General features: G+C 41.5%; 3 protein-coding genes and 1 long non-coding RNA gene across 6 annotated transcripts; 2 read left to right on the forward strand and 2 right to left on the reverse strand.

Annotated features, from left to right (window-relative positions):
- Window positions 1-1,829: 1,829 nt before the first annotated feature.
- On the forward strand, window positions 1,830-10,027 carry LOC115776599 (V-set domain containing T-cell activation inhibitor 1-like). Of its 2 annotated transcripts, none has more exons than XM_030724331.1 (3): window positions 1,830-2,149; window positions 8,435-8,782; window positions 9,806-10,027. In XM_030724331.1, the coding sequence occupies exons 1-3, from the start codon at window positions 2,146-2,148 to the stop codon at window positions 9,970-9,972; spliced, it is 519 nt and encodes a 172-aa protein (XP_030580191.1). In that variant the 5' UTR covers window positions 1,830-2,145; the 3' UTR covers window positions 9,973-10,027. The 2 variants fall into 2 exon arrangements, with proteins under 2 accessions (XP_030580191.1, XP_030580190.1); XM_030724330.1 differs by lacking the exon at window positions 1,830-2,149 and adding an exon at window positions 4,701-4,822.
- A 1,766-nt stretch (window positions 10,028-11,793) lies between these two features.
- Window positions 11,794-21,907, reverse strand: LOC115776619 (complement C1q tumor necrosis factor-related protein 3-like). The gene is made up of 5 exons (XM_030724344.1): window positions 21,867-21,907; window positions 16,274-16,317; window positions 15,360-15,443; window positions 14,034-14,165; window positions 11,794-13,953 (listed from the first exon to the last, which is right to left on the reverse strand). The coding sequence occupies exons 1-5, from the start codon at window positions 21,905-21,907 to the stop codon at window positions 13,670-13,672; spliced, it is 585 nt and encodes a 194-aa protein (XP_030580204.1). The 3' UTR covers window positions 11,794-13,669.
- A 3,822-nt stretch (window positions 21,908-25,729) lies between these two features.
- On the reverse strand, window positions 25,730-27,715 carry LOC115776603 (uncharacterized). Its single transcript, XR_004019481.1, has 3 exons — window positions 27,489-27,715; window positions 26,591-26,665; window positions 25,730-25,822 (listed from the first exon to the last, which is right to left on the reverse strand). It is a non-coding gene; the product is annotated as an uncharacterized LOC115776603 (long non-coding RNA).
- A 5,638-nt stretch (window positions 27,716-33,353) lies between these two features.
- On the forward strand, window positions 33,354-38,857 carry LOC115776595 (uncharacterized). Of its 2 annotated transcripts, none has more exons than XM_030724325.1 (3): window positions 33,354-33,580; window positions 36,756-37,112; window positions 37,922-38,857. In XM_030724325.1, exons 1-3 carry the CDS (start codon window positions 33,481-33,483, stop codon window positions 38,170-38,172), a joined length of 708 nt encoding a protein of 235 aa, XP_030580185.1. In that variant the 5' UTR covers window positions 33,354-33,480; the 3' UTR covers window positions 38,173-38,857. The 2 variants fall into 2 exon arrangements, with proteins under 2 accessions (XP_030580185.1, XP_030580186.1); XM_030724326.1 differs by lacking the exon at window positions 33,354-33,580 and adding an exon at window positions 33,634-34,794.
- The last annotated feature ends 32,599 nt before the right edge of the window (window positions 38,858-71,456 follow it).

Here is a 71,456-nt window from a genome sequence, read left to right on the forward strand (position 1 = left end):
GTATTAAAGAACTGAGAGCTGCTGGGACTCACAGTCAGACGAGCTGTGAGAGAATAAATTGGTATAAAGCAATAAAGTTCACATTATTTGAATCGTCCCCTTTCGTGTTAAAAGCATTTAAGGACCAGTCTACAGACAGCGTGATACTCCCCCCTCACATGTTTGGTGAAGCCTGTGGTTTCCTGTGTATTCACTGTAAAGTCTCTGATGTTTTCATGATAACTTGATCTGATTTAAAGTGTTCGAATCATTAGACTCTGAGCTTTCCTTCACTGTGTAAAGCCATTGATGCAGTGGCAGAATTTTTAATCAAACATTCCTGAATATTTTTAAAGGATCGTCACAGTTTTACAGGCTAGTTTCACTTCTCCAAGACATTAAACCTGTTCTGACTGCCACAGCAGACACAGCTGAGCCTCATCTGTCTCTGTTCCAGCATCTTTTTTTGGCTAATTGTGGCTCCGTTATGGTCCAGGAGAGACTCAGTATTTTGTGGGCCTTTATGTTTGTTTGTCAAAGGAGGTTCACTCACCTTGGTTTGTAGTGCAGCAGAGCAGCGACATCAGGGCTGAAAAGAAATCACAAGAGTTCAAGATTCAACAGATTTTAATGTGTTTTTGCTTTAAACACTAAATATCTGCCAAACGAGCCACAAACAGTCTCTGACTGATGAACTTGGAGCGTTTTCTCTAAACAGGATGTGCCCTGTAGGAGGACGTGAGGACAGTTTAACACTGCAGAGGTTTTTCTGTAGCACCGACCAGAAGATCTGATTTTGGACAAAATGTAATGAAATGAAATTTTGAAAATGTCAAACCCTCCTGTTAAAGACAAAAAAACAGCTGGGTGAAATCAGCTGAGACCTCCACTTCTTTATTACTGTGAAGCCACCTTCCTTAAAGGTCCATTTCCGCTCTCTAGTTTCATCTCTTGCCCATTTTTCCTGAGGTCATTAAAACTTAATTATTAAGTAACAGCAAATATCTCTGGTTGTATCTCACTGCGATCCTTAGCCAGTATACCTGAAACACACATATTAAGACAGCATGTGTTACTTACAGAGCGGCCACAGCAGAGGTGTTGGATCCATCGTGCTGCACTGAGGTGTGAGATGTTTGTGTTCCACTGCAGCAGTTAAACCCTCCTCCTTCCTCTCAGTTTAGGGTCTGTGTGGTTTATCTGCAGCAGCTCGAGGGGAAAAGTCCTCCAACCTTTTAGCTTTAAGCTGAGGCATGAATCACAGCGTGCACTAAAGTGATGAGCACAGAGGAAAGAACAACATTTTCAGTACAGATGTTCACCTGAGGGTTTTTTTTTGTTATAAAAGGAAAACAATCTGTCTTGTAGCCTTTGAGGAAATTATTTGCATCTAAAAACATCACATAAAGACTCTCTGATTACGTTAATCTTACAAACTGGTTTATTAAGGAAGGAGACAAAAACCCAAAGGACATGTGTGCATGATTCTGATTTAAAATTATGTTTCAAACTTAAACCAAATTTAAAGGCATCTTTGCTTTTTTGATTCATTTCTGACACGTTGAAACACACACACACGCACACGCACATATACACACACGCAACTACATGAACACAGTGAAAAAAAAAAAACACAAACGCCACAATTGTGAGAAGCGGAGTTTTATAAAACATCCTCTTCATTTTATTATTATTTTTGTAATTAAATACATTTATTTTTGTTGTAGCTCCTTGTGTGTTTGATTGGCTCTAGTGAGAAAGGGAAGTGTGAATGAAGCATCCTCAGTGACACCCGTTTCTCGGGTGGAGGAGGGGCTTAGAGGAGGAAGACTGCCACGCTTCTTCTCACGGGCGCAGATCTCTGATAAAACGGTCACCTGGAGGAATGTGGGAGTTTGGATCGTGGATCACAGCTTCTTCGTTGGTTAATTTTTGCCACTTAAGACGGATTTAAAGGTTTTTTTTTTTATGTCCTCGGTGGAAGTTCTTATCTGTGTCCTGAGGCCGGGCTGTCGAGCAGGCTGACCGGGCAAACCCCCGCTGTTCCACGGGGGCAGCGAACAGGCTGACAGATGGAAAGTTCAGCTGCGCCCCGGAAGCAGCGAGAGAACCCACCTGTGTGGAAACTTAACCGTGACGGTTTCACCTGGAACCCAGACACAATGGATGGGTGAGCATAACACGTGGCCACGACACCAACTCACTGAGAATTCCCACTTTTTACTTCCTGAAATTTTTAGCTGATCTGTAACTTCTTTAAACAACAAGCCGGCTTTTATTTTTACCGGCACACCTGTGCAGCAGGTGTTTCTGAGTGACTTTGAAGCTGTAGGGTGTTTTGTGCGTGTGTGTGCGCGTGTATTTTCTCTCTCCAGAGTAGGCGGAACTCGACCACCACGTTTGATCTGAGCTTGAAGAAGAAGCAGCTTTCACTTTGCCGAGCAGCGAACGCAGGAAGTCCTGCAAAGTTACATTGTGTGTGTGCAGGACTCTGCGTGTGTTCACCTGGCGATGCAATAAATGTACAGTCATGTTTTTATGTTCGGCGCTCGTCTGTGTCACACTGCGGGAATCACAGTTACATCTGTAGGCTGTGTCCCAGAGATTTTTCAGGCAGTATAATTACTGTCACTTTAATCTACCGGAGTCACGCCATCCGCGCTTGAAAAAAAATTGCGCATTTACTTCAGTATATGCGGTTCAACCCGTGGTGCCTTTAGGTGCACCTCGTAAATTTAGCTATCTATACTTTAACAGACTTAAATAATATAATTTAGTGCATTTTTGTAATAGTTTGCATATTCTATACAAACTAAATTGATACACAACATAAACAACACTATACAGGCATATTTGCATATCTCCAAGAATATCATAACCAGGTTGTTACAACCATATAGCACCATGTTCATACTCATAGTTTATTTGTGAAAAGGCAAGTTCCAAATGGTTAATGCAACATTTGGCTACTATTAGATAGTTATCAGATAAGTCAAATGCATTATGATACCTAGATTCAATAACATAGGTACATGGTTGTAACTGTGTGAAAAAGATCTAATCAAACTTTTATACAGCAAAGTTACAGAAAATTAAAGAGGCTAAAATATCAAATATTACATAGATCTTTTACTATCATTTTATTTTTGTCATATTAGCTGCAGAAATCAGTAGAAATGGCAAATTCTAAAACTTGGAACAAAATAAGAACACACTGTTGACAACCCTGACACCCAAAAAGAGACTTATTGGTGGTATTAAGGGTGAGCTGGCAGGAAGGCTGATGACACTGATGGGACAAATAGAGAGAGAGACCTTTGACCTTTAATCTGCCCCTTGATACAGCTGTTAGAAAAGATGTAAGTTAATCAAAAATAGTACCCAGTGACATGCTGAACAAGAATATTGGGGAGTTTGTAAAGAAACACGCTGATTTAAATTTTTCATGGATTTTTAAATAGCTTCTTATACATCAGTGGGTGGTATAATGTGGTGACTTCAAAATACTGCAGTCAAATAACTTGAAAATGCTCTCAGAGGCACCTGAGAACATGTTTAATGAGGATATGGTGGTGCTTACAGAAAACAATTTGATTTCAATTTTTTACGTATTTTTGAATATCTGTTTAAACATGGGTGTATGAGGGTAATCTTGTGATTTCAGGGTGTCATAATTTCACATTCCTACAGTTATTTGACTTGAAAATGGTGTCAGGTGTAGTGGAAGACATGTTTAAAGAGGATATGGTGGAGTTTTCAGAAAACAATTTGATTTGGATTTTTTATGTATTTTTGAATATCTGCTGATGCAGCAGTGATTGTGTCCATATTTCTATTTCTACGCTGCAATATTTTTAAATGTCTACAGCCATTTCACTTGAGATTGACTAAGGATGTACTTGAGAATTTGGTGAACAGGAATTTTAGGTAACTTTGCTGTATAAAAGTTTGATTAGATCTTTAATCTGGCGACTGACACTGAGCCCAACACACTGAGTAAGCTGTTAGTTATGCGCGGCTGTCACTTTAGAAATAAACGGTAGCAACGAGCGGAAAAACACACTCATTAATCTATGGGATTGACTCTTTTCTTCAGCTTTGCTCTCTTGGAGCCTTTTCGTTATTTTTATATTATTAATCAAACTCCATCACCCGGTTCTGATAATATCTCTTAATTGCGCGGGTCTGCAGTCCGCAGAGAGACACGCCCTGAGTGTTAGAGGACATGCAACACACAAACATCTGCACCTCAAATTCATCAGATATACACTCAGTGCCCAGTATATTAGGAACACCATGCTCACACTGCGCCAGTCTGATCCAGAGGTTGTAATGTATGCAGAGTGTATTTAACCGAGCCTATAAAGGACAACGCAGCTGCAGTGAGAAGTTGGACACAAATAATTATAACTGCTGTGGTTCCTTTAAAAGGCAGCAGGGATTATTTCTCCCCAGGCTTTTTTTTGTATCCTGGGCTGAATTTTGCATTTTGATCTCCAAATATAATTTTCACCACAGTGCAGTGCAGTGGGGATGTCTGTCTCTGAGAGGAAGCAGATGTAAAGCAGATCTGACCTTTGTTTATGTGTGTTTTATCATTAAGTCCAAAGGAGAGTACCCCCCCCCCCCCCCCCCCCCCCTCACACACCCACACACACACAGGCGCGCGCGCGCAAAAAAGTCAGACTAGCTCTGAGAAAGCTTCGTTTTAAAAAGGAAGACCCCTCCGCGCCCTTCAAAACCGAAACCAATAACTGAACAGCTGGCTTTCATGACTCTGCAGAAATGTCGTCTGTGGTCGTTTTCTTGTCCCTTACGGTCTTTATGGTTTCTGCGTTGAAAGGTGAGTTTAATGATTTTTTGGAGTAATTGCAAACTGGCAGTCTGCTAACAGAGATTTATTTTATCAAGAATGTAAACCATCGTTCATGCAGCATTACGCGTAATGCTGCATGAACGAAGCAGCCTCTATTTGATGCCACATATGGAAAAAAAAAAACGTGAGAGAGGTTAGGAAGTATTTTTAACATTTAGCACTTGTTGAAAACAACATCATTATATTTAATAATAACAGGGTGCCAGGCTGCAGAGAAAGTAAAAGAGGTTGACAGTGTAAAAGAGAAACCAAAGTTTGGTTTTGCGCGCTGAGTCACAGACGCAGTTTAGTTAAAAAGAAAGAGATGCATTGGGTTAGCTTTCTCACAGCGGGGGCATGAGGGGCGTGCTGGCTGGATGCTTTTTTTCCACATGTCAAACTTTTCTCAAATGTCGCTAAAGAACGAATCGAGGTCCGGGTGAATGAAAGGCTGCAGTCCGAGCGCGAGTGTAAGCAGGGCGTCGGTGGATGAGGCTGCTTCTTCTGCTCAGGAGAATGCAGCCGTTACCTTCTTACACAGTGCTGAGTAGTGGTGTGCGATACTGCAATGCTGATACTGGGACCAATACTCTTAAAGAATTCTGACGAATTTTCATGACCAAGTAAAATATTTTACATTCACATGATGGTATAACGTCAAAACACTGCAGCGAGGGGAGGAGCAAAGTGTGCCTGCTCTGTGCTGTGAGAAGAGTAGCAGCTCGCCACAGCGCTGCATACAGGAGAGAAACTGAAGCTAAATTATCAATCTCATTACACTGGTATTGATCAATACCAATACCAACGTTGGTATCAGTATTATCGATATTTAGATTGATCTGCCCACCGCTAATGCTGTGTTGTTGTATCGTGTGTTTAACGGCAGTGAATGTGTGATGTTTTCTGATCCTTTTTTTCCCTGTTTATAATGATTACATCAGTGTCTCTTCCTTCATTAGCATGTTCTCTGACTGCTGTTGCTTTCAGTGAGTTTATTAGGTTAGACCTAGAGGAGAATCAGTTTATTCAATCATGGTAAAAACAAACTGCATCATCTCTTAGTTCTGAGGTTTCACATATCAGAGCATGGTAAAAAAAATAAATAAAAAAAATAAATAATGCAGTCCTCTCCAGGTCTTTAAATTAGATAAATACAGCTTCAGGTGAACAACTACACAGTCATTATGTATTTATTTATTTAATAAAAACTAAGCTAAAGTGCAGAAATAATGTATGAAAAGAGAACACCTCATGACCAGTGTTAATTTTGACAGCAAATTTTGATTTAGTTTTAGTCATAGTCTTTTGATGAAAATGTAATTTAGTTTGTCATAATTTATTCATCTGAATAGTTTTAGTTTTAGTCTAGTTTTAGTCGATGAAATTATCATAAGAATAAAGTAAATGTAAATGCTTTTTCTTCGGTTCCCTTGAATTAGTCATTATACACACTTACACAAATTTTATTCAAATTTATGGAACATTATTAATAATATTAACATTAGCGTCTCACCTGCTTCCCACACACCTTATCATTAACACCACCTTACTGAGATAATACGAGCGTTTTACAGCAGGACGCTCTGAAAGGTACAGGGCAGTGTTCAGGACTAAGATTATAAAGGCTAATCCACCGCGGTGTGGAGATTTTCTCTAAACACAAACGCTAAACTGTGAAAAACACTTTACCCTGCATGACATTAAAATGCTGACCTTTGCATGGAGATCTGGGTGACTGGTTTGCAGATGTCGTTTAAGATTTGTGTGTTTTTACCCGAGATAGTCGCTCCACATGGTTTACACATCGTTTTGTTTGTCACAGCGTCAAAGGACAAATGTGTCCGTACATCGGCTCTTCTCTTTCTCCCTGCTGACACTGTTTACATCACTTAGTTCTATTGGAAGTAACGACCAATCACAGGCTAGTTTAGGTTTAGAGCAATTCTGTGCATCTGTGCGTTTGATTGGATGTTTTCCTAACTTGTCCCGCCCTGTCACAAAATTAAGTAAGTTCTGATTGGATGTCGTCCTTGCCAAGCATTTTTGTCTCGTTTGCATTCCTTGACGAAAGTGTCAATTAATTTTGTCTTCGTTTTTATCGTTTTAGGTAGTTTTTATTTAGCTATCGTCTCGTTATCATCATGAAAAAAGGGCCGTTTATGAAAACTGACCAAAATGTTTGTCAACAAAATTAACACTGCTCATGATTCAGTAACTTTTAGAACCATGTTTACCTGCAGTAACTTGAAGTAATCGTTGCCTGTGTGAGGTTGCAAATCTTTCACATCATTCATTCATTTACAGCGTTGCTTCAGTTCATTTTGGTTTGTTGGCATTCTTTTATGCACAGCTCTCTTGAGGTCCCACCACAGTATTTCAGTCAGGCTGAGGTCCGGGCTTTGACTGGGCCACTGCAGTTCTTTTCTTTTTCAGGTGTTCTGCTGGAGACTTGCTGCTGTGCTTGGGATCATTGTTCTGTTGCATGACCCAGTTTGGGCTGAGCTTTATCTGTTGGACAGCGGGCCTCAGATTTTACTCTAGAACACTTTGGCATAAAGAGGAGTTTATGGTTGTTCTTTATAGAGAGAGCATGCTTTCTCCTGGCAACACTTCCAAACAAGCCATATTTGTTCAGTCTGTTTCTAGCTGTCCTGTCATGAACTTTAACCTTTAACATGCTAAGTGAGGCCTGTAGAGTCTGAGATGTAGCTCTTGGGTTTTTGCAGTTTTCTAAGCATTACACAGACTGGTTTGGGGGGAATTAGCTGGAACTTCCACTCCTGGGAAAACTGGCAACTGTCTTCAATGTTTACAGTCTTTCTCACTGTGAAATTATGGACTTCAGATTGATTAAAAATAATCATCTAACCCTTCCCAAGGGACCCCGAGGCCTGGGAATGCCTTGGGGTCCCCCAGATGAACTGTTGGAGGTGGCTGGGGAGAGGGAGGTCTGGCTTCTCTGCTTAGGTTGCTGCCCTGCGACCCCAGCCCTGGATAAACAGTGGGTGGATGGTTGGATGTCCTACGTTAATCATCTGAGGATGTATTTGGAACTCACTTTGGTTTGTAGTCAGATCAAAATGAAATTAATTCAATGATTAAATATTTGGGGTGCTGACAGACAGATCAGTTTTGTAATCTGTGCTCTAGCTGAAATTTCTGCATCTTTGTGTCTGCAGGTACCTTCCCCTATCCCTGACAGACCCTACTACCCTTTAACATTCCTTGGGCCCGTATACGGGCCCAAATACATGTGAAAAAAAACTCCAGGATTGTTAAAGGGCTAAGTCATTTATCTTGCTTTGTACTACAAACGCTGCTTAATGTCAGAGTTTATTTACTGACACACTTGTTGAAAAGACAAAAATCCTGTCACATGCTCCCTGACAGATATATGAACATCATTTATGGAAAATAAAACACCAACATTTCAGAAGCTTGCAGAGCTGCAGGTCATCATTAATTAATGAATCCACTGAGGCTTTTTTAAAGTTCTTCAGTAAAGTGTTCACTGCAGTCCAAATAGACTTCTCTCGATGTGCTCACCTACTGGAACAAAAAATTCAACCTATTCTACTTGTTTGTGTTTCAATCACACAGAGGTCAAAGTGAGGCCTGGACAAGATGCCACTCTTCAGTGTCGGGGTCCCGGGGATGCACCGATCACCCTGTTAGAGTGGATCAGACCTGAGCTCCTGTCAGATGGGTATGTGTTCTTCTTCCAAGATCAGCGCTGGTATGAGAACTACCAGCACGACTTCTTTAAAGGCCGAGTGGAGCTGAGAGATCCGTCCATGAAGGACGGAGATGTTTCTGTGATTGTGAGGAACGTCAGCATCAGAGATACAGGAACATACGAGTGTGTGATTACAAGCAGCAGCATCAGAGGTGGTGAGAGAGTCATCAATGAGTTCAAGCACTCCATCAACCTCACAGTCACAGCCTCAGGTCAGTGTGGAGAGGTTCAGGTTACTGTGTTCACAGCATGGTTGTTTATGGATGAGTACTTTGCATCTCTGTGTTATGATGTTGGCATTTTCTAGGCTCACAGTGGTTATCCATCCATGTATGATAAAGGCAGAAAGCCACGCCTCTTCCTGTTAGAAGTGTTGCTTTTTTGTCTTTGTGTAAGTGAAAACTCAAATGAAAACACTGGAGAGGATTCAAACATGTTTTCTCTTTTGTGCAGAAACACCCAGCTGATAAATATGAATAAATACTTGTATTTATTATTTATAGTTTGTTTCTGACCTTAGCTCAGACTTTATTACAGTGGCTCAGAAATCATCACTGCAGGCAGCGGGCTCATCTCTGCTTCTGCTCTTCATCTCATGTGTGATACTATATTTGTCAAGCGAGAAGTTTCGTTGTGTTGGGTGTTGCAGTGTGTGAGACACTGACTCACAACCTCAAAGTTATATTTATTAGTCCTTTTTTTGTTTGCGTGTGATGGCTTGTGGGTTTATATTTATGTTGCTGACACACAGCTGTACTTATGTGTCTGCCTCACTGAGCTCACAAAGCATAAAATGATGATCACTGGCCCCGAGAGCGAGGATAAACCCTGATATACCCCTGATATAGAGAATAATCCTGAATATATAGCTTTGATTTTGTCATTTATTTCTTGCATCATTTTTATGCATTTATTTTGAAAGGTGCTTTGCTTGGTGCACCTGCAGCAGAGGGAAAATAAAAGCGTCAGACTCTCTGCAGTCGCTGTGATCTAACACTGCTGAGTGGTGTCTGTCTGCTCCTGTTAGCAGTTAAAATGCTAAACATGACCACAGAGATGCTACTCAGCAGTTATGAACCAAGTAGCTGCAGATAATTTTATTACTTTTCTGACATCCAGGTCACTGCGAGCAGCTGTGAGATCGCCTCTGCTGACTGTTATGTTTTAATGTGTGAAACCAGAAGTATTGTTAGCATATCTGTAGCTGAGTCCTCACACCTGTTTCTGCTCTGCAGATGAAAACGCCAAGGGTGCAGGACACAAGGATGGAGGACACAAGGATGCATTTCTTTCATTTATAATTAGTGTGCCATTTTTTGTTGTGCTTATTATTGGTATTGTTTGCATAATTAGCTGCAGAAAATCAAAGGAGACCTCAGACAGAAGTCGTCTTTACTCCTGATTGGGGCTGCAACAATTCATCAATGTAATCAATGACGTCAACTACAGCTGTTTTTTTTTTTTGTTTGTTTGTTTTTATGTGTGTGCTGTAATTAAATGAAAAATTAAAGTTTTTCCCACAGAGCTGTTTTTGACTTGTATTGATGTGTTCATAATTCTGTACCTTACTTCCTCAGATGTTTTCAACAGAAATGTGTCCCTCTGAGAGTCTAAAAGTCAGATATGTTCAGGTTTCTGCCCTCTTTGCCAAAGTAAAGAGGCAGATAAGCACAAAGCTGGAAATGTTTTAAATATTTCCTTTAACAATAATTGGATCAGATTTAGAGAACGAAGACACTCCGCTGCTCACAGTTTGTGCGGGACTTCCTTCCCTGTTACTCATGAAAACTTTAATGTAATCATGAAATGCTTTGAGAGACTAGTAATGAATCACATCAAGGCCTCTGTCCCTCCTGACCTCGACCAGTACCAGTTTGTCTATAACACCAACGGATGCACTGAGGACGCCATCTCACTCCTGCTCCATACTGCACTGACACACCTCAAGAACCCAAATACTTATGTGAGGATACAGTTTGTTGACTTCAGCTCAGCCTTTAACACTGTCAACCCTGGCAAGCTGGCAGACAAATCGCTGCACCACCTACTACCACCTCTGCAGCTTTATTAAATCATTTCTCTCCAACAGACCACAGCACATGAGACTTGGAAACCTCTAGTCCTCTAACATACTCATCAACACCAGCACCCCCCAAAAGCTGTGTTCTCAATCCACTCCTATTTGCACTTTTTACAAAGGACTGTACCCCCACTTATTACACAACCTGCATATTCAAGTTTGCAGACGACACAGCTGCAGTGGGGTTAATAACCAGTGATGGTATAGTTACCTTGAAAAAATAATCCGATTACTGATTACTCCTTTAAAAAGTAACTTAATTACTTTACTAATTACTTAATTTAACTTTATTAGTTACTTTCAACAGCTGCCAGTGTTGTGCCTAAAAGTGATCGTTTGCCATAAAGTGATCCCGATGTTTCCGTGTGCTTTTATGTTTAATGACTTTGCTTATATTGGCTCATTGATAAAATTAAGAAATGACCTGTTTTTCAACAATCTTTAGGAGTCTGTGTTATTGTACCTACATTATAATCAATTCAGTACTTTTTGGCCACTTTAAATTTATATTTATATAACTGTGATGTGATATTTGTTGTGATTTCTGCAGCCTTCTGAGCCAGAGTTCTGTTTAAAAAGACACTTTTAATGTCAATGACAGTTTTTACCTTGATAAAAAAACGGAATATTTAAAATTAACCAAAACTAAGTGCAGCTTCTACCTTGTGATAGAAATGCTGTTTCTCACTCAAAATGCCCTGATACCATTCAGGAGAGATATGTTTGACACGTTTCACAGATTATAGGTCAACAAGTCATTTACAGCCGTTTAAATACAGGCAGTCATTTTCTGGCAAATACCGAAAAATCACTTAATCACAGATGATCAGTTTTTGGCACAACACCGGGAGCACCCCCCCACCGCCTCAACATAAAAATGACAACCATGAAACGAGGGCGAGTCAGTCGCGTTTAAGGGCAGCATTTCCTCTACTACATACTGTCGGACCAGCTTCTTCAGCTCTCCCCCACTTACTGGTTCGTACCAAAGTCTGGGGGGCATTAGCTGCAGCCTATCGGCCAGACGTCACTCCCAGAGATGCGAGAAGAAAGCAAAAATATATCTTTGTACTGAGGAAAATTACAAAAATAGAAACGCACAGTGACTTGGATAAATAACTTTAATTTACTGATTACTGGACTGCAAATAGAAACGCGTTACAGAGAAAAAGTAGTCAGATTAGAGTAATGTGTTACCAAGTAACGTACTGACATCACTTTTAATAACCAATAATGTAAGGCAGCTTACAGACAGGAGGTCCAAGCCTTCACATCCTGCTGCTAGAATAATGACTTGCTCCTCAACATCAAGAAAACAACGGAGCTTGTCACTGCTGGGGAAAAAGTGGAACAGGTGGGGAGCTTCAAGTACCTTTGTGTTCACCTCTCAAGGAACTTGACATGGGTAGTAAACAACAGAGAAGTGGCAAAGAGACTCTTCTTCCTGCAGTGCCTCAGGAAAACTGGGCTCCCACCAAAACGCCTCACCAACTTCTATCAATGCACCAAAAAAAGTGTCCTGAACTATGGATGTGGTTCTCCAACTGCACCTCAGAGGAGAGAAAAGACCTGCAGCAGATCATTAAGACTATGTCAACGATCACTGGTGCCCCCTGGGTACATTGGAGTGGAGTGTCAGTCGGGCGAATGGATTGGGTCCCACCCTTGGACCCAATCCATTCGCCCGACTGAGAAAAAGATTCAGGTTGGATTACACACTCCCTGGACAATGTATCTCGGGTACCCTCCCCTCTGGCAGGCTCAGGGTCATGAGGGCACGGACAGAAATACTTAAACACAGTTTTCCTTTCATTGGAAAAGTGCAATGACAATAACCAAACTATAATTTGTTGTTCTGGGTAGAACCAATTCTAAACCTGTGACAACTAAGTACGGCTCACAATCATCTCCCACAAAGAGACAGTGTGGGTATATTATACATTTCCTGAATCCTTAGGGTTTTGTGCGTATTGCAGTGGTTGACTCTTGTGTCCCTGATGTCCCTGGATGCCACAGAGCTAAAAGAAAGTATTTAGTTTAGGTGAAAATTATGGGAACATTTGTATTATTTGTGGTTTAAAGATCTCTACTAATCTCTATGTTGGTCAGCGAGATCCAAAACTTGGCTAAAATAAAAGCCACGAGGGTTCCCTTTAAACTGATACCAAACACTATATTCTAGACCTTTGATAAATGTCTGTACCAGGAGCCTAAATCAGATAAACATGGTGTCAAAAATCTAAATTTTTCTTAACGGTTTGGTAACTTCATGAGCTGATAACTGTGACTAAGCTACCACTTTGGAAGGGCTATCACACCAAAATATCGTCTACAGAAATATAGCTTTTCAAAAATTATGGTTAAGTTTTGGCACACTGACATGGACCAAAAAGTGGTCTGGCCCATGGACTATGTAACACCACAAATCTGATAATATGAGTTAAAATCAATCATCAACCTGCAACCTAGAATGTCTCAGTGCCACATGCATTTATGGATCTCCTAATGTTCAAAAATGATATTTGTTATGGACAAACAGTGGTTTGCTTTTAGTGCTTTTAGTGTCCACTGGATTTGTGTCACCTGATGAACGGAAGGAAGACACTTGTTAGAGACATGTGTTAACAAATTGTCTCTTAATATTTCAAAAACTAAATTTATGATATTTGTATATAATACAGGTACTTAAAATCAGTGATGTTGAAATTTTTTGTTAAAAAGTTCTTAGGGGTGGTCACTGACAGTGGGCTAATAGGGAAGCACCATATTAATTACATATAGTTAAAAATCTCAGACACTTGGTATGTTGTATAAAATTAAAAATAAGATTTCCTTACTTATAATGCCTTATTTATAATATACTGCATACTGATACTTCCACATATGACTTATTGTGCAGAACTGCGAGGTCCACTTTCAAAACCTTTGTCCATCCATTACTTCCTCGAAAAAAAACCCAAAAAAGACCTTTACTCATACAAGACAACCCATACAGGAAGTTTTGGCACTTTTACACCTCTCACATGGTGAAAAGGAGATGGCCCCTGAAAATGGAATGATAATTAGAATCATCATATATCTTCGCACCAGCCCAGAGACGCACAAGCACCTGGTCTCCAACCTCCAGAAGCAGTGAGGCACCATTAGATGTACTTGGAGAATTGGCTGGCTGATGTTCCCATGCTGAGAAAATAAGCTCTCCATTCTTGAACAATCTAGCAGCCGTGGGATAAGCAGGGTCTCCGTGTCCATGTAGGGTTAATCCAAAGTAGTAGGCTCCTCTCACTGGTGCAGTGAAAATCCCTGTGGGACATTTGTTTTTAGTCATGTTAAATCAGCTGTTAGAACATCTGGAACATCTGACTGACATTCAGTGTTGTTACCTGTGTTGGGGTTGTAGGCATTTCCAATGTTGGTGACAACACGTTTGAAGATCACAGTAGCCTCTGTGTTAAAGGGTCCGGTATCTCCACTGCCTTGATTAAGCAGAGAAGCTGAGAAAGCCACCTGTTTGACTGAGACAGAAAGAAATGTCATTATTTTAAAGTCTTCCCAAAAGTGACAAAAACATGAATCTGCAGTGAAAGAAATGATTGACAGTTTAAAGCATTTCATTGTGACAGAAGAAATCAAACTCGTCCTTTAGATCAGACAGAAGTTATTTTGTAGCTTCTGCAAAGAGAACAACCTGATTCAGAGTTTCAGTTGCTTCTTGGTTTGTGCTTCAGCCAAACAGGAACTCAGTTTCATGTGAATGTAAGTCAGTAAATTAGATCCAGTCATGGACTTAATGAGTGTTTGAAGCTCAAAGAGGGCTTTCACTTTAATGACCTGCACAGAGTGGAGATACACCTGTAAACAACACCTGTGTGAATCAGAGATAACAATCACACTGATGCTCTGCTGCTCCCACATTATTAGAACTACAAATATGGCTCCAGTTTTTATTTACTGCATTATTTTAGAAGGAATATTTTAGGACTAAGTTTGGACTGGCTGTAGTTTCAAACACTAAACATGTTCCAGAAACCACATCAGGTAAATAAATGATCTTTGAGTATTTTCACGTTTTTAGTTGATGTGGACAGAAACAGCACACGCTGCACTATAAAGCTCCTGTTCTGGAAAGATTATTGACACTGAGCCAATTCAAACATATCTGAGATATTACTGCTTCTATTAATACTCAAATATCCCCTATTATTTATCATGTACATCATGTAATCCACACACTGTGGCACCAGGAGGCCAGTTAGTTTGAACGTTTGCCCTCAGAGACCAGGTGGAAGAAATAAAAACATTGTTGCTCCTGTGAAAGAACTAGAGATAGTCAAACACAGTAGCGCCACCTTGTGGACAGATTTATTGCACTGCCACATGCTGATCCACCAAATGTGAGTAAAATATCTGCACAGGTCCAACAGGTGAGCTGAGTTTGTTGGCTTCTGTCTGCAGGTGGCGCTACAGCACAAAAACAGCTTCAAACGTTGACAGAAATGAGTGTTTGAGCAGGGTTGTATCTTCAAACACTTTGTCACTAACTGTAACACAATCCAGTCAGCTTGTGATGTTGAGCTGATCATTGCAGGTTTTAGTATTAGGGTCTAACATTAAGACATTTAAACATAATCTGTGAAATTTAATTTTAGTTTTAAGATCAAAATGTTAATTATAAAAAAGAAAAATATTCCAACGTTTGATAGAATTACCTTTTAGCTCCTGCTTCAGCTTGTTGATCTCAGTCTTCTGACTCGCCAGTTCAGTCTTCTGACTCTCCAGCGTTGCTCTCTGCTCTGAGGAAAATACAAAAGATACAAACTCAGTGCCAGCACTCAGTGATTCAAATGCTTTTCTCTGTCAAAGCAGCAAGTAAGAAAGTAACTGTGACTTCTGTTCATGCTACACTGAGCGGTGGTCTCCTCCACGTCCCCTCATCCTCCACCTCACACACTGCAGAGCCACAGGACCTCCTACAGCTGCTGGGTGGTGAATGTTGAAGAAGCAGACTTTGACTGCATCACTGAACAAACTGAAAGTCTCATGTGAAATCTGCGCAGCTAAACTCTCTGCTTTCTGCACAGGTACATGGGACAAATGGACGATCCCACAAGGTACAAAGGGAGACTGAGACAGTAAATACACAGAGGGATGATTCGGGGAAATGGAGCCTGCTGGGAAGGATGAGGCACAGGTGAGCAGAATCACAAATGAGACACAAGAAATTATGCACAAAGCAAACCACAAAGACGACTGACTCACATAATAAAACAGGAAGTGATAACTAAACAGGGAAGACACAGACATGGTGGTGCAGTGGGTAGCACTGTTGCCTCACGGTGGGTTTGAATCCACCTTGTCCCGGGCCTTCCTGTGTAGAGTTTGCATGTTCTCCTCGTGTCTGTGTGGATTTTTGTTTCGTTAAACAGAGGTGTAAACCACTACAGTAAGGAGCTGGAATGAAGCATTTAATTCAGCATAAAACACAAACTCAGACATGTTGGTTACTCCTCATTTTTGTCTGTCAGGATATGTCTGACATGACTTTGGTATCACTGTAACACAGTGGGTCATATGGAAGTTTTCCTGGTACTGCTGCTGCATTCTTTATCTGACATAACTGTACCTTGATTTCCCTCTTTTAAGGTCCTGATCTCCCCCGCCTGCTCACTGTATTGATTAAATTAAAACACCAGGAAGAAGATGTGCTCATGACTGAGAGGAATCTGGGTCATGAAAAAAACAGCTTGAATGAGACTGAATGACGAAGGTCAACTGATAGCGCCCAGAGATTGTTTATGTTATAGATAACAGGCAGTATAAAAATGTTTTGGTTAGACAGGAACACGGGCTCAGAGAGAGAGAGAGAGAGCACACTCTTACTCTGATTCCCCACATGAATGTGTGTAATTTTCCTGATTCTTTGATACATTAAATGAATTACTTTTTTAATTAAAGTGTTTCAGGTGTCTTCCTTCACAAAAAACCTGTTTACCTGTCAGATGGTGACCCCGATGTGATCAAGGACTGATAACAGGTAATGACAGGTGATTTGTGAAGGAGGATGACTGGCAAAAGAGGACGAAGGGGAATATGTTCTCCTGGACTCACCTTGGGAGTTTAACTCAAAACACTCACAGGGGCGCCTCATGAAAAAGGTAAGCAGAAACCTGTTGTTTAAATAACCGAATTCTGCAGAATTGGACATTAAAATTTTTTGTGAGTGAGGAGGAGGTAAGGTCTCGAGAGAACAAATTTTAGAGAATCTGTTAAACTGTTTAAAGCTTGAAAATATTAAAGTGTCAGAAAAACAAAAAGGGGTTGACATTAAAAAATGAATAAATAGATAATGGGTAAAATAGACAAAATAAGTGAAGTGATAAGAGTTGAAATGAGTGAAAAAAGGATTGTGAGAGATACTGGAAACGTAAAACTGCCCTATAGCATTAGGCTATTGATCAAATTTATTTATTTATTATAACCAAGAAGTGTGTGTGGCTGGAAAATTTTCTATTGAATAGAGATAACTCCTAATGTCCACAGCATTAAGAATGGTGTGTGAGAATTGGCTTTATACCATGAGAGACAATTAAAATAGTTATGTTTTACTGCAAAAGTACTGAGTATTGTTAATTTAGTCATTGGCCTCCCCCAGAGGGCTCATTTTCTGGACAGACGTCGGCTTTGGCAGCGGCTTATAGCTTCCAAGACGATTAAAATATTAACATTATTGCTATATAGACTAAGGTAGTCTTTTAAGATAAAGTAAGAATTGAGAATTATGAATTTGTTGGATTAACTCTCATGGTATACGTTGGCAGGAAAAATTGTAACAAAAGTGTGGTGTGAATAAATAGAGACTAACTGGCATCAAACTTTTAGTAAAAGTTGCAACTAAAAGTGTGAATGAGGAGACCTCCGTGTGTGTGTGTGTGTGTGTGTGTGTGTGTGTGTGTGTGTGTGTGTGTGTGTGTGTGTGTGTGTGTGTGTGTGTGTGTGTGTGTGTGTGTGTGTGTGTGTGTATCTGTGTATGTGGGAACAACTGGGCTGATACTGCAGGAAAAAAAAGGGATGAAATCCTAAAGAAACCGGTAAAACAAATTTAAGGATGAATAAAGTCCAGAGGACAAATATCAAAGTTGTAGTAAGCATAAACAAAAAAAGTGGGAGACATCCCCTGCTAATTTATTAGATAAAGCAAAAGCTTAAATAAATTATGCACCTGAAAACAAAAGGTCGGGAATCTGGGAAAAACTCTAGAGCTGAATCACATAGGAAAAGGAAACCGTTTCTGTTACTATCTGGCTGTGTGTATCTGAGTCAGTGTGTGTGTGTGAGTGTGTGTGGCTCAGAGACAGACACAGAGAGAAAGAGAAAAAGGAAAAATGGTTGTGTGTGCGTCTCTCTGAGCATTGTGGTGTGTGTGTGTGTGCGTGTGAATCTAAGTTTGTGTGTGTCATAGAGACACAGCCTGTGTGTGTGTGAGTGAGAAAAAATGAGTTACAAGTGCTATAAGTTGTTGTTTTGTTTTGTTTTTCCTTTTTGTTTTTGTTTATTTGTTTGTTTTTGGTATGGATGGTAGAGTTAGGGAGCAAGAGCAAGAGCACTTATTTTATTTTATTTTACAAAAAAAAAAAAAAAATGTATTCTAGGACTTTGCTTAGTTCTTTTGTTCCCCTGGGGAGCAAAATATTTTTTATTTTATTTTGTTGTTAAATGAAAAGGTTTCCCTGAGGAGCAGAGTTTTAGTGAAACTTTAAAAAGAAAAGTTAGAGGAAAAAATAAAACAGTCTGTGTAAAAATTTTGTGACACAGCTGAATCAAAGCAAAAGAGAGAACTAAAAAACCTATTTATGAAAATGTAGGGTCAAATAAAATCATCCGATTTACTCTTTTGTGCATTTACATTTATTTATTTGGTAGATTTATTTAAAGCTCAGATTTAGAGAAAAGCAGAGAACATTTGAATTTTGAATGTCTGAACAATTTGATATTAAATCAAGCATTAAAGGAAAAATCCAAAAAGTTAATAATACAAAAATCAGTACGCCCTTTAGCTAAATAAGGTCAATTAAGGTAAATCATTGAGACAAAAAACAGAGTTTATGTCTCAAAGGAGGGATATAGACTAGGAGAAATGATTTAACTAATAAAGATTTCTCAGTTTGATTGTAACAGGAGCCTGAACAACATCACCGGGGCCGCAGAGACTGGATCAGCTACCAATAAAGAAACTGGTGCAGATGGAGGTGTTCAAGATCATACCAAGCTCTCCTGAACAGACTGACAGCTCTAAAGACTCAGGAAAAAGGCTCCTGGTTCCGCACGACCCTCAATAAGAAGGCCCAACTTCAGACAAACAGGTGAACTGTAAGTTCCTTGACCCCTGACCTCCGTGTAAAGTCTGAGACCAGGAGGAGGGTCATCAGGAGGAGATCTCTTCGACGTGGGGAGTGTTAGGCCTTAAGCACGCTCAGTCACAGGCTCTCAGTGAAGAACCAAAACACATTAGTGGTCAAAGGTCAAAGAACTGCAGGAAAAATAACAACTGACTGCGATGTTTCAGTTCCAGGCTGAACGTTCTCAGTAGTCTGACTCATAATCTGTTTGGATAATTTATCATTTGAAGGCCACAGGAATATAATCTGCTTTGTTTCTTGTAACACTAATTTTTGTTTTTTCTTGACATGAGGTCTAAGGAGGGACACGTCCTGATTTCAGTTTGATCATCACAGAAAACTATTTTGCTGTGAGCTCTGTGTAAAAGGACGACAAAGGAGGGAAGTGTGAGTATGACCTCTGACCCGAGAATTACCACATTTCAGACTCACCTGACTTTGATTTTGACTGACTGCACTACATGGTGTTAAGTAGTTATAATAATGCGGCCCTTTCACACCTAGGTGTGATTTTTCACACCTAGGTGATAAAAAAGCCTTGCGCGTGCATGTGAGGTGCGTGTGCGCGTGCGTGTGTCCGTGCGTGTTTGCGCTGACGTGTGAAAATGACGTACACAGGGCAGTTTAGCGGCGGATTACTAACGTGATTTTTAATGAAAGTATGTTTTTAATGTACAGCGTACAATGAGGAGTGGTACAATGTATTTTTTCATTATTAAAACATGGAACGGAGGTCATGTGATCAGCTGTCACGATGATTTTTGTTGTTGTTCCGATGAATGCGCAAAGGATCATGGGAGTTCTCATTTTGGTGTTTATGTGTTTAGTTACAGAATTATCAGCTATGTTTTGCTGCTCTCTCATCGATCTTATTAGTGTGAGATGTGAATTGTGTAGGGTGTGTGGTATGGAGGGTATTTATTTAATGAAACACCGTGACCGTGGTGGATGTAGCCATAATGGCCTAGCCTCGCCGTGGCGATTTTGCAGTACGGTGGTCTGCTCCCTGTGAGCAAGTGGTTTCTGTGTGAATCGAAGCGTATTTCATGTATGGGGTCACAGTCATGTGAGTAAGTAATGCAAAGTTAACTCAAAAGTCTCTGAGTTTTCTTTCTTTGTTCTACCGTGACGCATGCGCTGTGCGATCCAACAATCGGTCTCACTATCTCTCCCGCATGGCTCTCCTTATTTCCCGGATGTTCATCAAAGAGGTTCAAATCTCACCGCACACTGGCTAAATAAAAATACAATGGTAAATAATCTAATATCCGAGCTCACTTGTGAAGCATAAAGCACACAACACAGTGGCTAAATAAAAATACAATGGTAAATAATCTAATATCCGAGCCCACCTGTCGAGCATAAAACAGATAACACAGTGGTTAAATAAAAATACAATGGTAAATAATCTAATATCCGAGCCCACCTGTCGAGCATAAAACAGATAACACAGTGGTTAAATAAAAATACAATGGGGGTTAAGCCAATGTCCGTGTTCACCAGTGGGGGGGTGTTACACTGCATCGTTTACATACAGAACGGAGGATGACCCAGGGCTCACATCAAAAGCTAGCAGATTCAGTCTGAAACCGTACCTTTCACACACACACACACAAATAATTAAAACAGTGGTCTTACTAAAAAACCGATGCACTGTTAAAATAAATTTTAAAAAAAATATACTGACATCCACAACATATCCCAACATCCGCTTAGCAATGTGTAACTTTTTAGAAAGCCATAACCCGGCGACAACTTGGAGTACGACCCTGACCTGTGTCAGTACAGGGCGTCTGTGTTAATAAAACTGCACTTCCTGTATGGGATCACAAACATGTGAGTAGGTAATGCATAGTTAGCTCAAAAATCTCTGAGTTTTGCTTCTTCTAGCAAGCTGTCCCACAGACTTTTGTGATGTTCTTGAGTGAAATGAGTAACTACTTTTACTGTGAAAACCAAAGAAATTCCGACAGTATTAAAAATATCAGACTATGCTCAAACTAGGCAATCCTATATCAACATTCTCCTCACAGAGTTAAGACAGAAAAACAGAATCTCACGCTTATCATAAGCTTTATGCGGTGAGCAGTACATTATTTTTCCATGTTAAAGCGTGGAGTGATGAGAGTGTGATCAGCTGAAACGGAGTTCTTTTGTTGTTCTTTCAAATGAAGGCGCAAAGGATCATGGGAGTTCTCATTTCGGCGTTTATGTGTTTAGTTACAATGTTATCGGTCATGTTTTGCAGATCTCTCATCGATATTATTAATTTGAGATATGAATTACGCATGCGGTCAGGTACGGAGACTAACTAGTAATGGAACACCGTGACTGAGATGTCTGTATCCGCTAAGGGCCTACCGTCACCGCGGGTGTTTCAAACCAGCACGCTTGTGTTTCTTGTCAATAAAGCTGCAGTTCCTGGCTATGACCAGTGAGCTCACGTCAGAAACTCTAAAATCAACTCGAATTCTCTAGTGTTTCATGTATTTCAGCGTCACAAGACCGTCTCAAACGTTGGTTGTGAAGAGAGTCGTGTAGCTTCTTTTTCCCCCAAAGTTTTTCTTTCTAAACTGACTCTGGCGTAACGCTACACTCGGACTTTTAAATGGATTCAGGTAAGCATATACTTTTACACAAAATTATGTGAACCTAAACTGTATTCTGTATAGCAACTCATTCCTTTTTTTAAAAAAAAAAAAGAAAAATAAATAAATAATTGTACGTTTGTGTATTTGTGTATATTACATTAATGATAACTAACGATGCATGTTTTCCAGACGTTAAAACTTCACCGCCACAACCATCACGGGTGATGACCGTTCCTCCTCCTGATTCTTCATCTTCTTCACCTCCACCATCTCGCCAATTACCTGAAGAGCCGCTGTCGCGGCGCGGGGTCACGGCTGTTAAGATCGCTACACTACACATACTGTGTAAGGCCGTGCAGAACTATCATGAAGGGATATGCCACGGATGTCGAGTCAAACACCCTAGCTATGATCAGCACAGCTGTAAGCAGGTTATTCCTGATTTCTTTTACGCGCCCCATTACGACGAAGTGATGAAAATATTCTGGACAGATCGTCTCATTCCTGCCGTTCGACTCTTCTTGTGGTCTAACAGTCGGGACGACGCACGTAAGGATTTCACATGGATTGTGGACGCTCAGGTGTCTGAATTGTTGCACGCATTAAACATCTTAGATGCAATAGACAGTTTGTATCATGATCTGAGGGAGGAATATTTCTTTGAGGACTTACCAGCAGAGCTTATCATGGTGGAAAACTACTGGTTAGGCAAACACAGACTGTGTATGTAATGCATACTCTGTATTTTTGGTTTATGGGTTGAAATAAAAAAAAAAAAATCAATATTAAAAACTGTACAGACTCCTCATTTTTAAACTCTGCATTCCTCACGGAAAACAGTGCAATATATGTTTAAAACATCTTTTCATTCATTCATAAATACACCACATACTATGTCCCAACAAAACAAACAAACAAACAAAAAAACAAAAAAAAACAAAAAAAACTATGGTTAAAGCAATAGTTGTGTATTTTTCCTATCTAAGGTGCGTTTCTTACACCATTCTTGTAATTCTATTTGTTATCACATCTGCATTTTTCTTAAAAAAAAAACAAAAAAACACTAACCGACTCTAATTCTCAGGTACAAAGAGGTCGGCACTCACACGACGTTCATTAGCTGAACTTTCACTCATGTACACTTTAACTATTCATCCCTATTACCAGGGTGAGTTACTTTAGTTTCTGTTTTTAGCACCGAAGATGTTTTCACTGAGCTTGATAAAACCTGACAGTTTGGTGAAATCATTATAGGTGCAGAATCTCATCCTTTTTTCCACACAGCATACCCCAAAGCACGTTTCAAACTCACAACAGAATATCACACAGGAGGAAATAATGTCTCAGTGACATGTATAATCGTATTTTTGTGTAAGTCAAAACGATGCACCGATTTACCCATTATCCGTGCTTCTATTCTTTTTTTCATCATTAACAGAGGATCTTAGCTTGTTAATGAAACATCTCTGCACAGTTTGTCTTCATCAGAATCAATTCATTAGAATACAGCAGAATAAAAGTTTATTACAGGGTGTTGTTAAAACACATCAATTCGGCTAACATGTTTAAACAAACTCCCACTCCTAAATAACCTTTTATAAAATAACAATGCTAACAGACCGTATGTCTGCATCATGCAGAAGGATTAGGATGTTGATAAATCAGATCATACAGACTAGCACGTTTTTTTTCATGTGTAAACTTTGTTTTTCTGTATCTTAGACTGCATAGTGCCCACAGGGCTAGAGCCAATCAAGGGTGGGCCCCGTCATAGCAAAGGATCATGGGAGTTCTCATTTCGGCGTTTATATGCTTAGTTACAATGTTGTCAGTTATGTTTTGCGCTTCTCTCAGCGATATTATTAATTTGAGATGCGAATTACGTACGTTTGTCAGGCATGGCGACTAGCTAGTAATGGATCACCGTGACTGAGAATGGTGTAGCCCTTAATGACTCACGGTCACCGTGACTGGTTCAGAACACGCATATGCTGCAGTACTTACATATGACCAGTAGGATAAGCTCAGAAATTGGTGATAAAAGCTTGTCTCTGTAGTGTGTTATTATTCACAATGGCCCAGGAGTATGATCTGGTGGGGGTGCATAACTTCCCTGTGGAGACGTGTCAGCTACACGCGGTCGTGCTCGACATTGTTAAACTTACCGTCAAATCCGTTCTAAACATGCTTATTCAAAAACACAAAAGAGAGATTTGCGCAGGATGTGAAGCCTCACACCCCTCACAAAGAAGACACACCTGTGGGGCTCCTGTAGATAGACACTTCTTTTTCAAGTATTATGACCATCTATCAAAAAGATTTTGGAATGGACATTTTATACCTATATTGATGCAAATTCTCCGTTTGGAGGGTTTCAACCCTGACAAACACAGGCTTATGGGTGCAACGGAGGCTTATCTCCATGAGTTAAGAGAGGTCAATGATATTGAACGGGCGCTTTTTGAATTGGAGGACAGTGTTATTGGTGTCAAACGGTCATCTGTTGACCATGTTTTAAATCAAAAGTATCATCTGTGGAATTAACTTCATTGTATGCATTTAAATCGAAATTGCATACTTTTTTTTTTTTTTTGGCTGGGTCCATCGTTTGTACTTGATTTACTTAGCTTATGTTATAATTTTTTGTTATTTTATGGCTATTTTATGTATATCTTTTAACTATGTGATGTTTGTATTTCTGTTTTACATGATTATATTCTACTGATGCTTATCTTAGTCTGAACACCCATGAAAATAAGAGATTTTTAATCTCAATGGTTCCTTTCCTTGCCCCATTGTATTTTTATTTAACCACTGTGTTATCTGTTTTATGCTCGACAGGTGGGCTCGGATATTAGATTATTTACCATTGTATTTTTATTTAACCACTGTGTTATCTGTTTTATGCTCGACAGGTGGGCTCGGATATTAGATTATTTACCATTGTATTTTTATTTAGCCACTGTGTTGTGTGCTTTATGCTTCACAAGTGAGCTCGGATATTAGATTATTTACCATTGTATTTTTATTTAGCCAGTGTGCGGTGAGATTTGAACCTCTTTGATGAACATCCGGGAAATAAGGAGAGCCATGCGGGAGAGATAGTGAGACCGATTGTTGGATCGCACAGCGCATGCGTCACGGTAGAACAAAGAAAGAAAACTCAGAGACTTTTGAGTTAACTTTGCATTACTTACTCACATGACTGTGACCCCATACATGAAATACGCTTCGATTCACACAGAAACCACTTGCTCACAGGGAGCAGACCACCGTACTGCAAAATCGCCACGGCGAGGCTAGGCCATTATGGCTACATCCACCACGGTCACGGTGTTTCATTAAATAAATACCCTCCATACCACACACCCTACACAATTCACATCTCACACTAATAAGATCGATGAGAGAGCAGCAAAACATAGCTGATAATTCTGTAACTAAACACATAAACACCAAAATGAGAACTCCCATGATCCTTTGCGCATTCATCGGAACAACAACAAAAATCATCGTGACAGCTGATCACATGACCTCCGTTCCATGTTTTAATAATGAAAAAATACATTGTACCACTCCTCATTGTACGCTGTACATTAAAAACATACTTTCATTAAAAATCACGTTAGTAATCCGCCGCTAAACTGCCCTGTGTACGTCATTTTCACACGTCAGCGCAAACACGCACGGACACACGCACGCGCACACGCACCTCACATGCACGCGCAAGGCTTTTTTTATCACCTAGGTGTGAAAAATCACACCTAGGTGTGAAAGGGCCGCATTATTATAACTACTCACATGGAATATGATTGAATAAATAATATGTAATACAGAGAGGTGTGCAGGGATCCAGCAGCCAGCTGGACGTCACTGGTCAGACTGGTGGAGCTGTGGTGAAGGTGTGTGGGTCAGCTTCAGTGAGGAGTAGATGACCGCTGGCTCTGGTGGAAGATCTGAGCACAAACACACACATTAAAGATCTTTAGATGCCTGCTGCTGCAGACTCAGATCTGAGACTTTTTTTCCCCTCTCGATTTAGGGCCTGATCTTTTCTTATAGGTGAGATTATGCAGAGAGGAGCAGCTGTACCTCTGTGCCTGCTCTTTGTCCTGATGCTGATTTCTCCATAACTGATGTCAGTTGTTCCGTGCAATAAGGAATAAACTGCAGCTGGATCGCTCTCTGCAAAACAAGACAAAGTCACTGATACAGTCTTTATCTTTGAGGGTGAGATGAAGCTGGACTTTGTGAACTGCAAACGTGAGGACCCAGCACGTGTGCTCTATAACCTGACGAAACCTTAACACCTCTGCTGAGTTTAGTTCTTAAAGCAGGAAGCCTGATGATCGCAGAGCTGCAGACTTGTTAGAAAATTTTTATTCCCTGCACACTGTAAAGAAAACACTTTGCTTAGCTGTGAAACAAACTTCAACGAAAATTATTTATAGTGAAATGGACCGACCCCACCACAGCCAGGAGCCGAAGCCCACTGAGAATCTTTGGGATGTGCTGTGAAGATTTTACCCATCGAGATGCTCCAGATGAATGCAGTGTCAGTGTGTGTGAGGGGTTTTTTGGGGCCAGGCGGTGTGTAACAGATTTATGTGATGGACTGAAAACTGACAGAAATTTGATTTTGCTTTATTTTCCATTTTATTGCCAAATGAGCAACTTTGAATTCAGCTGAGTCTGTGCCATCTTCCAGTCCAGCGTCTGGTCTTTAATGCAGCCGTGTGGTGTGTTAGAATGATGATGATGATGCACAGTTCACAGTAATTTCACTTTCAAACTACTGAAAGTGCAAATATTAGTTTGTTGCTCTGATTAAAAATCAGAGCATCAGCTTAAAAGTATCACCAGCGTCAGCCATGAACTCCATGGAACCTCTCGTGGAAACATCGGAGGAGCGTCACACAGTTTAGAGATTATGTGTCAGGAAACTTTTCGTACCTCTCGCCTCTTTTGTCTCATTAGCTGCCGTTTGTCTCACTGGTGTGTAGGTGGCAGCTGCTGCAGGATCCTTCTCTGTAAAACCAAGTCAGAGTTTCCACTGAGAACAGACCTCTAACTGCTGCTGCTTCAGCATTTTAAAATATTAATAAAACCCCAAAACTTAAAAGAAGCTGTGACGCAGTGTAAACTGGAAATGAATGCAGTGATTTACACATCTCATAAACCCATATTTCATTCACAGTAGAACACAGAAAGCATATTGAATATACAAACTGACAGGATTTACTGTTTCATGAGAAATATTAGCTCGGTTTGAAAACGAAGGGAAGGAGGTGAGCAGAAAGTTATCAGCGCTCAGCTCAAACCCTGCATCTCTGATGGTATGAGGGCGCATCAGTGCCCACGGAGCTGCCAGCCTGCACACCAGTGCTGAGAGGTACATACAGGCAGCACACGCTCCCATCCACACAAGGTCTTTTTTAGGGAAGGCCTTTCATATTTCTGCAACACAATGCTAAACCGCAAACTGCAGCTATTCCAGCAGCGTGGGTTTACGAGTCCCGCAAACCACTGCGCTCTGTTTTTATTCACATGCTTCTTCGGGATGCTGCGTAAAATGTGGGAAAGCAGAGTTTCTGCCGCTGCTGGGGTGGAAGAAAGCAAACAGAGGCAGGGCTGCAGCAGAGCTTCTTCTTCTTCCACTGCTGCTTTATCAGGTTAACGTGCAGAAACACGCGTATCTGTTCATAAACTGAAGCGCTGAAAATATTAACATGCTGAACCAGCACACATTTCTTAAACCCCCCCCCAAACATGAACTGTGAAGAACCTCTTGTGGAAACATGAGAGGAGCATCAAAGACCTTTGAGATTATCTAACAGGAAGCTCGCCCTACCTCTCGGCCTGTTTGACTCGTGTTGGCGGTTTGCTGCTGATCTTCTCACTGATGAGTTGGCGTCAGCTGCTGCAGGATTTCTCTCTGCAAAATCAAGTCAGATTTCCCACTGATAACGCAACTCGTTCTGCTGCTGCTTCCACACATTAACACGCAGAACGCGCTGAATTTATAAGTGAAGCAATAAAGTGAGAAGTGAAGCGAAGGCTGCAGTCTGATGAAGTTTCTGGGTCCTGTGATGAAGCGCGACGTGAAAGGAAAAACGTTTGTTTTTGAGTCAGAAAACAGGAAACTGGACGGCAGCAGAGCTTCTGTTCACACCGACACTCTTTAACCACAACGTCTCAAATGCAGCTTCGCAATCAACACACAGGAAAATGAAACTTAGTAAAATTATTAAAATGTAAGAATCTGTCATAAAAAGTTAAAGCAGAAAATGATGCTCCAATACCTCAGAGTTTAACTTTAATTAGATTAATTTAACCCTGAGTTAATAATTTGAAGGTCTGAGGGCTCAAATTGGGCCCCACAGAGATAAAAGTGCAAAAAAACTTCCTGTGCAATACAGTATGTGACTTTTTTAAAGGAGCAGTTCACCCTATAATAGTCTGCAGTGTTCAGTTATTGTAGTCTAATGGCCCACTGTACCACTCAGCAGAGAAACACTGTGTAGGTTTGATTTTGAGGGGAACTGTCCCTTCAAAGTGGTTAAGTGTGTAAATGTTAAACATTGTGTGTGAGCAGAATGTGTGTCTCACCTTTGGGTTTCCTCCGGGAACATCGTCTCACCAGTACAACCAGTACAACCAGCAGCAGCAGGCCAAATATGGAGGGAACAGACAGCAGCACAGAGAGAGGAGGAGAGGGAGAGGGGGAGGCAGTGGTGGATGGTGGAGGGGGGGATCCTGGAATTTGAATAATAATGTGAATCTTTGTGGTCAGTTTGAGTTTCTAAAATCTGTAAACAAGCCAGAAGCATCACCTGTGACAGAGATCCAGCTGGATGGAGACTCTCCATGACCGCTGATGTCACACTTGTAGAGGCCTTCATCAGACCTGGAAACATGCTGGATGGTCATGTGACCTGTAGGCTGCTTCCTGATGAGGGAGCCATCTTTATAGAAAGCAGCTGGGAGGTTGGAGGGAGGGGTGTTTGTTTGACAGAGCAGAGTGACGTCATCTCCCTCCATCACAGGGAGGACAGGACTCTGCAGGATCACTGATCCACCTCAACACAGAGACAAACTACAGCATTTCATCCATTTACACACAGCTTCATCAACACTAACTCCACACACTCAGCTTACCAGAGACTGTGAGCTTAACCATGTTACTGATGGCACCCTCTCTGGACTCACACCAGTAAACTCCACTGTCCCATTGGAGGACACTGCTCATGCTACAGGAAGAACCAGCTGGTTCTCCCCACTTCTCACACTCAGCTCTGGTTTCTTTGCTTGTGTTTCTCCTCAGAGTCCATCCAGTGAAGCTGTCGTCCTCCTCACAGCTCAGAGACACAAAGTCTAATTCAAAGAACTGAGAGTTGCTGGGACTCACAGTCAGACGAGCTGTTAGAAAAACATAAATAATTATTCTTTTGTTCACATAGAGAGCATATCTATGTTGAAAATATGGAGGTGAACTTCAGGTGCAGAAAAAAGATGATCCATGAGTGCAGTTTGCATAACAGCTCATTCTCCAGATGCCAAAAAAAAAAAACAGTGGTTTATTAAGATCTTCTTCTTTTGGCTGCCACAGCAGTTCATCTGCTTCCATCTCCCCCTGTCCCAGCATCCTCCTCTGTCACACCAACCGTCTGCATCCTCCTTCATTTCATCCATGAACCTCCTCTGAGTTCCTCCTCTTTTCCTCCTTCCCGGCAGCTCCATCTTCAGCATCCTTTGCCCAGTATGTCCACTGTCCAACTCCAAATTCCAGAAATGCTGTATCTGGTAGTTGGTTTTGACCAGTATAATAATAATAAACAGAACAACAGCTCTGAGTACGTGTTCATCTTTGTGCTCTGTGGCTGACATGTTAAACTAAGCAGCTGTACACACATCCACTTAATGGTCCAGCACTGTGAGTGTCAGAGGTGGGAAGTAACGAAGTACAAATACTTCGTTACTGTACTTAAGTAGATTTTTCAGGTATCTGTACTTTACTTAAGTATCTATTTTTCTGACTACTTTTTACTTTTACTCCCTACATTTTTACACAAGTATCTGTACTTTCTACTTCTTACATTTTCAAACAGACTCGTTACTTTTTAACACGTCAGAGAGAAGTTTGCATTTCCGGTCAGTGCGCCGTCAAACATCAAACGATCTGAGCCTAAACGGAGGAATAATAACACATAAGAGACAATCATACTGGTGTATCCTTCATCATCGGGGCTTATCTCGTACAAAGGGATTAAATACGCAAACCCATATAATTAATGTATCATTTATAGCGCTATAATCGGGCCGGACCGAGTCCGTAAGTTGCGCTGCGGCACATAAACAGCTTAGCTAGCGCTACTGAAGAGGAGCGAGCACGAAGGGAGTAACGTGTGGCAGGTAAATGCAACGTTTCTAAATGCTCAACAAATATCAGCAAACACACAAAGTGTGTGCAGTTTGTCACACAGTGTGTCTGCTAGCTAAAAGAAGAGCTGCTGTATTTCAGGGAGAGCAAAGAGAGAGAAGTTCACTCAGAGATGGAGAAAGAGGACAGGAGAGGAAGAAGAGAGGTTAGAGTTAAAGGTAAGGACTGGAAAATAAACTGAACTATGCTGACTTTGTGTAATTCAAAGATTGTATGAAAATACTACAGTTTAGTGTGTAATAAATAGGTTAGCTTGTTGTACTGTATTTACAGTAAAGCTGTGTTGGACTGGAGCACAGTGTTTGTGTTCATGGTCAGAGTTACAGGTTACATCAGTGCAGCAGAGATGAGTTTGAATCAAAGCTGCTGATGCTGAGATTCATTCACTGAATCCAACATTTCTACAGCCTGTATGCTGTCAGTGTAGGGGATGGAGATCAGCTCAGAGAGCTGTGAAATACTGGGTTACATCTTTGTGAGTTCAGTTCATCCACACAGAGCAGTAAGCCTCAGAGCAGCAGCAGCAGGTCAGCTGATCACAGCCTGCACACAACATCATTTAGTGGAGCTCACAATAGAAAGTTGTGATTCTTCTCCCCATGCAGAGCCACTACAGCTGATCTTAGGGTTCCTCCAGCTTCTGAATCCCACTGTAACCCCTGAGTATTCTCATGTTGGTGTTTAGGTGGAGGCACAGTCACCCTCTACTATGGAGGACATGGAGAATAGAGCTGTGTTTAAATTCCCTTTAACAGTTTGTGTCCTACATAACAGTTTCAAGCTGAGTGCATTCATTAGGATTAAAAATTAGATTGGAATAACATTTGTATTCTCATGTAATATTATTTTATGTTATTACAATAATATATAATGAGGTTCGGTTTGTTTTACACAAAAATAGCAGGTAGAAACATCCTCCAAAGAACTACTTTTACTTTCTTACTTTGAGTACATTTCAGAGCCTGTACTTTTTTACTTTTACTTAAGTAGAGAAGTTGAACCAGTACTTCGACTTTTACTAAAGTATTTTTTAACACAAGTACTTGTACTTCTACTTAAGTACAGAATGTCAGTACTTTTGCCACCTCTGGTGAGTGTTACAGACTGCCAAACTGTACTTTATCTCAAGGGAAATTTTTTAAGAATCAGTAATAATACTCATATTAATCAGTGAACAGCTTGGCCTGCAGGTCTTCTCTGCCATAAAGTAGACTCAGGATCAGAATCAGGATCTTAAAGTGGACCACTTCTGCTCAGAGTAGCTTTGCATGATTGACAGTTCAAACTAATCCCTCTTTATATCTGATGCAGCTGCTGAGTCCATCCTCTGGGTGAAGCTGGTTCAGCTCCTCTGTCTAAAAACCAACGTTTTTCTCTCATCAGCCGGTGTGAACAGCAGCCTGTGGCTCCTTTGCTCACACAGCACCATCACAGCGATAACCCTCTATGTGGCAAAGTTTATGTAAGAATCTGATCACTTTGACTGGGATTTAGGAGCCTTTCTGTAGAGATCATACTAACACAGTTTGGTTTTTTAATAACTGAATTAACTTTTAGGTACTCACTCTTCCTATAGGAGCGGTTTGAGAGCCGGGGTCTTTGTAATGATCCTGAACCTTTGAACAGCCATAAAAACCCAGCAGCAGAACTTTTACTCAAATATTAAACTGAAACAGGTTATTGTTTGGCTCATAGCGCATATAGTTTCACTTCTCTGAGACGTTAAAGCTGCTCTCACTCCCACAGCAGACACATCTGGGCCGCATCTGCTTCTATTTGTTACCGTTCGGTTAAAGGCTAAATGCTCTCTGAACCCTTTTTGTGGTTCATCGTGTGAAGATTTGTCATAAAAAGTGTCAGTTTGTCATAAAAAGGTTCGCTCACCTTGTTTTGTTGTGCAGCAGAGGAGCGACATGAGGACTGAAAAGAAAGCACAGTAGATTCAATAGATGTCAGTGAGTTTCTACTTTAATGACACATGTGAGCTTATAGGAGCCGCAGCCACAAACTGAGTCTCCAGCTTCTTTACACAGGATGTGTCCTGTAGGAGGAGGCGAGGACGCAGTTTAACACTGAGGCGCTTCGTCTGCAGCATCGAGCACAAAATCAGAGTTCTGACAAATTTAATGAAGTGAGACTTTGTTTAAACCTCCTGTTAAAGCCATGAAGCAGCTTCATCACCTGAGACTTCTTCTTCTCTTTTAGCTGTGAAACCATCATCCTAGAAGTTGTATTTTCCTCTTTATACTTTCAGTTCTTGCTCATTTTTCATTAACATGGCTATCAAGTATTAATTTAAAGCAAACATCTCTGTCTCTGTCTCTCTCTCAGCCAGAATGCCTGAAATACAGTTACTAAGATACTTACAGAGCGGCCACAGCAGAGCTGTTGGTCCCATGGTGCCACACAGAGGTGTGAGACCTTTTTGTTCCACTGCAGCAGTTAAACCCTCCTCCTTCCTCTCACACGTTAGAGGCTCTGTGGTTTCTCTGCACGGGGAAAAGCCTCTTTTAGCTTTAAGCTGAGATATGAATCATTAACGCAGTGAACAAGAAACAGTGAAAACTGTCAAAGCTGAAATGTATTATTTTAAAAAAATCTACGTAGCATCAGGACATTATTCTCGTTTTGTTAAAGAGAAATGCATCACAGGAAATAACCAGCCAATTAAAATAGAGTTTTTAACCTTATTATGACAGGACGTGTGCAAGCTGTTAGTCTGACCTGCAGACTTTAATAAACGTTTAGCTAAAGTGAATTCATCTCCTTGCTGTGATTTTCCAGGATATGTATGATTCACAGAAACACGGCTGTGCACAGTGAAAGTCAACACAAACGCCATGAATGTGAGAAGTACAGTTTTATAAAAACGTTTCTTAATTTTTGTGTGTGTGTGTGTGTGTGTGTGTGTGTGTGTGTGTGTGTGTGTGTGTGTGTGTGTGTGTGTGTGTGTGTGTGTGTGTGTGTGTGTGCAGCATCGCGGCTGAAACTCCGCTGCCAGCTGATAAACAGCTGATGTACCTGCTGGGCTGTGATGAGCAGCAGGTCACAGAATCTGTAGTTGGTTTCATTGTTTCTGCTTTTCAACATGTTGATTTATTTGCTGATCTGTTGTTAGACCTCAGGTAAACGGTGCCATAGAGAGAAATGCAGATGTTGAAAATGCCTGTATATGAAAAAAGTTTAATCAGAAAAAAAAAAAAAAAGTTCCTCCTCCCACCAAACGCTCCGGCTGTCATGCGCAGTGTTGCGCGTACGCTTCATTCAAAACCCCCTCTGATCGAAACCGGTGAGGAAACCTCAGCGCTCACGGAGGGGTGTGATAATTTCCACTCAGCGTCCTGTTTTTGCCCACTGAAGACGCATTTTAAAGGAGTGTTATTGTTCTTTATCTTTCTTCGCGATGGGCCGGGGAAGTTTGGAAGCTCACGGTAGTCCGGACACATCAGGGATTCATTTCTTGTCTCTGGGACACATGAGAGAAACCCAAAGACAGAGGAAGGGTGAGTGTAGCCTAATCCAAACCCTCGACGCCCTGTCACCGTAAAAAACCCACACTTTTGACGGTGTGAAGTTTGTGTGTTTCTTTACCTGCGCGCATGTGGAGCAGGTGGTTTTTAACGTGAGCACCTTGAAGGCTCTGCGCCGACGTTACTCTGTAACCAGGAGAGTAAACTTCTTTCCCTTGGTGCACCTGAATGCAGCACCGTGCAGTGCCTCTGAGAACGGTTTTTGAGTTTCCTGTTTTTAACGCGAGGGTTACCGGATAGTTTATTTTCGGCAGTGTGCGCTGACGTGTTGTTTATTATAAGTAAAAATGCTGTGACCGCTGATAAACACCAGAAAAAAACCGGCATGGAGCTGCGTTCAGGTGACCGTGTTGTATGAATGTCAGATGGGGACGCTCAGCCTCTCGCGGCTGGTTATTAATTCATGTTTGATTCATGTGGCCTCAGCAGGAGGCTCCCGAGTCTGAAGCGAGGCTGAGGCCTTCTGTGTGCAGTTTGCGCTTCCGGCCGAAATAACTGAGGAACACTTCCTGCTATGTCTCACGTTTTCCGGCAGAGAGAGCCAGAGAGTGACAGGGCAGAGCTGTGGGGGTGAGGGTTGTAGGGGGAACAGAGGGGTGCTGAAGATGAGCAGGGGAGCAGAGACGACGATGATGATGATGATGTTAAATGTTAGAGTGCGCTCAGTTACACACGAATCATGCTGTGGGTGCAGCGGACAAACAGCGACACACACCCCTGCTGCTAAAATGAGGAAAGATGAGAAAAACAGCTTAAAACGCTGAAACCCTGCTGCCAGCTGATGAACAGCTGAAGCACGGTACCTGTGCACAGGTGCAGCAGCAGCTCCGTGAATGTGTGACCTGGAGTTCGCGTTAATGATGCACGAAGCGGTTTAAGATCCCCGCTGTAAAATAAATAATAAATAAAAACTTATTGTTTAGGCTTCTGCGCCTTAGATCGCTTGTTTCTACATTTCGTATTTGAATATACAAGTTAACTAACATGAATTAGAAAAAAGTATGTTCTGAAAAAAAGTTTTAACGCAGCAACAAGAACAGCTCCTCCTCCTCCTCCTCCTCCTCCTATAGCCGTGTAAACAAACTCCGGTGTCCAGCAGCTGACGCGCGTCAGTTGCGGTTTTCCTGCAGAGATGCACGTTCTTCTTGTGCTGTGCCTTCTGACTGTTCAGACTGCTGCATTAGAAGGTGAGTTCATATTTTTATAGCAGGAAGAGAAAATAAAGGCTGGCAGTCTGCCAAAGAGCGCTGACTCACCTTTTTAAGGAAGCTGATCAGCTGCTCGAATGTAAACATTTAAACCAGCTGGAACTGAATCAGCTGAGCGATCTGTTGATGAACAGAATAACATGTGTATTTATCATTTATTTATCAATTGATATAGTTTATCAAATTGTTTTTGATATTTACTCTTGCTGTTTAAATCCGCATATTTATAGGAAAGTGTCTTTAAAAAGAGCAAAGGTGATTTACCCAGAAACAAAAGTGAAACTGCTCTTCGGCTCAGCTGGGTGGGGTGGGGGGTGTTAAGTATTCACGAGTGTGTGTGTGTGTTTGTGTTGGGGGGGGGGCCCTATGCAGCCCCTCCCACCCCAAAACACAAACACACATGCAGGGACCACCACCTGTAGTTTAAGTCCTCCTCTTGTGTCTAGTTATTCATTATGATCAGTTTCATATGAAAGAAACGTACTGAGGCGATGTGACCAAAGGATTTCAGATCAGTGAGCAGCAAAGAACTTGGGTTCAGAAAACTGGAGTTATGGCTCATACAGAAAGTCACCTAATCAGTGTTATAGTTACAATGTAGATGAAACAGGAAATGACTTCATGTAACCTCTGCACCATGTGTTATTGTCTTTAAATGTTTTGGATATTGTTCTCAACAGCTTAGTTTGATGTCACATTTGAAATATTGAGATCATGATATTGATCATGACATACTCTGTATTTGATTTCTTCTTCTTTAAGGCAGCATTAACTCCATGTTTGTTCAGGAGAGCCCACACCTGCTTCTCCTTACAGGAAAATCATCTGCAACATGAAACAGACTGATTATTATTATTATTATTATTATTATTATTAGTGTTTTCTTTAAATGCAGATCCCTCGTGTCTCTGTTCTGTGCTGTTACATAAATGTTATGTTGGGAATTTCTGGTACGTTTTCCTGAGAGCTGAGTTTATCACAGCTGTGTCATTGTGTGTGTGTGTGTGTGTGTGACAACACTCAACTAAGTTTAGGGATTTGTGCAACCACTTAATCCACTGAGGTGAGCTTAAATGTCAACACACACACAAACACTCTGCTCTGAGGATGTGCACATGTGGGCAGGTTAATGACCATGAAGGAGCCATAACGTGAGAGGAAGCTGAAGGTCAGCACATTGGCCCTTACTTTCAGTATCAGCTGAGATGAAACAGAGTTTTGTGAGATATGAAAGAATGTGGAAAATTTTGATTATGAGCAGAAAAGTTGAGCCACTGCAGTTCAGTTCCTGGAATGATGAGTTATTCACGCAAACAGGAAGGTTTAAGGAGGACACAAAGTAGGCTGAAATAATAGCTCCTTATAGTCGGACTCTGGAAACACAATGAGTCAGTGTGTCAGCTCAACAAAGCCTCGTTCAGTTCACCTCATTTTTGTGATTTGCTTCACAAAAGACACAAACTGATACAGAACAGGTACAAATTGCTGCATAATCCTCAAATTGTGCCTGAAATGCTGACTGTTAGAAAAAAAGCTTTTTTTAAAAAATTTGGGAAGATTACATTAGAATAAACTTTATTTAAAATTAACTTAAGCATTTAGATAACTCTATAAAACAGCGCTCCAAATAAGTGCCCAGAGGAGTTTCAAGGTGACCGACGAGTGGCGACGCGTGACTCTAGCCTGGTTTTGCCCTCACACAGCTCGGGTTACTCTCTGTTTTCAGATATCGCATTTCCATCGATGTTTTTTAGACTTCCTCAGTTCAGTACTTCCTGCGATCCACATGGTTCCCGTCAGAAGTCTCTGGATGTGCTCATTTACAGGAACTGGAAACTTTAGCGAGGGAGTCCAACCAGTTCTTCTGCACCACGTATGTTAAAGACGTGCAGTGTTACACATTATTAATGTTTGCTCTTTTCTTTTGGCTTTGTGTTTAGATATCCCACAGGTCAAAGTGAGGCCTGGACAAGATGTGACTCTTCAGTGTCAGGGACCCAGAGGAGTAAATATCACCCTGTTGGAGTGGATCAGACCTGAGCTCAAGTCAGAGGGTTACGTGTTCTTCTACCGAAACCGGCGTCCATACGAAAACTACCATCATGAGAGGTTTAAAGGCCGCGTGGAGCTCACAGACCCGTCTGTAAAACATGGGGACGTTTCTCTGATTCTGAGGAACGTCAGCATCAGAGATACAGGAACATACAAGTGTCGGATTATAACCAGCAACTCCAGTAGCGGCGTGAGAGTCCAAAGTGAGTTCAAGCAGTCCATCAACCTCACAGTCACAGATTCAGGTGAGTTTTTAGAGCTTCACTTTACTTACAGTTCCTCTCACTGTGGTAGAGCCAGAGAGCAGCTATGATTGGACGAGCTCTGCGTGTCTCTGCTCGCTTTTTGCAGCCTGTGTCAGTCCGGATCTGTCCGTGCACGGCAAAGACCGAAATCCACGCCTCTCCCTGTTGAAAGCATTTTGTTAGTTTGGTTAAAACCTTTGGATGGGGTGCTGGTGTTCCTTCATGCAGCAAAAACTCTGCTTGTAAATGTAAATGAACGCTTGTTTTGGTTCCTGTCTTTAGCTCAGACTTTCTGCTGCTGCTCTTTATCTGTGGTGTCATATTTTTTATCAGATCAGAAGCTTCCTGTAATGTGGCCGAGCTGATATATCTGATGCTAATTTGGTGTCGTTCTATTTCTTGGCCCTATTTCATTTTTTGTTTGCATGTTTATTTTTATGCCGATGACACGCAGCTGTATTTGTGCATCCGCCTCATCGAGCTCACATCTTTAAATAAGGACAGAGAGAGAGAGAGGGAGGTTAAAATGCTCTGTTGTGTTTTTATTTTATGTTGTTTATGCTGATAAATTGGTCTTTTGCCTCAGCCATCGGTTACTGCTCTGCATGCTGAGTACGCTTCAGACTGACCTGGAGAAACTCTGAGTCTGACGCAGACATGAAAAGGTGCTTCATGACGGTCTAAACAGGGTTTATGTTTCTCAAAGGGATGAAAGAAACATTTAGACTCTTGAAGTTGTGGTTGTAAATATTGTCAGCATATCTGGAAGCTGAGTCCTCACGCCTGTTTCTGCTCTGCCGGGTTCACAGATGATGACGCCAAGGAGATAGGAGAGAAGGATGGAGAAGACAAGAACGGAAGAGACAAGGAGAGAGGAGGCAAGAGGATTCCTCCTTCAGTAATAGTTATTCCGCTAGCTGCTGTAGGTTTTCTTGTTGTTATTGCTGTTATTGCTGTAGTTATCTACAAAAAAACAAAGAAATCCTCAAAACAGAGTGGACCTTATCAACATCCACCTGAAACAGCTGATGTGAAACCTGTCAGATCTGTGTACACCTGAACCACCGCGGCTCTGCTGCTTCACATAAGCTTAAATATGTCTGAAAAGAGTCCATATTAGCAACAGTGCTGCAGAAGCACTCATTAGCCTCACAGTAGCTATAGCAGTCAGCTGATCTCAGGTCAGATTCTCACACCTGTCATGAGAACCAATGTTAAATCAGTGCTCCAGGTTTCTGGTATGTTTAGTTTCATATTCAGTAGTAAATGTGATTATCTAATCAGCGATTAATAAGCACTTTGTGTGATTATATTCATGGATGATAAAACAGTGTAACAGCATGTAGGGTGTGTGAGCTTACATGCCACTGTGGGCAAAGGTGGAGGCAGAAAATGGGGCCACAGTATCGTGACTGAGAGGGTCTCATGTGAAGTATGTAGCTAATTATGCACTTTATTAGCTTAAGATTTTGTCTTGCACATTTAAACCGTTTATTATTATTTCTGGTTGAGCCAATCAGCCACCTTCCTAATTCACAAGTAATGAACGAGGTAATAGAATCTAATATGAGATTACAGTATGATATAATATATTTATATAAAAATACAAATATTTATGGTTTTATTGCATTATTATACGAGTTGAAGGAAGTTCTGAGTCAGATCTGTAAATTTCCCAAACCTCATCAATGATTTAATTTCAGCTCAGGATCTGATCTCAGTGCAGCTGCCCCCCCCCCCCCCCCCCCCCCAGTTTTCAGGAAGTCACAGGGAGCTAATCTGGTGAATAGGGCAGGTGGTCAATGTAGGTCAGAAAGGGTGAAGTCCAGAGAAGCTGGTCCTAAATGTGAGATCATCTGAATTGAAATAAGGTTTCTAATTTTTATGGATCTGTCGCAGAAATAAATGTTCTTTCTTCTTAGTGTTAATAAAGCAAATGATTATTTTAGTGTTCTTTGTTGGTCAGTGTTGGGGGGCAGTGACCATAATCAGCTGTCACCACCGGTCATTTGTCTTTTTCTGGTTTAGTTTGTTAGTGTGGGACAAAAGAATGAAAGTGATGTTTGGAGGTCAGAGGGGGGGTGCAGTGACTAAAGGAAAGGGTCAGTTTGAGGAAGATGAATCAGCATGAAACCTGCAGAGGAAATGAAACAGTTCTATATTTGTAAAGTAACATCAGTTATAAATGTGCTGATCTGAATGAATTTAATTTCATGTGTATATATATTTTATGTATGCTGTCTCATTTTCCACTGTGATTCTGTAATCTTTGCACTTTATTTTCTGTCCTTTGTTTCAATAAAAACTTCCTGCTTTCTGTTCATTTATCTTAACTGTGAATGTTTCTCAGTATCTGTAACTCTGTCTGGTGCTTTTCATGGGAGGGTTTTTCTCTGTAAGCAATTAAAAAAAAAAAGAAAAAAGGGAAGTTATATAATCAGCTGTTTACATCGGTGCACTTCCTCCTCTGTCTTTATTTAAGACTGTATTTCAGTCACCATAACTCTGTGTATTATTGACTAAATCACTTTCTGTAGGAATGACTGTTCACAGGAGATGCTTCAGCTCACTGCAGCTCCAGCATGTTTAGATTTGTGTTGGCCAAAGAAAAGCAGAGAGTCAGCACGTTTCAGAAGCTGGAAGCAGAAACTGAATATTTCCTTCAACAGTGACTTTATTGTTCCTAAACAGTGTTTGCAGGAGGAACAGCTGCAGGTGATTTCCACCCCTGCTCGAAGGCCCAGTCTGCACTCAAACACAGGACAGTATAAACATTAAGCAGGCAGATCTCTTATTAACCTGCTGAGATTCAGATTTGAGCAACAAAGCTTTATTTACACCTCCACCCTCTGTCCTGTCAGGTCTGCTTAGCTGGTTACGCTGTAACGAAGGTGGTAGAAGTTTAACTTATATTTGAGAAAAGTCTGCAAACTCTGTCACAAAACATCAAATTTCAGTCTGGGTGAGAAAGATTCATAAATATATAAACATCATGTTTTAGAGTCATAGTTATGACTTAGTTATGGTGATGTTTCCTCCTCATTTCTTGTTTTTCCTTCAGAGGAGTCGCAGCCTGTCAGTGAATCAGAGTCCTGTGTAAAGAAGGCCGTGACCTCCTCCACCTCCAACACTCCCTCCTCAGATCCAGCTGTGTGTCCCCCATCCTCAGAGCTCTGTGCACCCTCCACTTTTAAGAATGTCCCTAAATGTCTGTTTTGAGCTGATTGTCTTTTTGTCATCACACAGTCAGACTGGAAGTGGGAACTCTGCAGCTCATTTGATTCATGTTGTGCTCTTTGATTCTGGTTTTTTTGGCTTCATTGGATGCTGTTCAGTGAGGAGACACACAGCAAAGTCAGAGCCCTCATGGTCACCTGCTCACCCACTGAGCCACCCCGGCACCACAGTCAGTTTGTTTTGCTCAGTCAGAAGCCACGAGTGCAGCTCATGAACACTAATCTTTGCTAAGAATGTCAGTAAAGATAAAACTTTCCTGAAGTTTGCAGGAAGTCAGAGCTGATTGTTTTCTTCATATTTTCCCCACAGAGGTCTTTGTGTTGCTCAAACAGAACCAGAATGAGATGATTGATCTGACAAAGCACAGACGTGCTCAGCTGTGGAAGCTTCTGTAACAGTGACTGTGGAAGCTGCAGGGTGTAACTCTCATTTCATGATAAATGAAAGCGGGCAGAGTGTGACCTCTCTGTGCACACAGTATCATTTTTGCTTTGTTAAGAACTGAACACAACACAAACACAGCTGTTCATAAATCCTGATCTCATCACAATAAAAGAATTCAGAGAGTGAAGCTGCACATGTTCTACTCCTGCAGAGCTTCATCTTGTGTTTGGTGCTGAGGACGATCAGGATTGCTGTGTGTCTGCAGCAGCAAACAGCTGCATGATAACAGAACCAGACCGCGCTCCAGATGTGGAGATAAACGGCTCCTTTGATCAGCAGATTGTTGCCATGCTTTCTCTTTCTCTTCTTTGTCTTCCGTTTGTAACGGTGCTGTGAACAAGGTGCAGTCATTAACATTATTTAATGATTAAATTATTAGAGCTGCAGATCCTGTGTTTTCAGGCAGGGTGAAAGGCTCATATATGCCCACCAGGACAGGAATAATCTCTGTCCTGCTGTTTTTCATCTCTACAGTTTTTAATCCACGAGCAGAAGATCAGCCGGAAGCTCCTGAACCTCTGAGTCTTCCCCTGAGCTTTACAATGTGAGCAGAAACAAACAGGCCTTAAAGTTAAAGTGTTAATGATGATGCTGTGATCATGAAGCTTTAGGAGAAAGCAGATATGCTGCCACCTGCTGGCCGTAGTTTGTCACTAAAGCTGTGATGAAAGGTGGACATTAGATTTTATTTTCTTCTTCCAGTGAATCATCACACTTTAATGAGTCTAGAACAAACAGTGTTGAAACTGCTGAGAGGACAGGAAATGACATCACACTCTCGTCAGTGGTCATCTTGGTTCAGTCCATTTAAAACAAAGAAGAGAAACGTTGTTGTTGTGTCATTTTCTCTTTGTTGCTGTTGTGTTTTGCACCTCAGGGCCACCGTACCTTAACTTAAATCTCCTTTTAAAGCTCCTCAGTGGATCCATTTATGACTCTAATGGTGAGTTAAATGTTTATACAACTGTGTTGTATAAATGTAGCCAACAGGGGGCAGCACAGGCGCGTCAGTTTGTTCCGCAGCATCTGTGGGTTCCTGTAAAACATCATACAGTGCTGCAAGCTTTCCTTCATTGATATTAATGTCAGGAAACAGAGGAGATGATTTTAAATGTTGGTAAATATCCTGACCTCCTGTAGCCATCAATAACCAATTAGTTGAGGTGGTTAATCAGTAGAAGCGCTCTGCCACCCTGAGTGATGATAAACTCACATTTGAGCCACAGGCTGATACAGGAAATGACATCAGAGATTATTTTTATTGTAAGCTCCGAGATTTTAATGTTATACTTTTATGAGAATATTTGATTTTTGTTGTAGAGAATCTGTGTTAACTTTTCCCCTCATGTGTGGGTTTGGGAAAGAGTTTTAAATTTGAGGAACAGAAATCAATTGTTAAACTTTGCAGCAGGACTGCCGGGTGTTCCTGAACCACCTGCGGGATGTGTGCAGGATCAGGACCCTGAGGAACACCTGCTCCATCCTGGCTGATTCCAGCTGCTCCTTCAGGGCCACTTCAGGTTACTTCCCTCAGGCTGCAGATTTGTGGAGCCATGCTCAAGGACCAACAGGGTCAAAAGCTCTTTTATTATTGTGGCAATAAGTTCATTCAATTCAATTCAATTTTATTTATATAGCGCCAAATCAGAACAAACAGTCACCACAAGGCGCTTTGTATTGTGGGTAAAGACCCTACAATAATACAGAGAAAACCCAACAGTCAAAACGACCCCCTATGAGCAGCACTTGGTGACAGTGGAAAGGAAAAACTCCCTTTTAACAGGAAGAAACCTCCAGCAGAACCAGGCTCAGGGAGGGGGGAGGGGGGTCATCTGCTGAGGGGGGGGCTGAGGGGAGAGAAAGACATGCTGTGGAAGAGAGCCAGAGATTAATAACAATTAATGATTAAATGCAGAGTGGAGTATAAACAAAGTAAATAAGGTGAATGAGAAGAAATCCTGGGGCTGCCTTCTTTTGCTGTCCATGTGAGTTGGATGAAAGCAGAATCTCTGTTTCTTCCTTCTCTTGTTTAGAAACATCACAGCCTCATTACATCATCGTTTGATGTTGACTTCCTTTCTTTCACAGTGCGTTTTATGAGGGCGATTTATTCGCAAAAACGCAACGCGTCCAGTGTGTATATAGGTTACACCACAGACATATATACGTAGACGCCTTAATTAACTGTGTCCCCGCCATATTGGAGGAGGCAAAGCTGCGCTGTGAACTATCACAAGTGAATGGACTGAACTTCATAAAGCGCCTTTCTTAAAGCGTTATTTAAGTTAATGCGTTCATTCACACATTCAAATATGCACTAATATACACTGGGAAACTATTAGGCACAAAAAAACGAATTTTGTTTTCAAAATGTTAGAATGGCCAAATATGATCAAAAACAATTCCTCAGTCTTACCTGTGAAAGGTAATCCCACATGATCCTGTTTTGACTGTAAAATGGTTCAAAAACTCCAAACAGCACCAGGGTGCAGCATCTCTCTCATGTTATGTTGGCCGCTTTTGTCTCCTCCAATATGGCGGCAATGTTGGCGTACGAGTCAGCGGCGTCTAGGTATATATGTCTATGGGTTACACGACACGATCGCATCCGAAAGATTCGGAATTTCGTGTCATTTTCATGGAACGCATCTGGTGTGAAACAGCCTTTATTTTATAATCTGTTGCCAAGTGACTGATGATGACGTTGATGGACGGTTGGTGACGAGTTTTACCCACAATACACTTGGAGAAAATATCGGCGATCCACTTGAAAATTTGCGTCTCATAAAGTTAAATGTAAGAGTGAAAATAAAGCCAGTCATGCAGCACAACATCTTATTCAATATTTTACACCTACTACATCACTAAAGTCAGTTGGTCTTGTAAAGTTTTGAGCAACCGTGACTCAGTCCTGACTGTGGCAACCTTTAAAACCCCCTGTGTAAAACATGAATGATTGGTGATGTATAGTGGCCGGTGGTATACTGTGCACATCGTGATACAGTCAGTCGAGGGCCCCCCTTCTTCACCTCGTCTCGAACGCGACAGAGGCCTGGCTGCCTGAAATCTTATCCTCCTCTTCTCTCTCCCATCTGGGGCCCTCCCAGCCCCTCCAGAAGCTCCGCCCCTGTGTATCTGTACCTGTATCTGTGTGTGCGTCTCTGAGCATTGTGGTATGTGTGTGTCACTTATAGTGTTGCTGTGTCAGAGAGATGCAGAGTTTGTGTGCATGTGAGTGAGAGACAAAAGAGTTCTGAGTGCTGTAAGTCTAGCTCTCAGGGTTAAGGTTTACCCCTGATACAAAGTGAGTGTTGTCTACCACTGAAGGACATAAAACTGCAAAAGTCCAAAAAAGAGGACAGTCAGGAGATCATTGTTTTTAATTGATTTTCTTAAAAACAAAGCCAGTATAACAGACTAATGCCATGATAATCCCAAATTGAAGTATAAATATAAATATAGTTATTAGAGGTCACAGAAGATTGTTAAATTTCAAGAAAACGTTTCTATGAGAGACTAAGTTTTAGTGAAACCTTAAAAATGAAAGATTAGAAAAAAACACAGTGCGTGTGAATACTTTGTTACACACAGCTGAACTGAAGACACAAGACAAAGTGCCAAATCTTGAGCTGCCGCTCTGCTAAAAAGCAAAACATAGAGAACTAAAAACCTGTTTATGAAAACATGATAAAATAAAGGTACTTGATTTACACATTTTTGCACTTACATTTTATTTTTTTGGCAGATTTGAGCATAATCATAATTATAACAGAGGCATTAAAGGAAAAATACAAAAGCTAATAATACAAAAAAATCAGTATGCCCTTTAGATAAATAAGTTAAATTATTGAGACATAAACACAGTTTATGTCTCAAAGGAGGGATACAGAATAGGAGAAATTTAAAATCAATTCAAGACTTAACTAATAAAGATTTCTCAGTTTGATTGTAACAGGAGCCTGAACAACATCACCGGGGCTGCAGGAGACTGGATCAGCTACCAATAAAGGAACTGGTGCAGATAGAGGTGTTCAAGATCACACCAAGCTCTCCTGAACAGACTGACAGCTCTAAAGACTCAGGAAAAAGGCTCCTGGTTCCGCACGACCCTCAGTAAGAAGGCCCAACTTCAGACAAACAGGTGAACTGTAAGTTCTTTGACCCCTGACCTCCGTGTAAAGTCTGAGACCAGGAGGAGGGTCATCAACAGGAGACCTTTTCGACGTGGGGAGTGTTAGGCCTTAAGCACGCTCAGTCACAGGCTCTCAGTGAAGAACCAAAACACATTAGTGGTCAAAGGTCAAAGAACTGCAGGAAAAATAACAACTGACTGCGATGTTTCAGTTCCAGGCTGAACGTTCTCAGTATCTGACTCGTAATCTGTTTGGATAATTTATCATTGGAAGGCCACAGGAATATAATCTGCTTTGTTTCTTATAACATTAATTATTGTTTTTTCTTGACATGAGGTCTAAGGAGGGACACGTCCTGATTTCAGTTTGATGATCACAGAAAACTATTTTGCTGTGTGCTCTGTGTAAAAAGATCGACAAAGGAGGGAAGTGTGAGTATGACCTCTGACCCCAGAATTACCACAACATTTCAGACTCACCTGACTTTGATTTTGACTGATCGCACTACATGGTGTTATATTCAGAACAAGACCAATAAAGATACACAAATTACACAAAATACAAAATAAATAAAGTCATAAAAGTAAAATAATCAAGGTTTCTCTCACTAACACTAGACTAAAACAATTAGCTTTTCTTTTCCTTTCAAATTGAGAGATCAATAATATTTTTAATTTTGGTCACATGTCATACACATATATAAATACAGTGGTACCTTGACTTAGCTCGTAACTCAATTTGATCGCATGTCAAATCAAATTTTCCCATAGAAATGAATTGAAATGTCATTAATCTGTTCCCACCCCCCAAAACCACGAAATTTTTTTACGTTTATTAATAGGAAAATGCCTTTATAAACAAATAATGTAGAAAAGATAATACTGTATACAGTATAATATAAGAGAATGTAAAGAAATGAACTGGTTTTAAGTGAAAAACAAAGATGTTTTTGGAGATGGAAGTGGAGGCGATCGCTAAACTTAATGCTCCTTTTTTTCACTTCACGTAATCTCCTCCTTCTTTTGCCTTTTTTTGGCACACTCTTACCCTCACCAAGACAGCAACATGCACACCTCGCTCATGTATTTCGATAATTTTATGCTTTATATCCACGGTCATCATCCTTTTCAGCACCGATCTTGGCATTCATTCTTTCGACCCATGGTTTAAAAAAGGAAATGTCCTAAAATAAATGAGAAAAATGATCAAACACATCAACAACCATCAACAAAAATGAGTGCACAGCGAGAGGAAAAAAGTTGCTGACTTAAAATCTGTGTCAAATGTTGATTTTAGAGCATTAAATCATTTGTATTTTTTATCTGAACAGTTTGAATCAACTCTAGAGTTTAGAGAGAAGATGATACTGCTGAAACTAATTTTTAGATGCAAATGCTTGAAATGAATATCTGTAAATTATACAATACAAACACTCGTAAACATAACCTAAAATCTGAATGATGTATTGTTAATAGACAACTGCTGCAACTAACTTCTCTGGTGCATAAAAATAGGTTCACTTTTAGAAAAAAAAAATTTAGACTGGGTTAAACTAATCAAAAGATCTGTAATATAAAGACACTGAATAATAGATCTTTCAAACATACACTTCTGCTGTTAAGTAGGTGTCTTGGCAAATTGTAGTGTGTAGATTTTAAGTTGACAGTCTTTGAGTCAGGGTGTTATATTTAATGGATAAAATTAATAAATACATTTATGTTGAATAGTTAGACCTGATCAGACCACAGTCTCTATTCAGATTTAAATGTTGATCCCAAAGGCCTGCAGTCCAAGACTCAACTTTTTAAATTAAAGCCAGTATAGAAAAATCAGAAATTTATTAAACTGGACTACTTCTTTCCAAGGACACCAGTAACCACTCCCTATTGTGCCCTGATAAGGAAATGTGCCTTCTTACAGGGAATGTTATGCCTGGGACTAGAACATGTGTCCGTCACACTGTGGATGGGAACATTCCGGTGCGATGGCCTGATATCTGAGTATAAATGGCAATAACAGTCCCTGGTTTGCCAAACAGAGGACTGACATGTGGAGGATGGCAGTCTTGGGAAAATGGAATGGTGTCTGAATTAGTCCAGGTTGTAATAAAACATGTCTTTGGAATGTGGGAGGAAACCGGAGTACCCGGAGGAAACCCACGCAAGCACGGGGAGAACATGCAAGGTGGAATCTGGGCCAAGGTGGAATCGAACCCAGGCCTTCCAGATGGTATTCTAACTGTGAGGCAGCAGTGCTAACCACTGCACCACCGTGCTGCCCAAATATACATAATCATGCCATTACTGTTCAAGAGTTTTTGATCAATAGGTCTCTCCAACTGTTTTTGAACTGATAGTGCTTGTAGTATAAAACTGTTATGTTTAGCTTAGAGCAGTGCTGTTATGGGGAGGGAGCACAGACAGCTGCTGAGAAGGTCTGTCTCCCTCAACAACATTTGCCCACATATACATGTGATATCTTCTGACTCTTTAATAGAATAACTGTCATAATTGTTTAATTAAAGTGTTTCAGGTGTCTTCCTTCACAAACAAATCACGCGACCTGTCATATGTTATCACAAACACAAAATCATTTAGAACAGTTTCAAACATCAATTGATTGAATCCATGAATGTGAAAACGTGTTTGTGAGTGAAAGAGACAGACATGTATAGACTGAACTATCTGTTCAACAGTCAGAGTTTCTCTGACAGGAGGACACTCTTTACACTCAGCTCAGCACAGACACACTGAGGAACCAGAACTGAACCAAAATCCAGGATAAAGAGGTTCAGTGAATGTGGTGTTGAAGGTGTGGAGGTGGATCAGAGTGTCAGAGGAGACTCTGCAGAAGGACAGAGTGCCAGCAGGACAGTCCACATACACTGCTACTCTGTTAGAGACAGAGGAGGAGGAGGAGGAGGAGGAAGAGGAGGAGGAGGAGATGCATGTTTTTATCTTATTGTGACAGACAGAACGAGGACCATAATCAGAGCAGTCCAGGCTCCAGGACTGATCGTTAAATCCAAACAAACAGTCAATGCTGCCTCCTTTCCTTCTGATTCTTCTGTAACTCACTGATATAGAAACGTCTCCTCTCCACTCGACCTCCCAGTAAGAGCGACCAGTCAGACCATATCTACACAGTAGTTGAGGCCAATGATCAAATCTGTCTGGATGATCAGGATATGACTGAACCTCCTCCACACGTGTCACCTTCCTGTTGTTGTCAGACAGTTGTAGGTTTCTGTGCACTGTGTTTGTGTCGATTGTGAGTTGACAGGAATCTGATGGAGAGAACAAACACAATCCAGCTGCAGTTATTGATCCATCATCTGTTCATTGATTGACACTTTGATGATGACATCAGAGATGTGAATGCGTGATGTGACAGTTTGAAGATGGTTGAATGTGTGCTGCTTTGTTTTCATCAGTCACATTAAAAACACACTTACACTTCCTCAGACCTGGGCTCAACCATCGGACTCCAGCAGGCTCCGCCCTGAATGGAGGAGGGGGGTCAGAGGTTATTTCCTGTCTTCCTCTGAGTGTCTGTGTCTCTGTTTTCTACATGTTTTTGTTCTTACTCGGCCGCGTGGCTAATTTCCCTTTAAGGCCAATGAAAGTGAAGCTGTGAGCCCCACAAGGGATGACTGGATCATTGAACTGTTCTCAGATCAGCATCAAAACCCTGCAGCTGCAGGTCTGACCCGGCTACAGGCAGAGGCAGCGATGGCCAGTGGGAGCCTGTTTGAACAGAGTTCATTCTTTGAAGCTTTCAGTCTGGATGTTGTGTGATGAGAAAGAAAGCATTCAAATGCAGCACTGGTCTCATCAAACTTTTTATCAATCACTGAGTAGAGGAAAAGAAGTGACAGAGTCACAGCTGTGCTTCAGATGTCTGACGTTTGAATTATGGATGTTCCTGCGACTAATTTCTTAGTCGACTAAACAAGGAGAAAAAAAATTAGACTAACACACTAGCTAAGTGTGTTAGCTAAGAAACACTCAGATATCAAATTAAATGTTATGCCTGTTTAATGGACAGTGTCAAAAACTGCCTAAACCAGGGGTCTTAAACTCCCCCCCCCCCACCTCTAACCCTCAAATTGATGTCAAAGTATAACACAATTTGGCCCTTTAAGTTACTTTTTTAAAATTTCCACTCCAATTAAGAAAACCATTTGTTGTGTAATTTAAATCAGATATCCCCAGGTACCTGCCGTAGGTCATTTGGTACTGGGCTGCACTGAAAAAACGTTACTTACATTATTTTTCTTTTATTTATTATGAGGCTGGATAACATTTCATTTTGAAAAACGGGGGTGGGGGGGTGGGGGTCGTCTTCATTATCTGTCTATGATTCACTCTTGACACATGTCACAACGCTTGTCTCGGTCATGTTATATGTTACTGCTAAAATTAAATTCATAGTCTTCACTGGTTCCCTACCTGTTGAAATGCCATTACACACCAGACGCGTAAATTTCATGTAAATGTTTCGAGCATTAAAAATATTTTTCGGACTCACCTGTTCTTAATGCAGCCGTTCACACCAACCGCGTCTTTTCACAGGACGAATATGGGCATTCATTTTTTCAGGATCAAGTTTAATTTTGTTGACTTTTGCAAACAAACAAACAAACAAACATCTGACCAATCAAAGCGCTGTATTTAGCAACATGTGAGCTGTGAATATACAGTGATGTGGGAACAGTAAAATAATACAATGCTACCTCAGACACAGCTACACGCTGGCTCCAGGTCAGTCGGCTCTCTGAAATAATTTCTGTAACATTAATAGTGCTATAATCAGCGTTTACAGTATGTGCAGATATCCATAAGCTGTGTTCGCGGTACTTCGGCATCTAGCGAAAATAAAGGGAGGAACATGTGGCAGGTAATTTTTAAATGCAACGTTTTTAGATGCTCAACAAATATCAGCGAACACAAAGTGTCTTTGTGTAATTCAAATATTATATGAAAACAGGTCAATTTGCTGTACTGTATTCTTGTATTATATACTACAGTAAAGCTCTGTGTTGGTGCACAGAGGTTGTTACAGATTACAGTGCAGCAGAGATGAGTTTGAATCAAAGCTGCTGATGCTGAGATTCATTCACTGAATCCAACATTTCTACAACCTCCTACTTTTCCCTTCTGTCTTTAAGTAAATTTCCATATACTATTTATTTTTTTATACTATTTATTTATTTCCATATACTATTTATCTCATCCGAAAGGCTTCTTCAGTTCTCATTTGTTTGAGAATTGAAGAAGCCTTTCGGATGAGAGGTGAAATGTCTTCAAGAAACAAAAAGAAGTCCAGTCGCCTTTTTTCAAGCGCCAGAGACAAAGGAAAAATGTTCCTGCATGTGTGATTGTTCATGTCACATGTGCATAAAACAAACAGGAAGCGAGTGAAGGACACAGGAAATGCTTCCAGCTCTTCCTCCTCTATCAGACATCCTCTCCATACCTGAGAGTGTCCAGTCTCCAGCGTGGATCCTTCAGTCCGGCTGACAGCAGCTTCATTCCTGAGTCTCCTGGATGATTGTAGCTCAGGTCCAGCTCTCTCAGATGGGAGGGGTTGGAGCTCAGAGCTGAGGCCAGAGAAGTACAGCCTTCCTCTGTGATCAGACAGCCTGACAGACTGCAGACACACAAAACAACAATCTGTGAGCAATGATTTCCTGTTTGTCAGATACAATAACATCTATCCAGTTCCATCCATTCAATTTAATGTAGCTTTATTTATAAGTGACAATTCCTAACAGACAACAGCATCATCTCAGGTTGTGTAACAGTGTAAGGCAACAGCTTCCAATATCAGAGAGAAAGCCCCAACCATCAGACATTCCCCTGTGAGCAGCACTTGGTGATGGTGGGAAGGAAGAACTCCCTCTGACAGAAAGATGCTTCCAATGAAAACAGGCTCCAGGAGGAGCATGGACCATGACTGGTTTCAGTGTGAGGGGAAAGAGAAGAGAGCAGAGATGAGCTCAGAGAGACAAGAACCAAACACAAACTAAGGAGAGAGAAGAGCAAGGAGCTGCAGTAGTATCATATAAAAGCATCAGGAGGGAAAAGAGGGGAGTGCAGAAGAAATGCTCAGAGCATCATGGTCCAGCAGCAGGTGGAGGGTGGGGACAGGTGTCTTTTATACAGGTGACGAGGTCAAACAGGTGCCATTAATACAGGTAACGAGTGGAGGACATAAGAGCTTCTTAAAGAAGTAGTCGCAGGTCTGTGAGAGCCAGAAATCCTTTTTGTTATTGACCAATTACTTGTTTTCCACTATGATTTATTAATAAATTCTTTAAAAATCTTACAATGTGATTTCCTGGATTTTTTTCTTCATTTTGCCTCTCTTAGTTGAAGTGTACCTATGATGGGAATTACAGACCTGTCCCATCTTTGTGCAAGTTCTCCTACATAGAATCAGTGGCTGACTAAATACTTTTTACCCACTGTATATTGTTGTTTTGTTGTTGTTCATTCATTTAAGGCAATCGGTTTCCTAGAGTCTGCTAAGTAAAATGTACTGTTCATGTAAATTGGACTAACTTGATGTAGCTAAGTTAAAAACGGGTTAATTTACTTCCTATTTCTGAGTTGAAACAACTTCACTAAACCAAGTTAATTTAACTTAACACGATTAAGTTGACACAACAAGGTCTTAAGTACACTGAACAAGTATATGTTAAGTAAACAAACATAAGACTTGATAGTTATACTTACTTACATTTTTCAGGGCAATGGGTTTCCAAGATTTTCTTAAGTAAGGTCAACTTGTCAAATTTTAGAGTGTAACTGACCAGTGCATGAAGTAATTTTCCTTTAACAAATAAATAACAATGTGACTGAAAATTCTTTAGACAGTAATTCAGAGTCTAATAATCCACCAAAAGAACAATAAAAAGGTCCCTCGATAATTCTGTAAAGGTTAGCTATTTGTGCAACAATATGAATCAGTGGAAAAGTCTGAATCCTGACCTGAGAGTTTCCAGTTTCCAGTGTGGACTCCTCACTGCAGCAGACAGAAGCTTCACACCTGAATCCTGCAGGTTGTTGTTACTTAGGTCCAGCTCTCTCAGACTAGAGGACTGGGAGCTGAGAACTGAGGACAGAGCTTCACAGCTTCTCTCTGAGAGGGTACAGTGACTCAGTCTGAAAAGTAAAACAATAAAACAAACAGTGTTGTTGAAGTGTATGTATCACATACTGGACCCTGGTGTAGCCTCTCATTGTATCCTCTGTTGCTACTTTCCCACTGCTGAGGTCCCGGAGCCGGAGCAAGTTCCCGTGCCGATCCCAGTGAACCGGCGAAACGATTAAGAACGGGCCCGCGTTCCCACCGCGTTTCTGTGAACTGCTCCTTTACGTATGAGTGTGGGCGGGTCCTCATCTGGACACGGAAGCCGAAGCGCACAAACGTGGGAGAACACGCTCCCCTTTCTTGTGCTGCAAATACGTTTTAGGGTCCAAACCAAACTACTGCAGCATCTGTGTGCAGCACAGAGGGAAACACAGACAGCGATTAGAGCAAGACGACAAGTACGCACTTTGTGTCCTTTTATCTGTGATATGAACTGATACAAAGCAGCAAGTTCAGCCTTAGAGCCCAACCTAATTCACAGCCGTGAAAATCGCTTCGCTTTTCTCATGTAATACACATGTAATATGGTAGAAAACCTGATGTTGAGACGGCAGAGTCACACCCTTCTGCCGCTTTCGGCACGCGTTCCTGGTTCCAGACCAGCTAGTTTGCAGGGCCGGAGTTGAACCCGTTTTTCAGCCGAGCACCGAGTGTTTCGGCGGTGGAAAACCTGCCTAACGGTTCAATTCACGGCTCCGGCTCCGGAACCCTGTTGGTGGGAAAGAGGCTTACATGTAACTAAAACAAGCCGCATTAGGTCCTTCCCCTTTAAGTCCACCCTCCCTAAAAGCCTGCTTTCTTTTGATTGGCTAGTGTCATGAAGCCTGCTGAAGAGCACCACTCTGTCATTGTGAGCTCCACCTCCTCCTCCTTCTGGTTTAGGAATTCTGAAAACAAACTGTAAACCTACCAAAAACAGGCACATCCACAGCAACAAAGATTACAGCAGGACGTCTCTGTTTGGGAAGTATTCCCCTCATTACTTGCTTAATGTGAAGAACACTAGATTTCAAACACTAGCTGTATAAAACAGTGTTCTTGTTAAAGGTGTCTGTGAAGGAGATGAGCTGAAATGCCAACTTAAGTAGAAAATCTTTGCTGTGAGGAAATCCCAAAGATAAAGCTGTGAGTCAAATGTAATTTTGTGGGAACTCTGGTTATGGCAGCCTTACAGTAAGACGTGCTTTCTGACAACATTCAGGAACCTTAGTGGCAGTTTCTCTTAAGAAGACCCAGTTTGTCCTCCATGCTGGATGCAATTAGGGAAATAAGGGACTGCACTGAAGGTGGGATACAAGCCAGAGCTTGGATTAGCAACATCAGAAGAACATGTAGTTACAGTCTACTGACTGAAGTGTTTGCATTAGAAACAAGAACAAAACTCCTGGACTTGGAAGTTGTTTCTGTGAACGACCTGAGGCCAGTAAACCTGCCAAAGGGCCTGAATATGTCTGTGTAGATTCTCAGTCATCCAGGTCATAGTAGTCTCTGGAGCTTGAAAAAAGGCAACTGGACTTCTTTTTGTTCCTTGAAGACGTTTCACCTCTTATCCGAAAGGCTTCTTCAATTCTCAACCAAATGGTGGAGAGACCCAGGTATTTAAACCCCTGTGGGCGTAGTCCCCTGGAGGTGGTTATGACCCTCTATTGTTCATGTGCATAAACACATGTGCCCAGGTGTGAAGGGGGCGTGGGTCATTTCAATCAGTGGTTTCACTTGAAACCAATTTAGGACTTCGCTCTATTGTTCCATGTGGCCTATTGAGGTCACTGGAACAAAGGTGTGAATGGGGGTTGAGACGTCTGGGAAGGGAGCTCAGGACAGCACTGTAAGCGGGGGAAAGTTGTTGACGTAATCCACCTCCTCTGTTCAATGATGGTTGTTCACAGTGGACATAGATGCTTCTTTCACTCCTCTTTCAAACCATCTGGCTTCCCTGTCCAAAATGTGAACATTGGCATCCTCAAAAGAGTGCCCTTTTTCCTTCAGATGCAGATGTACTGCTGAATCTTGTCCTGTCGAAGTGGCTCTTCTATGTTGTGCCATTCGTTTGTGAAGAGGCTGTTTGGTTTCACCAATGTAGAGGTCCGAGCACTCTTCACTGCACTGAACAGCATACACTACATCGCTGATCTTGTGTTTGGCGGGTTTGTCCTTGGGATGAACCAGTTTTTGTCTTAGGGTGTGACTTGGTTTGAAGTATACTGAGATGTCATGCTTGGAGAAAATTCTTCTGAGTTTCTCTGACAAGCCTGACACATAAGGGATGACAATGTTCTTCCTCTTGTCCTTCCCATTGAAGGAAGGAGTGTAAATAAGCTGCACACTAGACATACCATAAATATAACAATTCAAATAGAAATATAGCATCAAGTTGCATATTGCAGCATTAATCTTCACAACAAGGTGAAAGTGTTGAAATAACTCTGTACAGGAGACAGAAATAAGACTGCATAGTAGAGAGACAAATAAATCACATGCCGATGATTTACTGGAAAAGAATGTGTTTTGGTCTGATGTTTTGTGTCTACAGGACCCAGATGAGGTCGTTAACAGCGACAGTGAAGGGCACAGAAGAAGGAACTGATAAGCTGCTACATGCTTGCATATTTCAATAACTATGTAACTGTGTCTAAGTCTGTGTATAAAAGTTGAACTAAGATAGAGAGCCGTGTCAGACTTGTGTGAAGCTGCACTGACTGCATCAGACAGCTCCGACAATTCTGAACCAGATTATTCTGTAAACTGTTTGAAATGGCTTTATTAAATTTAATAATTGAACTCCTTATTCCTGTTTGTTTTGTGTCCATTCCTGTTCGATGAAACGAACACGCAGAAACCTAAAGGCTTAAACAGCAACAGCAATACACGCACTCTTATTATTTAAAATTTCTTCACCATTCTCTGTAGTTTGTGTTTGGCCTTCATTCCTGTGCATCTTAGCTGATTTGATGAAGGCCCAGTTGGGGTAACCGCATGTTTTGAGGGCTTTCTTAATGTGTGTGTGTTCCTTATGCTTCCCTTCTGCCTTAGAGGGAACACTTTCCGCCCGGTGTTGTAGGGTCCTGATCACCCCAAGTTTGTGTTCCAGAGGGTGGTGGGAGTCAAAGAGGAGATACTGGTCTGTGTGTGTGGGCTTCCTGTAAACTTCAATGTTGAGGCTTCCAACTTCCTCGATAAGCACTGCACAGTCCAGGAATGGTAACTTGTTATCTCTGGTGTCCTCCCTGGTAAAACGTATGTATTTATCCACTGAGTTGATGTGGTCAGTGAAGGCTTCTACTTCTTGGGTTTTGATTTTGACCCAGGTGTCATCTACATATCTGTACCAGTGGCTCTGTGCCACCCCTTTGAAAGAACCAAGAGCTTTACTCTCCACTTCCTCCATGTAAAGGTTGGCTACAATGGGAGACACTGGGGAGCCCATGACACATCCATGTTTCTGTCTGTAGAATCCATCATTGTATTTGAAATATGCTGTGGTAAGGCAGAGGTTTAAAAGTACACAAATCTGATCTGGGGTGAAGCTGGTTCTGTTCAGTAAGGAGTCGTCTTCCTGTAGTCGTTTTCCTGTAGTCGTCTTCTGACGGTCTCCACTGCCTCAGTTGTGGGTATGCAAGTGAAAAGTGAAACCACATCAAAGGACACCATGGTTTCATCTGGATCCAGTACAAGATTCTGGACCTTGTTAGTAAAATTTGTGGAGTTTTCAATGTGGTGGGGTGTGTTTCCATTGCTTATGGTGTCGTCCTATTTGTTAACAGATGAATGGTATGCCTTGGTTTGCAGAATTTGAAATTTACCAGGGAGGACACCAGAGATAACAAGTTACCATTCAAATTTGAAAACAATAGCTGTAAAAATAAGCATTTTACAGCATATTTCATATGGTATAGGTTGTGCGTTTTTCAGAGTGACATTTTTGGACACTACAAATGGACACTTTGGATGAATTTGGCTAACCCTGAAAATGCAATAACTTTTGAATGCTTCATCCTACAGACATCAATGAGGGCTCTAATGAAAGCTTACACTTAGAGGAATTAGAATATAGAGCCAAAGCCACTCTCCCATCCATCCATCTATCCATTCGCTTCCGCTTATCCTGGTCAGGGTCGCAGGGGGGCTGGAGCCTATCCCAGCTGTCATAGGGCGAAAGGCAGGGTACACCCTGAACAGGTCGCCAGCCTGTCACAGGGCTAACACAGAGAGACAAACAACCTTTCACACTCACATCCACGCTCCCATTCACACCTACGGGCAATTTAGAGTAGCCTGTAGCACCCTCACGGATTAACGAGCGCACGACGTAGAGTCATAAAACAGGGTTTATTCTTGTCTTCACAACCCATGAGAACTGCTCATGACAGAAGAAAACAACAAAGAAAATACCATATCAAAACTCCTTCTTGTACTTTGTGTCAGTCAACGAAGATATTGATCACAGATAATAAAACATATAAGCACACAAACCTCGTGAACTGACATCCAGGAGGGGCTAAACAATCCTTAACGATCTTAGTTTTTTCTTCTCCACCTTCTTTCTCCCTTCTTTCTTCACTTAACAACTTTCCGCGTTTCTTTCCTCTCTGTGTGGAGCTAACCAGCCGGCGCAGCCCGCACAGCATGTGCATCGGTACAATGGGCTCGGGTGAAAACACAAACGACAAACAATTGTACTTTCTATAGTCCACCACCAGGCGGTGCAAAAGAGCAAGTTCAAATATACAGCTCAGCGAAAACTTAAATGTAAATACTGTTACACTCCCACCAATCACTTGTGATTTTAAAGGAACAAACTATTAACAATGAAATAATGAACTGCTTATGAATTAAGGATTATGAACTATATTTTAGGCAGAGTGAGGCTGCGAATCTTCTTCTGCTTCTATCAGAACGACTGTCTTCTAAATTGGTCTCTCCAGATGAACAGGTTTGGAGGTACGCTTTCCTTCTTTGTCCAGAGTTGGATCACTCATCAACAATTTCACCTTTCTCACTCTTCCATCCTTACCAGGGTAAACTTCAATGATCCTTGCCAACTTCCACTGGTTGCGTGGAGTTATCTCATCCTTCAGGAGGACAACATCATCGACCTTAGCATTTCTACACTCTTTGGTCCACTTCTGTCTACTTTGGAGATTCAACAAATACTCTCTTTTCCACCTTGTCCAGAAAGTGTTGGCGAGGAGTTGGACACGACGCCACCTCTTACGGAGATAAAGATCTTCCTTCACAAACCTTCCTGGAGGTGGGGAGATGATCGTGGACTTCATGGTTAGTATGTGGTTTGGTGTTAAAGGTTCTGGGTTTGATGGATCACACAGTTGGTTAGTAGTCAATGGTCTGCTATTGATAACTGCCATGACTTCATACAGGAACGTCCTTAGAGAGGAGCTGTCGAGTTGTTTGCCTGATTGTTCCAGGACTGATGTGAGTACACTCCTTATGGTGCGGATTTGTCTCTCCCAGACGCCACCCATGTGGCTTGACGCTGGGATGTTCATGAGAAACTCGCAGTCCAGTTTTCCCAGTTTTGCTTGATCCATTTCTTTAAATGCTTCAACAAACTAATTTCTGGTGCCGACAAAGTTCGTGCCTTGATCACACCTTATTTGTCGAACTGTACCTCTGATGGCTATGAATGCACGTAAAGAGTTGATGAGGGAATCTGTAGACAGATCATCAAGCATCTCAAGATGTACCGCTCTGGAGCACATGCAGGTGATTAGCAATGCATAACGCTTTAACTCCTTGCGGCCTTCCTTGACAAAAAAGGGACCGAAGCAGTCCATCCCACAGTAGGTGAATGGTGGTGCAGTTTCCATCCGGTCCTCCGGGAGGTCTGCCATCTTCTGCTGCTCTGTGGGTCTTCTGAACCTCCTGCATTTTACACATTTATAGATACAGGATGAAACAATCTTACTGCACCCAAGTATCCAAAATCCGTTAGCTCGAAGCTCATTCATAGTGATTCCTCGTCCTTGATGGTAAGTCTTCACGTGATAATGTTTGACGAGTAACGCAGTCACATGACTGTTTCTTGGCAGGATCAGAGGATGCTTGACATCAGGATGCAAGGCAGCATGCATCAAGCGTCCGCCTACCCGAAGAATGCCATGGTTGTCAAGAAATGGACATAACTTGTGTAGCTTGTTGACCCTGTCATTGGTCTGCATCACTTCATGATGTTGTAAGGTTTTTATTTCCTGGGCAAACGCCGCTTCTTGAACCATCCTTATTATTGTTACCTCTGCTTCCTTTCTCTCTTGCAGGGTGACAATGTTACATGACCTCTTGTGATCCTTCACTTCTTTGACATAGCGCTTGAGTCTGGCAACAGCCTTAATCATTCTCAATCAGTCTGAAAACTTGTGTAGCCGATCCAACAGTGACCTTTGTTCTTCTGCTTGTATCTTGTGGACTTGAACCTTCTTGACCTCTGGGTCACTGTTCAATAACTCTCCCACCTTGATTTCACCACTGGTTATGACCTTCTGCCAGAGAAGATCTGGACCTTTGAACCAGTTCGAGGCTACAAGTTGTTCTGCTGTAAGGCCTCTTGAGGCGTGATCTGCTGGATTAACTTCGGAGGTTACATACCACCATTGTGTTGACTCTTTACTTTGTTTGATGCGTTCCATACGGTTTGCAACAAATACATGAAACCTTCTGGCTTCATTACTGATGTATCCGAGTACCACCTTGGAGTCAGTCCAGTACCTTTCTTCTGAGATTTCCACTTCCAATTCCCTTTTCAGCATGTCACTGATGCGAACGGCAACAACGGCAGCCGACAACTCAAGCCGTGGAATAGTTGTGACTTTGGATGGTGGAACTCTCGATCTTCCCATCACCAAGGAGCAGTGAACTTCGCCAGATGGGCTTACTGCCCTCAGGTAAGTGCACATGCCATATCCAGATGCACTCGCATCAGAAAAATGATGAAGCTCATAGTGTTGTGGCTTGAAGTTCGGAGGGATGTAGCATCTGCGAATCCTTACCTCTGCAAGGTTTCCCAGGTCACGCAGCCAGGACTCCCACTGGGGACGAAGGCTATCAGGTAAGGCTTCATCCCAACTGAGCTTGTCTCGGCACATTTGTTGCAAGATTTGTTTTCCTAGCAAAATGAAAGGTGACACGAACCCAAATGGATCGAACACAGAGGCAACTGTAGATAATACTCCTCTTCGGGTGAGTGGATTTTCCTTGACAACCACTCGGAACTGGAATTGATCTGATTCCACGCACCATTGTACGCCAAGTGCTCTTTCCATATGCACTGCCTCAAATGCTATATCAAGGTCCTTGGCAACCGCAGCACATTCTTCCTTTGGAAGTGAAGCTAAAACTCGGGTGCTGTTTGAGACAAACTTGTGCAGCTGAAGGTTGCCCGTGCTGCACAATTTGCGTGCTTTGTTGACAAGCTGTATTGCTTGATCTTCAGTGTCGACACTTGCTAGTCCATCATCAACATAGAAGTTGGTTTTGATGAACTTGATGGTTTCTTCATTAAAACTTCCTTCTCCTTCAGCTGCAAGGTGCTTGAGACCATAGTTGGCACAACCTGGAGATGATGCTGCACCGAATAGGTGTACTTTCATTCGGTAGACTATGAATGGAGTTTCAAGGTCGCCGTTCTCCCACCACAAGAACCGTAGGTAATCTTGGTCGCAAGCACGCACGTGAAACTGGTGGAACATGCATTCAATATCACACATGAAGGCCACTGGGCCTTTGCGGAAGCGACACAAGACTCCGAGCAGGGTGTTTGTTAGTTCTGGACCAGTCAGAAGATGGTCATTTAGTGAAGTGCCTTGGAACTTAGCAGAGGCATCAAAGACGACGCGAATCTTTCCAGGTTTTTGTGGATGATACACCCCATGGTGTGGGATGTACCAAACTGGTCTTTTGTCAGTGTCTTGGTCTGGAACCTTTTCAGCATCCCTATGGGCTATTATCTCATCCATGAAATTCTTGTAGTCCATGTAGTACTGCTTGTTCCTCTTCAGCCTCCTTTCTAAACATTTGAGACAATGAGTAGCACATGCCTTGTTATTTGGCAGGTTAGGCCTTTCGCTCTTGAATGGGAGTGGCATCTCAAAATGACCATCCTCCTTGTGCCTAATGCCTTTCTTTATCTTTGTTAGAAATCTGAGATCTTCTTGAGAGACCTTTACATCTTCTGAAGCCTTCTCAACAAAGTCAGACTCCAACAATTTTAGGACCTCTGTAGAAGAGACCATTTCCCTTATCTGAGTTCTGTAGACATAGTGGACCTTGTTGGTGATGTTTGAAGAAGGTTGAACATCAGGCACCACTTGCTTCACAACGACTCGATGACTCACTCCAAAGGCATCTCCATAATCGAGACATGGATTGCCATAACCCACAATACTCCACCCCAGATCAGTCCTTTGTGCGAATGGCTGATTTTCGTTTCCTGACACAACTTCACGAGGAACAAGTGCTTGGGGGCAGTTGTAGCCAATCAGCAGGCTAATATCACAGCTTTGTATTGGAGCAAGCTCATCTGCGATGCATTCGAGATGAGGCCATGCCTTGGCTGTTTCAGGGGTTGGAATGTGATCTCGATTTGCAGGTATGAAGTCTCTTGCATACGTTACAGGTAGGGAAATTGTCTTATTTGAGTAAAACCCTCTTACTTGTAGACCTGAGAGCTTGAAACAGGACACAACTGTGTTTCTTGAAGACATGGTGGTAAGCCTTAGCTGAGCTGATTCACCTTTTATATGCAGAGCTCGTGCCGTTTCTTCAAGAATAAAGGTCGTGTCGCTCTGCGTATCAAGAAGCGCGTACACAAGAACTTCGCGCTCTGGCTCACCTTCAGCTGACACCCATACTGGAACAATGGAGGAGGTGTGAGTGTCATCAACATTCTGTGCGACTCTGTTAGATGTTGCTTCACTTGTTATTGGTGTGAAACTGTTGTCTTGTGAAGCATCTGGGTTTCTTTGTCTTGTGCTGTCACTGTTGGTTTGATTTCTCATTGTTCTTTCTTTCCTGGTACGATTGTCATGAAGACATGTTGGATGTTTTTTATCACATGTATCACATGTTGCTCTGCTCTCACAATCCTTAGAACGGTGACCAGACTTCAGGCAGCCAAAACATAACTGCTTGTCTCGAGCAAAGTTTAACCTCTCATCAATGCTTTCACTCATGAACTTCCTACACTTAAGTAGGCTGTGACCTAACTTCTCACAGTACATACAACTAGTACTGACAGATCTTTCATTTGAGTTAGTTGCCAGTACCTTTGCTCCATGGCTTCTGTTCTTTGGTGTTTTTGCTCCTTCAATTTCGCTTGGTTTCAGAGCGAAAAAAGATGTTATGGGATTACAGGCAATTTTGGCTTCTCGTGAGATGAATTCCACAAATTGGCTGAAGGTTGGAAAGGTGTGGCTCTCCTCTTGCACTTCCATAACCTTTCTGTTCCACTGTGAAATGAGCCAGTCTGGGAGTTTTGCAAGCATCCTTTTGTTTTCATTGCAGTCACTGAGCACTTCAAGGCCCTTCATTTGTGACATGGCAGTCTTGCAGCAGCAAAGTAAGTCAGCAAACGCTTGAAGTTCCATACTGCTCTTAGAGCTTATCTTGGGCCATGCATCGAGTTTATCTCTATAGGCCTTGGCTACAAGAAAGGGATTGCCATACCTCTCTTCGAGAACTGTCCATGCTGCATAATATGCTGACTCTGTGCCAAGAGGAAAGTATCCTTCTATTGCCTTCCTTGCAGGTCCACTTACATACTTTCTCAGGTAATAAGTCTTCTCTTCAACTGGTATATTTTTTCTGCCTATTAGAGTCTGAAAGGAAATCTTCCAATCATTATATCTAATAGGATCACCGCTGAATATTGTTGGCTCTGGTGCTGGAAGACGACTTACACTGAGAGACTCTGCAAATGCCTTGACCAGGTCTGTTGTATTCACTTCTTGTTGGAGTGTCACATTTTGTGGGGAAGGACACCGGTTGAAATGTGAGTCATTGTTTCCAGACTTGACTTCATGTTTCTTGTCAGAGCTGTGATGAAGTAGGCTGTATATTTCTTCATCTGAGCATTCACCTTGTTCATACACCTGTTGTCAAGCCCTTGCCATTTAGCCTTTTTACTGTCTCAAGTCGCTCCACTTCTCTGCGCTTAGCTTCTAGAGCTCTCTGTCTTTGTGCTATTTCTGTTTCTTGTCTTTCAATTTCCTTCATATGAGTTTCTTGTTCAAGCAGAACTTGCAGCACAGCTTCATTTGCTGCAACATCAGCAGCTGCATCTTGTCTTTTATCCGAGAGTCTGCTGGAGTGTCTAGTGGAAACTCTTGAACGAGAGGAGAGCTTAGTGTTGTCTGACCTTACACTTATCCTGTCTGAGGCTACTAACTTAGATATAGACTCAGTCTCCCTCCAGCATTCATCTCCTTGAACTTCAGCTCTACTTGGGCACCTTGCTAGTGCTCCGATAATTGTCTTTGTTATGGCTTCACACGCGTCCATTCTCCGTCTTGTATCATTATCTGGAGATTCAATGTGTCTCAACTCTACATAGGCAGCATTCACATCTTTAGAAGCACTTGAAACCTTGGAGACATGTTCCTGTAGCAGACCCTTTGAGCATTGACCATCTATGGCTCCTTTGGCATCCTTAACAACAGCTTTCCACTTCTCATAGCGCACACTGAAACGATATGCAGCCTTCCTTTTGTGCTCATCGTGCAGTTCTTGGCCCTTTTCCGTCAGCGTACGGACTCTTTGGCTCCTTCGTGCCCTTTGTGAGGTAGTAGAGACATCATCAGCTGTGCCTTTTGCTGCTTATAATTCTTCATCTGCAGGAAGTTGTTCCACGTCACCATCTTCATTAACTTCTGGATTAGCCTCGAACTCTGCCATTGTTGGAGTTTATTTTATTATTTACTCTTAAATTAACCTTAAGTGCAGGATTGACTGCAGCAGCCTGAATTTGATTTGGTAATGAGGAGTAAATGAATATTGGTCTTATTTGAACTGACTGTTGTGATCTTAAAACACAGTAATTATTGCAACTCTTTAAATCACGTCTTTGCCAAGCCATTAATATTGTATCTTCTGGCACTAACTTAAACACAGTGAATGCACATTGCACAGATTACTTATCACAACATCAAATTAATACTGTATAAATATCAGTCACTCAAGCGGTAGAAATGTAACAATGAGAAAATATTCAAGTCCTTTGCTTTGCTCCTCAATACTGAGAAGCTGGTTTTAATTCCTTTAACAGTCCATTTTTTGTAAGTAACTCAAGTAAGTCCTTTAACTGGGGCGACATTTATTTTGGGGGCACCTGAACCTTCCTGCGATGGCTGTGTCCTTGTTGTGCATAGCCGTGACTGACCGTGGCGCCTCTGCTACTTGTTGTCGGCACCGTCCTTTCATCTACCCACGCGGAGCAGAAGAGTTCTCACTGTAGCACCCTCACGGATTAACGAGCGCACGACGTAGAGTCATAAAACAGGGTTTATTCTTGTCTTCACAACCCGTGAGAACTGCTCATGACAGAAGAAAACAACAAAGAAAATACCATATCAAAACTCATTCTTGTACTTTGTGTCAGTCAACGAAGATATTGATCACAGATAATAAAACGACGTGTCCAAAAAACGACATGGGCTTCATAGATAATTGGCAAAGTTTCTGGGGAAAACCTGGTCTTGTTAGGAGAGACGGCATCCATCCCACTTTGGATGGAGCAGCTCTCATTTCTAGAAATATGGCCAAATTTATTAACCCTCCTAAAAACTGACTACCCAGGGTTGAGACCAGGAAGCAGAGTTGCAGTCTTACACGCCCCTCTGCAACTTCTCTCCTCCTGCCATCCCCCCAAAACCCCATCCCCATAGAGTCGGTGCCTAATCCCAGACCACCAAAAACCAAAGCTAAAATCAGCAAAAAGCTATTTAAGCATAAAAATTCAAAAACAATAAATAATACAGCTTCATCAACTGCACCAAAAAATAAAACAATTAAATGTGGATTGTTAAACATTAGGTCTCTCTCTTCCAAGTCCCTATTAGTAAATGATTTAATAATTGATCAACGTATTGACTTATTCTGCCTTACAGAAACCTGGTTACAGCAGGATGAATATGTTAGTTTAAATGAATCAACACCCCCGAGTCACAGTAACTGTCAGAATGCTCGAAGCACAGGTCGAGGAGGAGGATTAGCTGCAATCTTCAATTCCAGCTTATTAATTAATCAAAGACCCAGACAAAGTTTTCATTCTTTTGAAAGCCTGACTCTTAGTCTTGTCCATCCTAATTGGGAAAATCAAAAACCTGTTTTATTTGTTATTATCTATCGTCCACCTGGTCCTTACTCAGAGTTCCTGTCTGATTTCTCAGACTTTTTATCTGATTTAGTGCTCAGTTCAGATAAAATAATTATAGTGGGTGATTTTAACATCCATGTAGATGCTGAGAATGACAGCCTCAACACTGCATTTATTCTATTGTTAGATTCAATTGGCTTCTCTCAAAATGTAAAGGAGCCCACCCACCACTTTAATCATACTCTGGATCTTGTCCTAACATATGGCATAGAAACTGAAGACTTAACAGTATTCCCTGAAAGCCCCCTCCTGTCTGATCATTTCTTAGTAACATTTACATTTACTTTAATGGATTACACAGCAGTGGGGAAGAAGTTTTATTACAGTAGAAGTCTTTCTGAAAGTGCTGTAACTAAGTTTAAGGATCTAATTCCTTCATTGTTATGCTCTTCAGTGCCATGTGCCAACACAGTGCAGAGCAGCTACCTAAACTCTGCTCCCAGTGAGGTCGATTATCTCGTCAATAGTTTTACATCCTCACTGCGTATAACTTTGGATACTGTGGCTCCTCTGAAAAGGAAAGCCTCAAATCAGAAGTGCCTGACTCCGTGGTATAATTCACAAACGCACAGCTTAAAGCAGATAACCCGAAAGCTGGAGAGGGAATGGCGTCTCACTAAATTAGAAGATGCTCATTTAGCCTGGAAAAAGAGTTTGTTGCTCTATAAAAAAGCCCTCCGTAAAGCTAGGACATCTTACTATTCATCATTAATTGAAGAAAATAAGAACAACCCCAGGTTTCTTTTCAGCACTGTAGCCAGGCTGACAAAGAGTCAGAGCTCTGTAGAGCCGAGTATTCCTTTCACTTTAACTAGTAGTGACTTCATGGATTTCTTTACAAATAAAATTTTAGACATTAGAGAAAAAATTATTCATAACCATCTCAAAGATTATTCTTCATGTTCGGCTGCTTTCAGCACTGCTGGTATTTGTTTAGACTCTTTTGCTCCAGTTGATCTTTCAGAGTTAACTTCAATAGTTACTTCCTCCAAACCAGCAACATGTTTGTTAGATCCCATTCCTACTAGACTGTTCAAAGAAGTCTTTCCAATTATTGATGCTTCAATCTTAAAAATGATCAATCAGTCTTTATTAGTTGGCTATGTACCACAGACCTTCAAGGTGGCTGTAATTAAACCTCTACTTAAAAAGCCATCACTTGACCCAGCTGTCTTAGCTAATTATAGGCCAATCTCCAACCTTCCTTTTCTCTCAAAGATTCTTGAAAGAGTAGTTGTAAAACAGCTAACTGATCATCTGCAGAGGAACGGTTTATTTGAAGAGTTTCAGTCAGGTTTCAGAATTCATCACAGTACAGAAACAGCATTAGTGAAGGTTACAAATGATCTTCTTAGAGCCTCTGACAGTGGACTCATCTCTGTTCTTGTCCTGTTGGACCTCAGTGCAGCTTTTGATACTGTTGACCATAACATTTTATTACAGAGATTAGAGCTTGCTATAGGTATTAAAGGTACTGCACTGCAGTGGTTTGAATCATATTTATCTAATAGACTCCAATTTGTTCATGTAAATGGGGAGTCTTCTTCACACACTAAGGTTAATTATGGAGTTCCACAGGGTTCTGTGCTAGGACCAATTCTATTTACATTATACATGCTTCCCTTAGGCAGTATTATTAGAAAGCACTGCATCAATTTTCATTGTTATGCAGATGATACTCAGCTTTACCTATCAATGAAGCCAGATGACACACATCAATTAGTTAAACTGCAGGAATGTCTTAAAGATATTAAGGCCTGGATGACCTCTAATTTCCTGCTTCTAAATTCAGATAAAACTGAAATTCTTGTTCTCTGCCCCACAAATCTTAGAAACATGGTGTCTAACCAGATACTTACTCTGGATGGCATTACTTTGGCCTCCAGTAACACTGTGAGAAATCTTGGAGTCATTTTTGACCAGGATTTGTCCTTCATGTACATATTAAACAAATATGTAGGACCGCTTTTTTGCATTTGTGCAATATTTCTAAAATTAGAAACATCCTTTCTCAGAGTGATGCTGAAAAGCTAATTCATGCATTTATTACTTCTAGGATGGACTATTGTAATTCATTATTATCAGGCTGTCCTAAAAGCTCCCTGAAAAGCCTTCAGCTGATCCAAAATGCTGCAGCTAGAGTACTGACAGGGACTAGAAAGAGAGAGCATATTTCTCCCATATTGGCTTCTCTTCATTGGCTCCCTGTTAAATCTAGAATAGAATTTAAAATTCTTCTCCTCACATACAAGGTCTTGAATAATCAGGCCCCATCTTATCTCAAAGACCTCATAGTACCGTATCACCCCAATAGAGCACTTCGCTCTCAGACTGCTGGCTTACTTGTGGTTCCTAGGATACTTAAGAGTAGAATGGGAGGCAGAGCCTTCAGTTTTCAGGCACCTCTTCTGTGGAACCAGCTTCCAGCTTGGATTCAGGAGACAGACACCCTCTCTATTTTTAAGATTAGGCTTAAAACTTTCCTTTATGATAAAGCTTATAGTTAGGGCTGGATCAGGTGACCCTGAACCATCCCTTAGTTATGCTGCTATAGGCCTAGTCTGCTGGGGGGTTCACATAATGCACTGTTTCTCATTCACCTTATTTACTTTGTTTATACTCCACTCTGCATTTAATCATTAATTGATATTAATCTCTGGCTCTCTTCCACAGCATGTCTTTCTCTTCCCTCAGCCCAACCGGTCACAGCAGATGACTGCCCCTCCCTGAGCCTGGTTCTGCTGGAGGTTTCTTCCTGTTAAAAGGGAGTTTTTCCTTTCCACTGTCACCAAGTGCTTGCTCATAGGGGGTCGTTTTGACTGTTGGGTTTTCTCTGTATTATTGTAGGGTCTTTACCCACAATACAAAGTGCCTTGAGGCGACAGTTTGTTGTGATTTGGCGCTATATAAATAAAATTGAATTGAATTAAAACATATAAGTACACAAACCTCGTGAACTGACATCCAGGAGGGGCTAAACAATCCTTAACGATCTTAGTTTTTTCTTCTCCAACTTCTTTCTCCCTTCTTTCTTCACTTATCAACTTTCCGCGTTTCTTTCCTCTCTGTGTGGAGCTAACCAGCCGCCGCAGCCCGCACAGCATGTGCATCGGTACAATGGGCTCGGGTGGAAACACAAACGACAAACAATTGTACTTTCTATAGTCCACCACCAGGCGGTGCAAAAGAGCAAGTTCAAATATACAGCTCAGCGAAAACTTAAATGTAAATACTGTTACAGTAGCCAATTAACCTAACCCCAGTAAGTGCATGTCTTTGGAATGTGGGAGGAAACTGGAGTACCCGGAGGAAACCCACGCAAGCACGGGGAGAACATGCAAACTCCACACAGAGAGGGAGAGGTCTGGGCCAAGGTGGAATTGAACCCAGTCCTTCCAGATGGTATTTTAACTGTGAGGCAGCAGTGTTAACCACTGTGCCACCGTGCTGCCCTAACAATTAACACTCTCCCTGTTTTAGAAATTCATATTTTATCATAAAAAGCAATAAAGAGTAAACTAAACGTGTGCATTATAAAAAGTTGTCCAAACCAGTGCTCTAGCCAACAAACATTTTAATAAACACACAAATATTACTATTTACATATTTATTGGCACATTATTATTTTGCATGTTTTACATACTGCCAGCCATTGTACTAGGCACGGTTTGCAACAAAACACAGTTGCACACTTGACTGGAGTTTTTTCATGGCACTTTAGCCTTTTTCTGTTCTTTTCTTTGTGTTTTGGCATTGTTTTGAACTAAAAACCCATCAAACCAGCAATAGCGCACATAAAACAATGTTTACGCACGAGCTCACAGAAATCCTGTAATGACTCTTACACACGGTGTTCTGATTTACCTAATTTATGAAAGTGCCATAAACTATACATCCACGTGTTCAGAACTTCATTGGCTAAACGTCTGTAGCGTTATTCTTATCCTGTGAGCTGATAGGTTGGATCTTTCATGCTAAAAATTGGGCATAACTTTGTGCTAGTCTGTGACACTCATTGGCTGTTCCTCGCTACAGATAGCCGTGGTCACGGTGTCCCAGTTGGTCAAGTTAGGTGTCAATCAAAGCCTAAGACTCCGGGCTGCCATTTTGAGGCCAGACAGTTCGTGTTAGCCTTGTTTACCAGCTGCTACATGAGGTAACGTGGGGAGAAAAGCGTCTTCACTTTTTTCAAGAAAAGTTTAGGCTCTGTTTTTGGTGCCCTTGTGGACAATAATCGGACAAAGAATCGTTGGCTGCCCTCTCCCCTCCCTGATGGACATCTACACCTCCCGCTGCATCAGCAGAGCCAGGAACATCATCAAGGACAGCTCACACCCTGGCTTTGACCTGTTTGACCTGCTGCCCTCTGGCAGGCGCTATAGGTGCATCAAAGCCAGAACAAACAGACTCAAGAACAGTTTCTTCGCCAGAGCAATCACCACCCTGAACTCACACACTCACCCACTGTAACTGTGCAATATTATTATATTATTCATACTGAACAATATCTGACATTCCTATATTGTGTAATATCCAGTATTCATTCACTAGTGCAATATTCATTCACCAAGTGCAATATTCATCATCTTCATTATTATATGTATACACATATTTACTTTTCTTACAATGTATATATAAAAATGTATATATTTTTATACATGCTATTTTTTGTATATTTTACACATTGTTTATTTCTGTATATCTCAATTATATTGATCATACTAGATTATAATATTTTCATAATATTTTTATTTTAGAGAGTTTGATTTTCTGTTACATGGCACTGAACAGGAGTGGCCCTCCAATCTCATTGTACATCCTGTATAATGACAATAAAGGCATTCTATTCTATTCTATTCTATTCTATTCTATTCAATAGCGGAACAAATCAGAGCCGGGCCGGGGGCGGGGCAAATGACCGGGCCCTTTATACCCAAATAACTCATCATAACAATATTTTACAACATACACATGCCCAGAACAGCGGGAATGTGTATGTTATGAAGTGCCACTCATGTTAGCTTAGTCCGTAAAAATGCTCCACCTAAGGCCTTTAAGGCTGTTTCACACCGGATGCGTTGCGTAAAAACAACATGAAATTCCGAATCTTTCGGATGCGAACCTGTCATGTAACCTATATACACACCGGACGCGCTGCGTTTTTGCGACTAAATTGCCCTCATAAAACACACTGTGAAAGAAAGGAAGCCGACATCAAACGATGATGTAATGAGGTTGTGATTTTTCTAAGCAAGAGAAGGAAGAAAAAGAGTTTCATGGTTTGATCCAGGAGTTGAAGCTGCAACACGGATGCTTTTGCGCACAGTCCATATCATCAGTGGGCAGTTGTTGACAGAGTTGAGGCCCTTTCACACCGGACGCGTAAATTCCGTGCGAGTGTTTTCCGTTCACACCGACCGCGTCATTTCACAGGACGAATTTGCGGCATTAATTTTTTCGGATTAAGTTCGATTTTTCTGACTTTCGCAACTGAACAAACAGGTCTGACCAATCAGAGCGCTACATTTAGCAACATGTGAGGTCACAGCTCAAAACGCGCACCGATGTACTGAATATACAGTGATGTGGGAACAATAAAATCATAATATTTTACCTCAGACACACAGTTACACGCTGCTCCGCGTCAGTCAGCTCGCTGAAATTATTCTCTGCCTCCTCACATGTGATCCCAACTCTTCCAACAAGAGCTCAAACTGTCCCACTGACATCCTGAAATATGCGTGAAAGCATCCGTGATGCAGCTTCAACTCCTGGATCAAACCATGAAACTCTCCCTGCTGCTGCTTTCTTATGAGTTGGATGAACCCATAAACTCTTTCTTCCTTCTCTTGTTTAGAAACATCAGGGCCTCATTACATCATCGCTTGATGTCGACTGCATTTTTTTTCCACCGTGCGTTATATCCATGGGTTTCTGGAAGAGCATACGTAGGCTGCCATGACAGACTGCTACTTCTGCTGTACGGTTTTATACTTCCGGTTACCCAAAGTGAGAGCCAGAGTTAATGACAAAATCCAGTTACTTTGTGCTGTAACAGGCGGCTTTATTAGTTGGAACATGAACTCGGATTCAACTTGTGCTGTTGTCGGTTGTCACTGCATCAGTCTGTACATTTTTTCAAATTATTTTATTCTGTAAATTTGTTCTTTTTCCCCCAAATTATACTACTCAGTTGCACATCCTATTACTGTATTTTCTCCTTATGTTTTAAGTTTTCCTTTAATGTACAGCCTCTTTTTTTTTTATGTTATTTTATTTATAGTGTGACACTACAGCATACAGCCTGCGCAAAGTTTAAACAATGCATGCCTTCATGTAGACACGTAGCAGTTAGCAAGATGACAGCTGCGTGTCTCCTTGATCACAGCCTTCGGCCAGTCCAGTGTTTCTGTTTCAGTGATCCGAACACTGATATCCAGATAATTGATATACCTTCCACAGAAAAGCTGCAGCATCACTACATGATTTCCCTAATCAGCGATACAGGAACAGCTGACTGTCTCCACCGCTCCACTTTCCCTTAGCATGACCCATGCTAAGTGTCTGTGTAGATTCTCAGTTATCCAGGTCATAGTAGTCTCTGGAGCTTGAAAAAAGGCGACTGGACTTCTTTTTGTTTCTTGAAGACGTTTCACCTCTCATCCGAAAGGCTTCTTCAGTTCTCAACCAAATGGTGGAGAGACCCAGGTATTTAAACCCCTGTGGGCGTAGTCCCCTGGAGGTGGTTATGACCCTCTATTGATCATGTGCTTGAACACATGTGCCCAGGTGTGAAGGGGGCGTGGGTCATATTTAATCAGTGGTTTCAGTTGAAACAAACTTAGGACTCCGCTCCATTGTTTCATGTGGCCTATTGAGGTCACTGGAACAAAGGTGTGAATGGGGATTGAGACGTCTGGGAAGGGAGCTCAGGACAGCACTGTAAGCGGGGGAAAGTTGGTGACGTAATCCACCTCCTCTGTTCAA

This window comes from Archocentrus centrarchus, unplaced genomic scaffold (assembly GCF_007364275.1).
Source record: "Archocentrus centrarchus isolate MPI-CPG fArcCen1 unplaced genomic scaffold, fArcCen1 scaffold_35_ctg1, whole genome shotgun sequence".
Taxonomy (NCBI): Eukaryota; Metazoa; Chordata; class Actinopteri; order Cichliformes; family Cichlidae; genus Archocentrus; species Archocentrus centrarchus.

What these genes read in the sequence shown, in the direction of transcription:
- LOC115776599 (XM_030724330.1), top strand. Translation starts at nt 4,765, where the DNA reads ATGTCGTCTGTGGTCGTTTTCTTGTCCCTTACGGTCTTTATGGTTTCT. An exon ending in TATGGTTTCTGCGTTGAAAG is followed by an intron (nt 4,823 to 8,434) that starts GTGAGTTTAATG and finishes TCAATCACACAG; the next exon opens with AGGTCAAAGTGAGGCCTGGA. An exon ending in CCTCACAGTCACAGCCTCAG is followed by an intron (nt 8,783 to 9,805) that starts GTCAGTGTGGAG and finishes TCTGCTCTGCAG; the next exon opens with ATGAAAACGCCAAGGGTGCA.
- LOC115776619 (XM_030724344.1), bottom strand. Translation starts at nt 21,907, where the DNA reads ATGGTGGAGGTGAAGAAGATGAAGAATCAGGAGGAGGAACG. An exon ending in GCTGAAGCAGGAGCTAAAAG is followed by an intron (nt 14,166 to 15,359) that starts GTAATTCTATCA and finishes TTTCTGTCTCAG; the next exon opens with TCAAACAGGTGGCTTTCTCA. An exon ending in TGCCTACAACCCCAACACAG is followed by an intron (nt 13,954 to 14,033) that starts GTAACAACACTG and finishes AATGTCCCACAG; the next exon opens with GGATTTTCACTGCACCAGTG.
- LOC115776595 (XM_030724325.1), top strand. Translation starts at nt 33,481, where the DNA reads ATGGGCCGGGGAAGTTTGGAAGCTCACGGTAGTCCGGACACATCAGGG. An exon ending in AACCCAAAGACAGAGGAAGG is followed by an intron (nt 33,581 to 36,755) that starts GTGAGTGTAGCC and finishes CTTTGTGTTTAG; the next exon opens with ATATCCCACAGGTCAAAGTG. An exon ending in CCTCACAGTCACAGATTCAG is followed by an intron (nt 37,113 to 37,921) that starts GTGAGTTTTTAG and finishes CCGGGTTCACAG; the next exon opens with ATGATGACGCCAAGGAGATA.